At 44.2% G+C, this 57,727-nt stretch overlaps 2 protein-coding genes and 1 pseudogene across 2 annotated transcripts; 2 read left to right on the top strand and 1 right to left on the bottom strand.

The window, feature by feature from the left end:
* Nucleotides 1-2,302: 2,302 nt before the first annotated feature.
* LOC127755189 (uncharacterized) lies at nucleotides 2,303-15,501 on the top strand. Its single transcript, XM_052280847.1, has 2 exons — nucleotides 2,303-2,693; nucleotides 13,456-15,501. The coding sequence occupies exons 1-2, from the start codon at nucleotides 2,328-2,330 to the stop codon at nucleotides 15,103-15,105; spliced, it is 2,016 nt and encodes a 671-aa protein (XP_052136807.1). The 5' UTR covers nucleotides 2,303-2,327; the 3' UTR covers nucleotides 15,106-15,501.
* A 21,579-nt stretch (nucleotides 15,502-37,080) lies between these two features.
* On the top strand, nucleotides 37,081-41,661 carry LOC127754692 (putative disease resistance protein RGA3; annotated as a pseudogene).
* A 2,434-nt stretch (nucleotides 41,662-44,095) lies between these two features.
* On the bottom strand, nucleotides 44,096-45,499 carry LOC127754691 (uncharacterized). The gene is made up of 2 exons (XM_052280264.1): nucleotides 45,495-45,499; nucleotides 44,096-45,410 (listed from the first exon to the last, which is right to left on the bottom strand). Exons 1-2 carry the CDS (start codon nucleotides 45,497-45,499, stop codon nucleotides 44,096-44,098), a joined length of 1,320 nt encoding a protein of 439 aa, XP_052136224.1.
* Between the last annotated feature and the right edge of the window lie 12,228 nt (nucleotides 45,500-57,727).

Here is a 57,727-nt window from a genome sequence, read left to right as displayed (position 1 = left end):
CTTGCTGCGCGAGGTCGGTCTGACCAATGGCTTAGTGCCGGCTTGACTGGTGGCAAGTGGCCGGTCTGACTGACAATATGTGTGGCCAATCAGACCGGCAGAGTCCGATCCTGATCAGTTCAATTTGATGTTTCTCCGGTATTCTTACTTAGTCGGTGTATAAGTCTAGTAGGACATGGAGAGGGTCGCGTAGAAAACAAGACTAACTCCTTTATTAGGGCTATGGCTAGTTCAATTAAGGTACCAATATGCAACCAACACAATTAACCAATGGAATCCTTTCAATATTGCATCTACTTTTTGCTTAGTTCCATCTTCATCGGTTTGCGCTGTAAGCCGTCCATCTTCATCACAAGAGTACTATAAATTCTCTCTGTACGTTTGTCCTAAAGACATTTTGTTCCACCTATTAGACGGGTGTAGTGTTTATTTTAATTGTTTAAATAGACTCCGCTAGCTGGTTTGATCTTCTAAACTCATCTTGATCAGGAGGTTTCTCAAAGTCGAGATGGTTGGCAACTTCATAACACCGTAAAGCTTTAGATGGATTCAGACCGTGTCGGTGGCATGACCAGGAAAGGCCTTAATTGGATGCTTGTTGTTAAGCCATTTATACTATATGTACACTTGTTTGCTCAAATATATATACACACACTTGCGTGCACAACTGCACATTAATCGGTAGGTATAGATAAACAATGGCGATTTGCGCGGTCAATTGTTGATTAAAATCTTGATGTCAAAGAAGATAGCTAAGGAGGCTATATAAGATAGAGAGAGATTCTCTGTCTACCATTTTTCCTCTATAAACAATCTGGAAGGACGTACGATATATTAGTATGCACAAGGCTAATAATGCATCGAGATGCAGAAATGAAGACGAAGACCAACAATTACAAAGACTTGTGACAGCTAACTCAGGCTGTGATCACACACAGAGTTGAGAATTGACTGCGCATTTGGCCAATATATACTTATGCAATACAAACAATCACGCCTGTTCTAACCACGGAATTGTAAATACTTAATCTCTACGGGTACAAGCTAGTTACAACACCATTATCTACTGTTCGTGGCAAAGCCAAACAATGAACTTGCATGATATAACAGGAGCAGCAGCACACGGTGACACCGATCGAGGAGAATAGGAGATACACTGGTGCTTACCACCAAGCACCAATGTGTCAATTAAGCAGTAGAAGCAGGAAAGATATATCTATTGCCTTCACAAGCTAGCTGTGTTTGGCAAAACACAGATTCACCCATGGTTCGCCTAAGTAGCAGCAAATCAATCGGGATACACAGTTACAAGAACCGATGTGCAATGTTTCAGCGCAGAAATGAGCTCCTGCCTGACTTGCTGCTGATCTTTTCTGAATTTTATATCTTGAAATTTCCAACACCGTTGATGCAAAATTCTCGAGTAAATGTTTATAAGATGACAGATTTTCTTTTTTTAAAAAAAATCTCTGTTGACATGAGTTCGTTCTCAGGATAATGCTGATCGCCTAAAATTTCCTGCGATGAATAATTACATGTATGCATGGCTATTTATCATGATCAGTTCGTTCAGCCGAAGCCAATATCCCCGGAACACTGGTTACGGACGCTCTTGTCTGATCCAGCATATTATAGCGTATGAGTTACAATGACTCACGGCCGGACGCCGCCGACAGCTGCTCCCTCTCGCTATGCTAAGTCGCCATACGATTACAACCAGTCCATCCCTCTATTTAAGGGAGATCTTAGGATAGAGTCCGACTCGTACTCTAGTCCTAACACCCAATACAACTCTAAGTCCTAAACTATAATCAATTTTAATTATACATATATTCGATACAAACTCTAAGACCGGGGTTAACACATGAACACAGATCTTGGTGTTTTGGGATCGGACAGAGGATATGGAAAGCACATGGAGCATATACATCAACAACACGTTCAGCTTACCATAAATTTCTAACCATATTTTGTGTGACATGCTTATATATCTTTGATAAAATGAGGTGTGGGAAATTCAGCCTCAAACAACCTCTTATTAGCAGTAAGTAGTTTTGAGTTGACACGCTCGCTAGCTAGTTCATCTTTTGGTGCAGGGCCGGGTGATGTGTCCGGTGTTTGTATGCATGTATGCACTGAATTATTGGCCCGAAATCGACCGCGTGCAAGTGGTAGCACTAGTTGCAAATAAAAAAAGGGGACTAACGCATGCAAGCGAGTCATCAACGTTATAATAACAAACAACTAGTTATGTATAAGAGACCATCAGTGGTCCAAATTAACACAAGCACACAGCCTGATATTGAACAGAAAGATTAGCACAATTAATGGGTCTCTCGAGTGCTGTGCAATGGTGGGAAGAGTGGCAGCTGCGCATCCTTGTATTGGGCAGCCTCGGCGTTCAGTTCTACCTAGCGATCTTTGCCAACGCTCGTAAGAAGCATATCCGAGCCTTGTTCAGATTCAGCATCTGGCTAGCATACCTAGGTGGGGATGCTCTGGCGATATACGCTCTCGCAACGCTCTTCAACCGTCAGAAGAAGCTGCAGTACAAAGCTAGTAGCCGTGATCTTGAGGTGTTATGGGCACCTATCCTGCTCATCCACCTCGGTGGACAGATATTTTCCATATCCGCCTACAATATTGAGGACAACGAACTATGGAGGCGGCACATAGTAACAGCTGTGTCTCAGGTAATTTGTCAAAACAAAACTACCTTTGAATTTTGCATTTAGTTGCGTGCATTCAACTTAAGGGCTCATTCGGAACAAATGACAAATAGATGAATTTTGTAGGACCAAAATCCTATTGAAAGTTTTCCTAGGTGCACCCTTTGAAAAGAATGAATGGGTACCTACAAATTAAATTTTCTATGAAATAATTTGACTCAGGGGAACTTCAAGCCACTAGAACGGGATCGCTTATCTGTGACGGGCTGAAAGCCTCATCACTATCGGGTAAGGCCCCTGTCACTGGGCAAAGGTCATTGATGTGAGAAAAAATCTCAATCGGGCAAAAGGCCGTCACGGATGGATGTTATCTCAATCGGGCCAAAAACAAAGTCCATCACAGATGAGTATGACCGGTCAAACCAGCGTAGTTAGGAGCCCTTCACGGATGACTAATCTCAATCGGGCACACCACTAAGCTCGTCACGGATGACTAGTCATCTCAATCGGACATTTAGATAGAGCCCGTCACCGATTGGTTTGACCCAACATGTTGCGTCAAACGAGTCCCGGTTCAGATGACTTATCTCTATCGGGAATACTCTAAAAGCCCGTCACGGATGACTTAGCTCTATTGGGCTTACTCTAAAAGCCCGTCACGGATGACATATCTCTTTCGGGCATTACTAAATGCCCGTCAGGGATGAGTTTGGAACAAAAAAAATAAAATTTTATAATTTGGCTAGCCTCAGGCCTTTGCTAGCCATGCCCGCTGCAAAAATTGACAGAAGCACATATATATAGTCCCATTCCCAGCAACCCCATTCCCAGCATCACAAGATTCACAGCCAATTCATTGACAGCCAATTCACAACATTTATATTCCCAGCATCACAACATTTACATTCCATCAAAACATATGCATTCACAGCCAATTCACAACTCATTCACATTTGTATTCCATCACAACACATGCACTCACATCACATATACTCCCTCCGTTTCACAATCTAAGGCTTTCTAGCATTGGCCATATACATATAGATGTTAATAAATCTAGACACATACATATGTCTAGATTCATTACTAGATTCATTAACATCTAAATGAATGTGGCAATGCTAGAAAGTCATTCACATCCATTTTTCTCTCCAAACCGCCGACATGCATCAAAACCTGCAAAACTAAGTTATAAATTGGAAAAATTTTATATGTAATTAGAAATGCAAGTATATACAGAGACGAGCTACCTAGGTCTTTACTCTAAAGAATTTAATTGTATTATAAAGAATATTTACAAAAATCAAATGTTTCTCGCATATGCATTGCAAATGTTCTGCTACTCCGAGACGAGCTACCTAGGACTTCACTCTAAACATCCCTTTCGGTGACAAGATATCATCTAGTATGAATTGTGCTATCTCCTCTCTAATGATTTCGAAGTTGATTTCCGGAATCCTTGAAATAAATTCCTGCATGTTCGGCGCCAAGTTAGTCTACGTACTTGTAAATTTGTCGTCCTATGTGTGTATAAACAATTGAAGGACACACATCAGGGTCGAGCAATGTCACCTTGTCTGCGAAGCTCCTCGTGTTATGGCAGACATGGAACCCGCACTGGTCGCCAACTTGTTGACGTATTGGGAAGTCTTTCTTGTGACCGAGTTTAGGATGCCCATCCTTATGCCTCCCGCCTCTTGCCACGTATTGGTCCCATGCCTCGTTCAAGGCAGATTCGATGGCCGACCAATCATATATTTCTGGCTTGATATTGGAGTTAAGGTAGTGTACCAAACTCCACTTCGGCGTTATTACCAGAAGAATCCTATGACGCCTGTGAAATTAATAAATTACCAGTTACATACTACAGCTGTACGCGTCGAGTATTTGAGTATAAGTAGGGTACATGCTTACTGTTGATTGTAGGCACACATAATGAAGTCCTTGTCTTGATGGGCAAATAAGCAGTCCTTGATATAGCCCACCATGTTTGCTTGATCATTTTTCAGCGTTGTCTCGTTGACGACAGTTGGATCGAGTAAGGCAACATGGGGTGCTTTACGATGGACATGCTTCCAGGTGAACCTACGAGCAAGACAAGAGTCAGGATAAGCGTAATTTATGGACAGTTACTACCATATCGCGTACCCAGAAATACTTACAAAGAGTAGCACTTAAGGAGGTTGGTGTTGATCGCTCGCACCCTGTAGAGGTCCCATAGAACTTTGAAGTCTACGGCGATGAAGGCAGTAGGCCCGAGGAACGGCTGACCATCGCGCTGGCTCAACATGGTGGTCTCTCTATTCTTCCTCCTTGCGTTGGACTTCTCTATGAAGTACCCGTGCAACTCCTTGCATGCAGGGCCCATCGTCTCCGACCAATGGCATGCCCAATGTGAATTCGGCTGGAGGCTTTGGAGGAGCTACTGGCGCCTTGCCAAGATCAAGCTTCTTTGGGGCTAATGGCACCTTTCCTTTTCCTCTCCCCATTCCAGCAGCTTTTCTACGTGTGTCAACCTTGGGTGGAGAAGATCTCGCCCTCTTGCTCCTTTTGGCAGGAGGGGGAGGTGCGGCCTGCTGTCGACCTCCATACCGTCGTCCCCAAAATCTGTATCATACTGTAATTGGAGATCTTCATCTCTTTCTTCAACGGCAGGAGGGAGAGATACAACAGTTGGATGGGGACGCGTTGGCGGCGGACGAGAACTTGGCGCTGGCCTTGGAGTTATATTGATCTCAATGCTGTGCTTGGGCCATTGAATAAAGGTCCCACCTGCAGCCCCAAGGGTCAGAATCTCGTCATTAGGTGGGTGTGGGATAGTGTAGCCAACCCGATCGGGCTTCACTAAGTCCACCTGAACTTTGGCATTGTCGGCTAGCAGCTGCGCCCCATGCACTTGGGTCTCTGGGGTAGGCTCGAACGCTTGACCCTCTGCGGCAGGAATTGCAAATCCTGGTGTCACCCTAACGACTAGGGTACACGATGTGGGTTCCTGCGATAGATTCATTAGTGTCCTTAGTATATGTTGCAATGTATTGTGGTGCTAATACAATATATGCGTTATTAAGTTGTTTTTACCGTTATGTGTTCCACCGCAGCGGGGCCTTCAGGTTGTTCTGCCGAAGCCTCAGTTGATGCGCAGCTGCTACGCCTCTGCGTGGGGCTCACTTGTACTATGGGACCAGGAGTGGCATCGGTCGACCTATCCCTGATACGTGCCTCCACCCGAGCCTCCATACCTAACAGCTCGGCAGTGAGCTCTTCTCTAAGCTCTTCTTTAAGCTCCACCCGAAGTTGGGCCTTAAGGCGTGCAGCTTTCTGCGCCTTTGAAAGCTTGTGCTTCTTGTACTGCCATGCGTATTGGGGAAACCCAAACTTCCATGGAACATTGGAGCCAATGCCCCTTGTTCGTCCACGGTGTTCTTCGTTTCCCAACGCTTTTGTGAGGATGTCATCCTCGCGTCTTTGTGAGCAGACCTCTTGGGAGGCCTGTCTCTCAGCATTCAGTTCGACCTGGGGTACAGTTAGGACGCGTTAGACGAAGAATACAATACAACATAATGAAACTTATTCTGTGTGTTCAACTTACGATTTTTTGGTACACCGCTTGATCTTCGGGATTTGGGAACGAAAGAGTTATGTCACTGTTCTTCTTCACCCTTGCCCTTGCCCAGTTCCTTGCCCGCTGGACCGGGATATCAGCAAGCACTTGCGGGGTGTTAGATTCCGCTGGAGCTTCATCCTCCTTGTCCCATTTTGCCTGTTTCTCCGCATAGCCTCTGGTGCCAAGCCGGTGCAGGTGAAGGTTCCTTGCCTGCAGATCCCGGTAGGCCTGGCTTTTTGTTAGAGACACTTCCGTTGATTTGGCGGCATGGAACTCATCCCACACGGTTCGGGTGATGAATGGGTATTTCCCAAATGGTTCTGGCTGGAGGGGGTTGAGGACGTACTCCGTGACCAGGGTTGTCTTGAAATTTTTCCAGCAATTCCCCATCTTGCGGATAGCCTGCCGCTTGAGTCCTGCCTTGGCCTCTGTAGGGTATTGGAAGCTTTCCTTGAACTACCTCCAGGCCTCTTCTTTTTCTTCTTGAGGGACCAGATTGATGTGGTCCTTCAGAATAGTGAAGTTCCGCCTCCCTAGGACTCCACATATCGTAGGGAACTTTTTGACAGCTTTCGTCAGAGCCGTCGGATATCCAACATCGTCCACCTCTATTATGGTGTAGACTTCCTTAGGAATCTTATTCTAGGTCCTAGGATTCCAGCTCGAAGTAGTCCCAGTAGTGGTCATCGACATTGGTTCGCCTTGCTGCGACATGTCCTATGTGGCTGTTGTACGGGAAGCAAGTACTTTTTAAACAGAAAATTGCATGTACACACATTCTCTGATGGTTTGATATACCTCTATCTCCTACCTGCGTTCGCCTCGTCGACGGAATATGAGCATCCATGCTCAATAAGGCCGGAGCAGCCAGGAACTCGACCTCGACATCAGTATCCCACTCGAACTTGCTATCAATGTCACTACCATAAGATAGTGGCAATGGTAGCAAATTCTAGTGGGATATGGATGTCGAGGTCGAGATCCCGTCTGCTCCGGCCTTAAGGAACATGGATGCTACATATCTGCTGACGAGGAAGACGCAGATAGAGCATACAGGCCACCAAAACCCTTCCTATCCAAGATCCCTAACGTTATCATCAGCAAACTCCTAGATTGCGTCCAAGATCATTTCATTAGGGAACCCTTATTCCCATAGATATAGCAACCGGCATTGGATACTGAATTTATGGGAATGGGGTTCCCTAAAGAAATGACCTTGAAAGCAATCTAGGATATTGGTAACGATAACAAATTTCCAGAAATGTCTTATTTGAACGAAATGTTCTGTTTACCAATTTGTCTTGGTCGGTACCGTGCGGGCAGTAACCTGACCAAACCAGATTTGGCAACTGGAACACTTCGTATTCTCCTAAATGCCATAATTTCACTAACTTCATTTAATAACGGCTCTATGCATATCCATCCCATTTCCCTCAAAATCACCCAAAACGGCCCATAGTACACAACTCACATATATATTATTTTTGTACGTAAAAAAACACAAGTCATGACATATAATAAGTTTGGCCTCAGTTTTGCTCAGAAATTATGCATCAATTACCATCATTTGCAACTGCCCCCACCCCCAAAAGAAATTAAGAACAAGTGTAGAGGGTCTGTCCTTATGCAAAAAAGAAACAGCCATAAAAAACACAAGTCACATACCAAAACTCACATTTCCCCCAAAATAATTCAACCATCATAGCCCACATCAATTCATCCATCCCATTGGACCCAAAAAATCCTAAAAAAATTTTGCAAACAGCCATATAAGAACAAGTGTAGAGGGTCTGTCCACATGTTGAACAAGAGTGAGGCCGGCCCAAAAATGCATCCATTTTGCAAAACATCCCATACTGCCACTCCCCCCCAAATAAAATGAACAAGTGTAGATGGTCTGTTCTTATTGAAAAGACCCAAAAATCACAAGTGTATATGGTTTGTTCTTATGCATTAAAAACCCACATTTAAACCTAAACAAGAACAAGAGTGAGGCCAACCCAAAAATGCATCCATTTTACAAAACATCCCATACTGCCACTCCAGCCCCCCAAATAAAATGAACAAGTGTAGATGGTTTGTTCTTATTGAAAGAACCCCAAAAATCACAAGTGTATAGGGTCTGTTCTTGAGTAATCATCATTGGCCATTCATCACAAATACATCCATCACAGCCCACAGCATCCCAAGATTACATTTTCCCCCAAAAATCACAAATTAATTCCATCACAGCACACTGCATCCCAACATGGCATTTCCCCCAAAAATCACAAATTAATTCCATCACAGCCCACTGCATCCCAACATGGCATTTACCCCAAAAATCATGCAAAATTCATCCACTGCATAGCAATATCTAATTCATCCATACACTGCATCCGCAATGCATAAAAAAACGAGGGAGAGGAAGCATACATGGGAGGAGAAGAAGCGGCGGAGAGGAGGCCGGTGGCGGCGGCGGACTTGGAGAGGAGGCCAGTGGCGTCGGGCTTGACGTCGGTCTTGGCGACGGGCTTGACGTCGGTCGCTGAAGCAGCCATGGCGTCTATCTTGATGACTTGGCGGAGAGGAAGCCGGTGGTGGCGGACTTGGGGAGGAGGCCGGCGGTGGTGGTCTTGGGCGTGGAGGAGGCGCTGGCGGTCGGGGAGGGCGGATCTTGAACCGGGAGGTGGCGGCGGCGGTCAGGAAGGCCGTATCCACGAGGGCTCATGGACGACGAAGGAGGAGGCAGCGGTGGATCTTGAATCGGGAGGTGTGGAGGGAGGCAGCGGTGGTCGGGAGGCGATGGCTTGGAGGAGGAGACGGCGGCGTTGGATCTTGAACCAATGGGCGTGGAGGGAGGCGGCGGTGGATCTTGAACCGGGGGGCATGGAGGGAGGCTGCGGCGGTCGGGAGGCGACGGCTTGGAGAAGGAGGCGGCGTCAGCGGCGGCGGAGGAGGAGGTGGCGACAGCGGTGGATCTGAGAGAGTGTGAGTGTGAGAGAGTGAAAGGCAGCGGTAGATCTTGAACCGGGGGGCGTGGAGGGAGGCGGCGGTGGTCGGGAGGCGACGGCTTGGAGGAGGAGGAGGCGGCATCAGCGGCGGCGAAGGAGGAGGAGGCGGCGGCGACGGTGGATCTGAGAGAGTGAGAGTGTGAGAGAGTGAGAGGCGGCGACGACGACGTTGTATTCATCTTCATCGACGACGTTGTCCACACCCACAATTCTTCGCTTGCCATCCCTAATGACGTGCATCTTCTTGTTTGCGAGGTCTTTTATGTAGAAAATCTGTTCGACCTGCTTCGCTAGTACGAATGGTTCGTCTGCGTATCCAACCTTGGCCAGGTCCACTAATGTGAATCCTTCCTTGTCAACTTTGACACCAGTGCGGATATTCACCAAACTGCAATGAAACAAAGGGACGCTGAAGTTCAGATAGTTCAGCTCCCATATCTGCTCTATGCGGCCGTAGTATGTGCTTGATCCAGCCTGATCCTTTTATGCATCTATATGGACTCCACTGTTTTGCACTGTGCTTTTCTCATCTTATGTGACGGTGTAAAATGTGTATCCATTGATATCGTACCATTGCCATCTGTCAACATCCCAAGATGGACCCCTTGCCAACCTTTGTAATATCTCACTTGGGCCATCGGTCGACCGTGCTACACGATCCTTGAACCATTCGTTGTAGCGAGCACCATGTTCTCTGTTGATCCAAATATCTGATCGACCAATATTGTCCCGTTAGACCTTTGCTAAATGCTCCTCAAAGTATAGAGTTACTTCAGCCATATGTTGCAGCACTGTGAAATGAGCCTGCGCATACAAAGCTTGATCGGGAACGATTCTTTTTCTGCCAGTCGTGCCAACGCCTGCCAACCTTCCTTCGTGGCGAGACACAGGAACTCTGATAGGATCAGTCTCGGCCATGTAATCGATACAGAACTCAATGGCCTCCTCTGTCGTGTAACCTTCAATGATGCTCCCCTCTGGTTTTGCTCTGTTCCGAACATGCGACTTAAGAATTCCCATGTACCTCTCCAATGGCCACATTTCTCTCATAAAAGCTGGCCCACATATTTTTGTTTGCTTCACTAGGTGAACAGTGAGATGAACCATGATATCGAAGAAAGCCAGTGGAAAATACATCTCCAAGTGACACAGGGTACTGACAATATCGGCCTGCAACCCATCTAGGTCTTCTAGATCTATAATCTTCTGACCGATTGCATTGAAGAAGGCACAAAGCCGTTGGATCGTGTGACGGACTTGTGGTGGTAGAATGCCTCTGATATATAGCAACTGGCAAGATCTGTGTGATTAGCACGTGGCAATCGTGAGACTTCATTCCAACCAGCTTTAGATCTTCCAATTTAGCATACTTACTTATTCTTGTGCAATAGCCCGAAGGAACTTTAATATCTGCCAGACATGATAGCATTGCAATCTTCTCATCCTTCGACAATGTGTGGCAAGCTGGTTGGGAGGTACACTCTTCCTGTCTTCTCATCCGTAACAGGCTGAAGTTCACTGCGAATGTTCATCTCCTGTAGATCAAGACGTGCATTCAACCCGTCCTTTGTCTTGCTAGGTATATTCAGCAATAGCCCCAGCAAGCTATCGCACACATTCTTTTCTACGTGCATCAGATCCATGCAATGACGGACCTCAAGATCTTTCCAGTAAGGTAGCCGCCAAAATATGGATTTTTTCTTCCACATCCTCTTCTTGTCCTCCTTGCTACATTTTCTTTTCTTCCCAAACTCATTAGTAATGTCCTTCACCATGTTGTGTACCTGATCTCCGGACAAATCCGCAGAGGCAGACCCAAGTTCTTTCTTACCACTGAAATTTTCTTCTTTCTTCTAATTGTCGTGCCGTAGGGGGAGCCATCTCCTATGACCCATGTAAACTATCTTTCTTGATTTCTTCAGCCACCTACTGCGTGTATGTTCCATATAGTCAGAGCATGTCTTCTTTCCTTTCACGGTTTGTCCAGAAAGATTACCCAGCGTGGGATAATCATTAATGGTGCAGAACAATAAAACTCGTAGCGTGAAGTTCTCCTGACCATATGCATCCTAAGTTTCCACACCCTCTTTCCACAGAATCTCAAGGTCATCGATAACAGGCTCCAAGAGCACATCGATATCATTGCCGGGTTGTCTCGGACCTTGGATTAACAAGCACAACATAATATATTTCCTTTTGCAGCACAACCATGGCGGGAGGTTGTAGTGCTGTGAGAACTGCTCATGTCTCCGAAAGGATTCATGCCATCCGTACACAAACATATCCTCATGTTTTTGGGGTCGGCAACAAAGTCTTTGTGCTTTCGATCGATATTCCTCCATTGAATCGAATCCGTAGGGTGTCTTAGCAAACCGTCATTCCTTCTCTCTGTGGCATGCCAACGTACTAACTTTGCTTCATTGGGGTTGACAAATATTCTCTAGAAACAATCAATGATTGGTAGATACCACACAGCCTTTGCCGGACCACCCCGCTTTGACTTCTTTCCCTCCCTCGTGCTCTTCTTTCGCTTGTATCAAGAAGCCTTGCAGACGGGACAAGCATCTAAGTCCGTGTATTGCTTGTGGTACTATATGCAATCGTTTGGACATGCGTGAATTCTCCGGACCTCTAACCCAGGGGATACAGAACCTGTTTTGCTTCATATGTCGTCTCGGGCAATGTGTTCTCCTGAGGAAGCATGTCCTTTAGCATTCCCTACTAGCCTTCAACTTCATTATGTCTAATGTTGCTGACAATTTGGTGTGCTTTGGCTTGCATCCTGCGTATAGAGCTTTGGCTTGCATCCTGTGTATAGAGGAGTCTTCGAGTCATTGACCAACCTGCTGAACTTCATGGAATCTCTCTCGTTCATAGCCGAGTCATCAACGTCACGTAACATGTTTTGCAGCAGATCAGGGTCTACATCAACCATTTCACCGCCCAATGGAGATGGGACAAACATGTCATGCTCTTCTTCATCTCCTTCTTCATGATTGTCTGCACCACTTCCGTCTGCAGCTGCACCATTAGTACCCGGATCTTGCTCTCCATGCTTCACCCAACATGTGTAACTCTCCATGAATCCCCGGCGTATCAAGTGAGCGTGTACTTCCTTTTCATCTTCCCACAAAATCTCATTCCTACAATCGCTACATGGACAACACATGTACTTGTCGTTTCTTCTTATCCTATCCTCCTCTGCGGCTTTCATAAAACTTAATACGCCATCTCTATACTCCTTGTACTGATGCCTCAAGCCAGTCGTGTACATCCAACTTCAATCCATCACTGAAAAATGAACAAAATTTTAACATCTCATAACATAAGTACTACTAAATTAATAGAAAATGATTAGTACCCTTTTACTTACTTTTATGATTTTCCTGTTTTTGTTTGGAAAAAAATTACAAAAATTCGCCCCCTTCAACCTCCCACCAAAATAGTGAACAGTGAGATAACTACAGACAACGGACTGCTGGAGTATATATAGTGTGCAAAGTATATCTCAATCGGGCCAAAAAAATGTCATCTCTAACAGGCGCACACTAATCTCTAATGGGCACAAATAGAAGCCCGACACCGATAAGAGTCATCGGTGACGGGCATTAAGGCCATCTCAATCGGGCCTTTTTTTGGAGCCCATCACCGATGACACTCATCTGTGACGGGCTCAGTATTTGGGCCCGATTGAGATAGTGGAGGTCATCTCAATCGGGCCTAACTTTGAGCCCGTCACAGATGAGCGTCATCGGTGACGGGCTATAGGAATATGCACCCCGACGAGTACATCTACAACGGCAAAAATTGAGATCCGATTGAGAAGACTTCGTTCTGACGGCCCACGTTGCCCAGGCATGTGATGGGCCGTCACAGATGAGAGGATATGTACTAGTGAGCATTTCTAACATGACCTCTCATGGGAAACTTGCCTCTTGTCTATCTCTCCTCCAATTCTTTAGTTTTCCTACGAAGCATCGAAGCAACAAGTTTTATAATCCCCAAATATCACACCTCAATTCCTATGTTTTTCTTATTTCTGTTTTTTTTTCCCGTGTGCTAAATGAGCCTTAGGTTTATGCAGTGCCATACCTTTCCTTGTTTACTGTGTTATGCTAATTGATGTACTATTTCGTGAACCAAAATCTCTAAGACAAATCAACAACCTTGGATAACTCCATTGTCCCAGGTCATAGTAGCTCTCTACGTGTTTACCAAATCTTGGTCTCCCTCAGCCGACAAGAGGTTACTAGCTGCAGCAATACTGCTTTTTATTCTTGGGGTTTTGAAATGCTTCGACAAGCCAATGGCTCTCAAGAGGGCTAGCTTTACTAGCTTAGTCGGCAATTTCCATCCTTCACCCATGACCGAATCTAGCGACAGGGAAGTAGAGCATGAAGAATACATTCAAAAAGCAAGGGATTTTATGAAACGCAATGAAGAAGCAAGAAGCAGCAGCTCTAACTCTAACCTAAAAATCTGTCAGGAGGACCTTGGACGGTTAGAGAAGGATCTCTCTATACCTGATAAGCTATTTGTAGACTTTGCATACTCCTATCCTAATCGTCTTACTAAATTGGAATCCTTCTGGTCGCTCGACGCTGACAGAATCTATGAAGCATTATGTACAGGGCTCTCTGATACATTTGATCTTCTTTATAGCAAGGTTTGGCAAGAGGAGGATCAAAATAGACCTCATTACCAATCTGCTAACTATTTCTCTCTCTTTGTATGGTTAATTACTGCAATAGTGCCAATTGTGTCCATTGGCCTCTTCCATAGTAGCCAGAAAGAAGCTTACAACGTTATTGATATCAAAGTTACATTTATATTGTTGTACGTCACCTATTTTCTAGAGATTTCCACCTCCTTATCATGGGGATATTATTCTAACAATAATGGATGGTCCAACGTGGTTTTCCAACACAATCTTATAGGGTTCTTAGCCCATAAGAAAAGACACAAAAAATTGATGGCCATCGCGGATTGCTTACAATGCAAAGCCTTGCTTGGTCAACATGAGCCTTGCTACTCGTCCAAGGACATCACAAACTTAGTTTCTGCTCATGCTAAAGATGGATGGATGAAATGTATAATGGATGTTCAGAGTTATTGGAAATTCAGTGATACCAGGGGCCATTGGACACTTGAGCGCAATGAGTGTGAAGATATTGTTATCCGAAGCAGTATAGAGAAGCCCTTCGATGAGAGCATCATTCTCTGGCATCTGGCCACAGATTTCTGCTTTCACCATGAGGGCGCATCTCCAGATTCTGATGAGTGTGCCAAACTGTGTCGACTAATCTCCAACTACATGATGCATCTTCTATTTGATAATCCTGAGATGTTGCTGCCTAGCAGCAGAAGGGTGCTGTTCACAACTGCCTACAATGAACTCGATGACATCCTCCAAGGTGATGATGTTTCTCTGTTGGATGAAAAAGAACTTACTCAAGCGATTATTGGAAAGGCAGAGTCTGCAAATTTCGGCTTTATTCGCGACGCCTGGATTCTAGCGAAAGAGCTGATGCAATTGGGTGATGAGAAGATGTGGGAAGTAATCAAAGGTGTATGGATCGAGATGCTCTGCTTCTCTGCTGGTAGATGCAGGGGCTACCTGCATGCCAAAAGCCTTGGCACAGGAGGGGAGTACCTCACTGTTGTCTCGCTCGTGATGTCGCACGCCGGATTGGAGACATTCGCGGAGCGGCAGCAGAGGGTGAAGCTTCGACTATCCAAAGAGGAGAGGGTCAGGATTGCAAGGCAAAGAATAGAAGCTGAAAAGAACAAAGCTGATGGTGCCGCATCAGCTGAGGTCAAAGTTGTTGTATCCCCCTAGTAACAGGCAACAATATAATTGCCATATATTGCTGTAATCTTCTCTGAATGCCTTGGCTACTAGGGTCAGAGCCAACGCTTCACTACTCCAGTGTCATGTTTATTGGTTTGGATTTCTTTCCTACTCTTACCACACCTTATCTACTATTGTTATTTCATGAAATCTCTGCAAGCCAATCTGCTCTCCTGTTTCGTTATTCGTAGTGCTAAGTATATGGCCAAAAATTGCGTCAATTCCTCAAGCAGAAGCAGCAGCAGCAGAAATCCGTCTATTGTCTTGACACGCTAATTGTTAACGACACAGATGAACACATATTGGACAAGTCTGAAGAACATTCACGGAAAGAGTTTGTGAAGAAAAGAGGAGAAAACAAAAGTCAGCAGCCAGTGTGACCATATCCGTCGACTTCAATCAATGATAATCCAACGGCTTGCAGGCGTTCAGAAAAACGGAAACTGATACAGTGGATGAGAGAACTGAAATGAGGAAATAAATGTAGCATGTGTATGCCATCTATTTTTCCTCTATTTCCAGCAGAAAGTTTTACAAATTCGCTTATATAAAGTTTTTGTCTTTTTTTTTTCAAGGATCCTTCTATAGAAAGTTTCTATCTCAAGATATGTCAGTCTAGCCTTTCAGAGATGCTTATAGTGATAGGGTGTGCGTGTGTGTTCATAGGGGTAAGTGTGTGCGCGTTATGATCTATGTTTCTAAAAAAAAAAAAGTTTCTAGCGTTAAGCTTCTGATAGGGTGTTTCATCCATAACTTTCTTTGGGAGGAAGGCAGCTGGGTGCGAATCCGTCTCTGTCTGCAGCAACAGTAGAGCTACATTTACCTTTCAGCCAACAGATAACTACATTTATCTCTGTTTACCTTGTGGCATCTGAAAGCTGGTCAGCTTAATATAAAAGCAGGTATAATAATAGAATATAAGCCGGCTACAGACTTATGTAGAGAAGATAAGAGAGGAGAGAGAAGAGAAGCGGACTGCAGCACGGACTACAAAACAGTGTGTATGACAGGTGGGATCAATTATGATGTAGTATATATATTTGTAGTTAGCTATTATATGAATTGTCTATTAGATTGACTATATATGATTTAGAGCTAGTAAGAGTAGGTACAATTGCAGGCTATTAGCCAGCTATAAACATATTTTAATAAGATAAACGATGAGAGAAAAGAGCAACGGGCTGTACAATAGCAAGCTATTAATCAATTATAAACATATTTTAATGAGATAAATGATGAGAAAGAAGAGAAGCGAGCTACAGATCTATAGCCAGCTGCAGCACAGACATCAAGACGCAATGTGTGTATGACAGGTGGGACCATATATTAATAGTATAGTAAGCAACTATTGTATGAATTGGTTATTAAATTGGTTATAGATGAATTGGAGCTAGTAGTGGGCTATTTTTTTTAATAATGGAATGAAACATCACGGTCTTTGCTCAAGAGAGCTATAGTCAATTATTACAAGAAGTAGCACACTAAAAAGGTGCAGTCTAAAATAAAACAAGCACACCAACCAAAAATAAAGAAGACCTAACATGACAAGGAAAACATTATTCCAGTCTATTGGTGAATCTCCATCCATGGTTGGTAAAAAGTTGCATAACGGTTGACTCAAGGTTACGACATGTAACAAACAGGAATTCTCTATCTTCCTCACACTTTTGTAGTTGAGCCCACAATCGAAGCCAATATGTTGCCCTGAAAATTACCTGCATATAGGAAACATATGCTGATTTGTCAAAAACCCTATCATTTCTACACAACCACAGGGCCCAACATAAAGCCGAGGCACCAACAAGTATCAGTTTACTCTTTTCCTTGTCCACACCCTGAAGCCAACCGTAAAAAATACGAGATATACTTCTAGGGAGGTATAAACCAAAATAGAACTGAACAGCTCTCCAAATAAACTTTGCATAATGACAATCCATAAACAAGTGTTGAATAGACTCATTTTTCATGCAAAAACAACATCCTAAACACCCATTCCAATTCCGTCTTGCTAGATTATCCGTGGTTAACACGACACCCTTAAGCAAGTACCACGTGAAGATCTTAATCTTAAGCGGCATCTTAAGCTTCCAAATAAACTTATTTCTATCAATGTAACCATTAGTAATTAAAGCTAAGTATATTGATCTAACTAAAAACTAGCCATTCTGATGATAATTCCATCTAAAACAATCAGAAGAATCATCCAACTGGATATGAGCAATAGAAGCACACAAATCATACCAAAGTGTTAGATTATGCCCAACTAAAGCTTTCCTAAAAGAAACATTTAGCGGAACAGAGACCATAACACTAGCAATAGAGGCACTCTTTCTTCTGACAATAGCATATAAAGAATGATACTTATCTCTGAAGGCCATGTTTCCTAGCCATTTATCCTCCCAAAATCTTATCTGTTGACCATCATTCACAATCCAAGAGCCCATACTTAAAAAGGTGTTTTTTACTTTCATGAACCCTGACCAAAAATGAGAATCATCTTGTTTCCTATCCACTTAGGTTATAGAATTATTATGAAGATACTTCCTCTTCAATAAATCTTGCCACACACCATTCTTACTAATAACTTATATAACCACTTACTTAATAGTCATTTATTTTGAATCTCTAAATTATGAACACCCAAACCACCCTGGTCTTTGGGTTGACAAATTATATCCCATCTAGTTAATCTATATTTCTTCTTATGATCACCCCCTTGCCAGAAGAAACGTGATCTATAATAATCAATCTTTTGAAGAACCCTTTCGCAATATCAAAGAAAGATACCATGAACATAGCTAAACTTGAAAGGACGGAATTGATCAAAACCAATCTACCTCAACAGACATATGTTTACCTTTCCAACTATTAAGTTTCCTCTCTATTCTTCGTTCAATAACCTTCCAATCATTATTACTCAGCTTCCCGAAATGCATTGGAATACCAAGACATTTAACAGGAAAAGACCAAAGCTTACAACCAAAGATACTCGAATATTGACCATAGCAATCTTCCGTCTGTCCAAAACAAAATAACTCACTTTTGTGAAAATTAATTTTCATGCCAGATAATTTTTCAAACACGGATAAAATCAATTTCAAGTTCTTTGCTTGTTGTAAGTCATGCTCCAAGAAAATGATAGTATCATCTGCATATTGCAAAATAGACAAACCATCATTCACAAGATGAGGAATTACCCCCATTAAGAGAACCATTATCTTTAGCCCTTTTAATTAGCAAAGCTAACATATCAGCTACTATATTAAAAAGAATTGCAGATAACGGATCCCCTTGTCTAAGGCCTTTATGAGTTTGGAAATTATCACCAATTTGATCATTGACTTTAATACCAACATACCCCCTTGGATAAAAGAGGCTATCCACTCACACCATTTAGGAGAGAAGCCCTTCATCCGCAAAGTCTATTGAACAAAGGACCATTTAACCTTATCATAAACTTTCCCAAAATCAATCTTTAGAATTAATCCACTATTATTTTTACGATGCAATTCATGTAAAGTCTCATGCAATATAACCACACCCTCCATGATATTTCTCCCAGGAATAGTAGCAGTTTGAGTAGGACTAATGACCTTTTTGGCGACACTCATTACTCTATTTGTGGTAACTTTGGTAAAACTCTTGAAACTAACATTAAGTAAGCATATAGGCCTATATTGTTAAATTTTCATGGCTTCTACACACTTAGGTAAAAGAATGATAGTATCAAAGTTAAGCAAAAATAAAGGCAAAGATCCATTATGAAACTCTTTAAACAGGTCAATAAAGTCATACTTTATGACATTCCAAAAAACTTGATAAAATTCAGCAGGAAAGCCATCAGGACCCGGTGCTTTATTATGTTCCATCTGAAAAATAGCCTCCTTAATTACCTTTTCAGTGAATTCCTGAGTTAAAGCCTCATTCTCCAAAAGAGAAACCTGAGGAATATCAACAACTCTACTCTCATCAAATTGAAGTAGAGATTCATCAGGAGGACCAAAAAGACCCTTATAATAAGTGGTAATATGCGATTTTAAATTTGCATCACCATCTATCAAATGGCCATTGTCCTGTAATTGAAAAATTCTAGTTTTCCTATGTTTTCCATTCGCAACTAAATGAAAATACTTTGCATTAGAATCACCCTCTAAAATGTCCTTTGATTTAGCCCTCTGATACCATTTGATCTCCTCCTCTCTCAGAATAGACGATAATCTATTCCTATAAAACCATCTAATATCCAATTCTTCCGGACTCAAAAGAGAAGTTCCTGCCTTTTTATCTAGCAAATCAACCTTATCTAAAATTTCTTTCTTTTCTTTTTTATATAAACCACTAGTATGTTTTGACCAGCCCCTAAGATGCTGTCGTAACCGTCGAATTTTTGCCTGCCATCGCTCCATAGCAGTAATGCCTTCGTCAGCACTAGAACAAATTTCCTTCACCATCTCAACAAAACCATCCTGTAATAGCCAACCAAGTTCAAACTTAAAACTATGTTGAGCATTACTCAGAGATGAAGAATTTGTATTCAAAAGTAAAGGGGTATGATCCGAGATATCCCTATTAAGAGCCACCACAGAAGATAAAGGAAATTTGTGTTCCCACTCTGTGGACATTAAAACCCTATCAAGCTTCTCATATGTTGGATTTGCTAGATTGTTTGCCCAAGTAAAATTCCTACCAGACATTTGAATCTCCCTTAGGCATAACCCATCAATAATAAGGGCCATCTATCATCATAATTATCATTGTTTTTATAAAAATCACTAAAATTTTGAACTTTTTAAAACTTTTGCATCATGCTGGATGTTATGGTTGTTATTGCTTGCCAAACTGTAAATCGTCTCAATGGAAAAATCAAATTAAAGATGCGCATCTAAATAATAAATACAATTAACAAAAAAACATTGTTATACAAATAAGTTCAAGCAATGTGCTATTGTATTAATAATGGACCCATTAGAATATTTTAATTAATTTTAGGACTATCAAAGCCCCCCCAATTATTTAAGTTAGTTTTGGAATAATCCAATATAGAGTAAAATCATTTGGTAGAGATATGAATAAATAAATAAACATGCAAATAAAATATTTGAATTCTCAAATCCAAAATATAGTGAGCTACATCTCAATTCCAAATCCAACCTCAACTATTTTGCAGATTAACCCCTCCCTTTCCTTCTTTTCCTTCTTTTTCTTTATTTTTCCAGCTGGCACTGTTCATTGCCCACCATCTGTTCGACCTGGGCCTACAGCTTCCTGGCCCAAGCTGCAGACATCTGACCGAGCGCTCAGGCCAACTTTGCCCCTTCCTCCCGTGTACCGCATCGTTTCCGTGCCGGTGCGCCGTCCCTTCCGTGCCGTGTCGCGCCAAAACCTGCGCCACACCAAGCCGAGCGAATCCTCTCCAACCGCTCTCCCGGATTCAACGCCTCACGTACGTCACCCCCTAGCCCTAGCCAACCACCCTACGCCGACGCCAAAAACCCGCTCTCCCCAAGCCACCATGGCCACGTTCGCCGCCTTATCCACATCCAATGATGCTCTCGCGCCGCTCTTTGTGTCTGATGGGTAAAACGGAGCCCGGTCCTCCAGCTAGAGCCCAGACCTGCAGTCCTATAGGTTATAGATGCGATGATGGAGCCATAGAACCTCCCTAAACCTGGGCCGTAGACAGCCATCGAGCGCTCCTGTCATCGACCTTATCCTCCACGCCATTCTGGCTTATCCCCAAGCCAAGCCCCCATAAAAACCCCATATCTCTCTGCCTTTTTCCTCGAAAACATTTAATCGAACACCTTGTGCGCATGCTTCACCATCACTGGTTGGAGCCGAAGCCGGCATAGCTGACCGCGGGAACCGTGGCTCGGGCCGCCTCTACTGCTGCTGTTGCCATGTATCAACGCCGGGTGCTGCTGGAACCCGAGGACCTGCTGTCGAACACCTGCGCGCTCGCCGCCGTCGGCATCCTCTGCTTCCTTGCCGCACCGCACCACGCGTCGCCGCATTTCGCCTTCTCACCGTCTGACGGTAAACCCTCGCGCCCATAGCATCCTCTATACCTCTAATAGCGGGCACCTGCTCCAGTTTGTGTGATTAGTGCCTATCGCCGTGCCTGCCCGGCCACCGTTCCGCCGCCAGCGAGCTCCCAGTGGGTAGACTATGTTGGATACTGTAGGAGGAGAGATATACTGCGTAACGTGGATTGATTGTATTGAGCCTCAGGGGGCCGGTATATATAGGAGTACATGAGGAGGAGATAAAGAAGGATTACAAATAAGGAAGGAATCCATACAAATCAATCCTATCCTAATACATCTCTAACTAACATATACTCTAACATCCCCCGTAGTCCAAGCGTGAGCAGCGCGGACACTTTTACTGGAGAAGAAACCGGCAAGAGTGCTCAATACGGATGATAGCCCTTTGTGCCATTGTCGATGTAGCCAAAGCGAAGGGTGCAAGGGAGCCGTGGTCGTGGTCGATGTAGCTGAAGTCAGGAAGCTGATGTCGAGGTAGCCAAGCCGCAGGATGTGCATGGGGCGCCGTAGAGTGGTCGTGGATGCACGGGAGGGTGTCGTGAACCAAGGTGTGCGAGGACGCGCTGGAGACGAAGACGGTGACACGATCGCGGTAGTCGTTGAGGAAGTTGATGCCGAAGAGCCGATGTAGTCGAACCGTGAAGGACGAGACGTCACACAGGGTTTGCCAGACCCCGGGACAACTCGAGACGAACACGCGCGCCGGTGTTGCCAATACCGCGCGAGCGAGACAGGGGACCATGTCACAACCAGAAATTCTCGAACCAGAATTTCTAAGCTGAATGTGCATTAAATCCCTGTCCAGGACCAGCCAGGGTACACAAACGACAATTGTTGACATACAGACCCACGTCTTACAAAAATATAAAAGATTACAAATGCAGCGGGAAAGATAGAAGCGAGCTAAACCGGGAAGCTTGACTTCAGCAGCGGGCGACTCCACTCCACAGGCAAACCTTGACGGCAGCGACGAAACCAACCTCTTTGAGACGGCTCCAACTGAGAAGAACTTCAACTCGGGTGTGGGGGAAAAGAGAGCAAGACTAAGTACTACCCACTGTACTCAACAAGTCATACCGGAAGAGGAGGTATGATGCAGGATATAACCAAAGGAAGCTAGGGGTTCTTTTGCACAAAGCAGGCATTTCAAAGCAGTAGTTGAAAGCAGTAAAACAGCTGTAGTAATTAATCAATATTAACCAATCACTGTCCAACGCTACACCACGTTGCAACAGGCCCAACCATCCACCTGAACTACACCAGTTCATTAAGCTAAACTAGGGGTGAGACTAATCACGGTGAATCTGGTTGATTGCCCATAACCGCGGGCACGGCTATTCAAATAGTTTTACTCTGGCCAGAGGTGTACAACTGTACCCACAAGACACGATTCCACACATGTCGCCATGCCCCGAAGTATCACCATGATACTGCAAAGGGGGAAATCGTGACAAGACCCTCCACATAACCCTCCCCTAACCATCCACACCACGCTAAGGTTTCACCCCCACCCCTCAAAAGGCAGTGGGCGGTCCCCTCTTGCGCCGCGGTGAATCCGGCAGCTGGACAACCGGACACCCCGGCCGACCCAACTCCATCACGCCCACCCTCGCCACCGGTGCCTAGGAAAGGGTCGAGCTATACTTCAGACCAAGCAGTTACCCACTCCCGCTTGTGGTAAGCACGGTAAGTCTCCCAGGGTTTCCCGTGAACCGGTCCTTAATTGCTATGGGTGCGACCAGCAAAACCATGCACCCACAGCCCACCATTCAGTGTATTTTAATTAACTAACACCATTGCGGTGGCACCAATCCAAAGCTATTGCCAATAATCAAAGTCTATGCTTTAATGTGATCCCCTTTTCGTGTACTAGTAGAAATAAGCGTGGCTAAGCATTTCCTAAACCAACATCTAGTCATTTTAATACCCAAGTTGTCAATGGCATAAGGAAATCAATATATGGCTGAGTAGTAGGACCCATCCCACATGATATTGTAAAAGAATGCAACATTTAATAGAAATGCGGGATATTGGTAAATTGGGTACAATATGTTCAAACGTATTGCATGACTTGCCTTGCTCTCGAACTGATGAGACCTCAGCAACGTCTTCGAGAAACCGTGGATCGACGAAACGGCCGAATTCTATGCGACAAACAAAGCACACAAGCAAAACATGCTATAAGACTACTGAAACAGGAAACAAAACCAATTTTAATGGATTCTTTGCATTTTTCTTGATTTACTGAGACTTGAATGGACTTAAACGGAGCTCGGATGAATTACTTATGAATTTTAGAAGATAAACTGTGTTTTTACTAATAAAGAAAAGTCCTTAATCAATTTATTGCGCAATAATACCCAGGGCTGACGTCATCAAAGGAGGGGGGAAGGCGCCGGCAGGTGGGCCCCGCATATCAGCGGCTCAAGGCGGCCGGTCCACCGTGGACCGGGACCACGCGGGTGGTCCACCGCCGGTCCACGGGACCGACGGTCCGGATCGGCCTCAAAGGCGATCGGACAGCGTGGGGGAGGCGGCTAGGCACGGCTCGGCTCGGCTTCAAAGCCGACCGGCGGCCATGGCGGCCGGTGGCGACACGCGCGGTCACCGGCGGTGACCGGCGGGGCGGGAGACGGCGGCGGCCAGCGCGAAGGCGGCGGTGGCGGCGGCCGAAGACGACGGTGCACGCGTGGAGGGCAGCGGCGCTCATGGGAGGGAGGGGAGGAAGGAGGAGAGGGGATTCCACACCGGCGAGCACAGCGGCCGACGTGAAGGAAGAAAACTGCGGCGACGACCGGCGATGCCGAGGCGCGGACGAGCGGCGGCGGCACCCTAAGAGAGAGCAGAGAGGGGTTAGGGGAAGGGAAGGCGACCACGGCGGCTTGAATTGCCGGCCGGAGATGGAGGAGAGAGAAGGTCTCACCGGCGCGCGAGGAGAAAAGGGCTCCGGCGTTGTTCGGCGGCAACCAAGCGGCGGCCGAGGTGCGGGCGGGCTCGGTGAGCGCGACGGCGGCGACTGCGCGGCGCGGCGGTGGCTATAGTGGCGGCGGTGCGTGGCCGGAGACGGCGGTAGGCGGCAGCGCTAGCGGCGAGCGGCGCGGCGACGATAGGAAGCATGGGAGGGCGCGGCGAGTGCGAAAAACGAGAGAGGGGGACGCGGGGAGCAATTTATAGGTGCGGGAGGGGGCGGACGTGGCCAGGGAGGTGGCCGATTTGGCCGGCGACGTGGGGGTGGAGAGAGAGAATGGGGGGATTCAAAACCGAATCCCGCCCTCTCGGGCGCGCGCGCGGGCCGGGAGATGCGGGGGAGAGGGCGGCGACATGGGGAGGACGTGGGAGCGACGCGGTGTGGGCGTGGGAGGAGCGGAGGAGGCGGCGGCGCGGCGGTTTCGGCGGCAGCGGTTGGAGCTCCGGCTCCTACGGCCGGAGGTGGGAGACGACCGACAGGTGGGGCCCACCTGTCGGCGTCCCAGAGAGCGGAGGGAGGGGCGGCTTGGGCCGGCCCACAAGGAGGAGGGGCCGCGGGAGAGGGATGGGCCGACTGCCTAATAGAGAAAAAAGAAGGAAAAGAGAAAGAAAAAGAAGAAAGGATTTTTCTCCTGGGATTTAAAATTGCACTTTGGTGATTTTTAATTGGTTAAAATTATTTACAAGGCTTTGAAAATTCCACTAAAAATCTTGTTAATGCATTGGAGCATGGGGAACTCAAGAAAAATTCCACCATGCTATTTCTGATTATTAATTGCATTTATTAATTAGGGATTTAGCTCTAGGTTAATTAAGATAATTTCTTCGGGCAATTTATTTAACCAATTTTTAAAGCAAGAAAAGGGGGGGAAACTTCAGGGTGTGACAGACCACCACGAATCATATGCCAATGTCGGAGAAGACTAGCAGAGAAGGCCTCCAAGACGGTCGCTGCGCGAGAACGGCGTAGAGGGAGAATTGCCGGAGCAGCACACAGTTGCCGGAGAAGAGCGAAGTGTAGTCGAGGAAGATACGGCGACGCTGGCGATGAGTCATGCTGGACGAAGTAGAAGGCGAAGTAGCGGGACCAATGGCCTGGACCGCGACGTCGGTAGCCATGTAGAGGCAGCTGGACCACCAGCCTAGAGCGGCGATGGTGGCAACTTGGAGATGCGGCGGCGATGCTCGAAGTAGAGGAAGAAGGCCCTGAGCGGCTGACGATGACCAGTGCGGACAACAAAGGTGTCGATGTGCAAACGGCGATGAAGACGACGAAAGCAGCGAAACTGTGGTCCGAGAGGACAACACAGCTGCAGCTCCATGTCGATGCAGCGACAAGAACATCACCGGTAGTAAGGCCACGCTGAGGAGGGAATCTCTCAATGTTCCAACAACCAGTGGAGGTGGACCACGGGCAGCGGCACTACGGCCCGAGGGGGGCGACGCAGCGGCAACCCGAAGCTTGATGGCGTAGACGCGTGTTCGATGACGATCGGTTGTAGAAGTCGTTGTAGCCGGGTGCTGGAACGGGTGATCAGTCCGTCGATGCGCGGGGCGGAACGATGTAGTCGAAGCAGAGTCAATGCCGATGTCAGAGACGCGCAGATGTCGATGAGACAGTGGGCGACGCAAACCCGCTCTCTGAATGGGAGGGGAAAAAAAACAAAGGTACAGCAACAGCAACAGCACGGTAGCACCATGTCTAGAACACCAGAACCCTCCATGCATGCCGGTCAACGAGCCCTCTACAGTCTGCACCCATCTTCTCTCTCTCTTCCGTTTGCTATGTGCAACAGTGCAAGATGACAGGAAAGAGAAACAGATAGGCAGACTGCAGAGAGAGCAAGTAGCCGACGGGTAGAGGCCGGCTGGCCGGCAGTGACGAGAGACCCTAGGGCGGATGGCGTGCTGGCCCGACGGGATCTCTGGTTCAGCCGCGCACTCCCTCCGGCGGCGGGCGGTGGCGGCCGTGAGCCCCCCATGTCGGGACACTGGCATCTGCAGGGGGAACCCGGTGGACGACAGCCCGTGGACCTCGGCGCCGTGAAGAGCGGGGGGATCCCGCGGATGACTGCAGGGCAGCGCTGGCGACCCGACGACGACCCGCGCCACACATGGAGGTTGTGGAAGTGCAAGGGCCCCTGCTGGCAGCGACCCGAGATGGGGACGAGGAGGCGCGCCGGAGGCGGAGGGTGGAGTTTCCGGGGCACGAAGGAGATCCGGTGACCATCGGCGCCGGTTGAGTCTGAGGAGCTCGAGGCCGGCCGGAGGAGAGGCGGGAGCCGGCGAGGGGCCCTTCCCGGCAGCGAGGTCGACGCTGGCTCTTGTTGATGACGTGGACGACGGTGCTCGGCCATGGAGGTAGATGTGATCTGCTAGCCGCTGCATACATGATAACGCGAAGACGACGAAAACGCCTGAGGAGATCGATCTCCCCTAGGACGACGATGACAGCGATGCACGCTCGACGAAGGAGGCCCCGGCCGAGGAAATCAAAATCGATCCCGGCGGCGAAGCACAACGACTCAAAGGAAAAGAAAAAAAAACGGGTGGCCGCCCCCAGGAGCGAGATCGCCTCCCGGGGGCGACGGCAGCGGAAGCGATGAGCGGCGGCCCTAGGTCGCCCGCTCTGATACCATGTTGGATACTGTAGGAGGAGAGATATACTGCATAACGTGGATTGATTGTATTGAGCCTCAGGGGGCCGGTATATATAGGAGTATATGAGAAGAAGATAAAGAAGGATTACAGATAAGGAAGGAATTCATACAAATCAATCCTATCCTAATACATCTCTAACTACCATATACTCTAACAGACTATCCCGGGAGCTCCCTTTCCTGTCTAGCTAGTGAAACGGAATCACCAGACTCCGTGGATGCTCGTGCCCCCATCAATTTGGCCGGATTTCATGCCAAGCACCAAAGCCCCAAAATGTTCCGAGCCCAGACCATGGTGGTCCTTGGCTTGACTGCCGTTCACGCCCCGCCGTGCGCCTTGGCCGCCGGCGGGAGGTCTCCGGAGTTCCGTCGCATCTCCCCTGGCCACCCCCGAGCTTCCCTCGCCCCTCCCCGGCCATGCCCAGCCACGCGCAGCCATGGCTGCCTTGCCTCACACTGGCGAGAGGTAGGAGACGATCTCCTCAGCCCTCTGTGGCTGACAGGTCGGGCCCACTCCTATTTCCCTCTAGAAAAATAATTCGCTGAAAAAGGAATAAACCCTGGGTCCCGCATGTCAGTCGAGCTAGCTGTGGATAGGATTTCGGATTAAAAACAAATCAATTAGGAACAGTAACTTTTCGCTATTTATCGGATTAATTCAAACTTGAATCTTTAAACTAGCATAACTCACTCATTTTAACTTGGAATTGAGTGAAACTTGAACCTAAATTCATATAAATTCATAAGCTTTCCAATAGTATATAATTCACTATTCAATAACATATATTTATATTTATAAAATAAAATAATCAATATCAAATGATTAGATAATGGTCAACTTAAAAATGTGCTCATAATTAAAATAGACACTCCACTGATAAAATAATAATACAGATGATTCACTATAATTATTTGTTTGACCCTAAATCCATCCAACAATAGAACCTTTAGTATATCACCATTGTGTTTAGATAGATGCATGCGTAGTCACATAACCCTTCCATAACTCAATAGATAGATCAACTCCGAATTAACGAAATGTGTATCCCATTTATACTATGATGATTAGCCCCTAAATAAGCCGCCATGATAAGCCCCTAAATTATCCGTTAGCAAACAAGAGTAGTATGAACAGCCCTAGGTTTGACCCCAATAATTATAATTTGCTTGTGCATATTTGCTTGTTGTTTGAATATTGGTTTTTCTCGCGTATTGTAGAATTGTATATCGGTTAGTCGTGAGGCAACGTATGCAGCTTCCAGGAGGTAAAGGTTGATTAAGATTATATCAAGAATAAGAACTATCCTGAGCAGGCAAGTCATCACCCCATCCCTTGAGCATGTTGATCCCAATTGCGAAATTGTTTTGTTTACAAATAAAATTGCATGCAATGATGAATATACTACCTATTATTATGCCATGCATTTGATTATTGTTTACCTCATTATTCCCTTGTATCCATAATTACATATGAGTCCCTAGTCAATTATGACAAATGCTTAGTAATGCTAATTTAGATTCATGCATTCTCATATTTGCCAAATGATTTATGCTTGGGCAACGACCTTGGGGAAGGTAGTTGAGATACGGCATGTGAAGACATGAGCACCACATTGTCATGACATTGATAAGATGATTTGTGAAAGAAAAATTAAAACTAAACAAATATTTTCGACTGGGGTGGCTGGATGACTTGGGTGGAGTCCGATAAAGGCTAGTGTCGTCCCTGGTCAGTTAAGGACCGAGCCATGAAGCTAAGCATAAAATGACCCCCGTACAACCGTACTTCTCGAATGGGTATAGACCTAGGGAGTAAATAGCCGAGCGGAGGCAGTATCCCTGCATAGTGGTTTCTTTTAGGTGTGTGAATCGACAAGCAGTCTACTGGCGGATGCCCGGTAAGGATGGCCAGAGACTGACTTGACAAGACTACAAGAAGACACCCAAGAGAGGACAGCCGACATGGAATGGGTTCAACTACAAGAAGCAATGTTAGGAATGCGTGTGTTTTTCCCCTCCCGGGAGTGCCAGAACTCCTCTCACTGCTGGAAACCGTGTACGCCTAGAGTGCATGAGGACTTAAGTTCATGGAGCGGGTACTGCCAATGTGAGGTTATTGAAAAGCTTTGCCGTGACGCGTCTCATGTGTTGGGACGAGGCTCATGTGTTGGGCAGTTGTGGAGTACGGGTAAAGTATACATCCACTGCAGTGTGAGTAAACCAAATCTATTCGAATAGTCGTGCTTGCGGTTATTGAGCACCAGGACGTGTATTACACTTGGCTAGACTCTAGATTCTTAAACTGAATGGGTGGGATGTTGCATGATGATTTTGTGCTGGTGGATCAACTTCTCGAGAGGCGAGAAGGGGTAGACCCCAAAAAACCATGACGATCAGTGGCGGGAAGCTATCCTTGGGAACACAATGGATGGTGGACAGAACCGTCGCTGTTTAATGAACAATGGAGTTAAAACTTGATCAGTTTATGCTAGGTATTAGGTTTGTGAAATGATATTTGAAAACTCAGCTTTACGCAAAGTAACCATAGCCACTCCTTGTATTATCCTGTACATTACTGCATTTTGTGTGGTGGCTTGCTGAGCACTTTTGTACTCATTGTTGCTCTATATATATCTTTTAGCAGAGTGTTGAAGAGAAGCCCTTGTTAGTACACTTGCGTACCTAACATGATGATCGGAGTGCGGTTCCATTTTAGGTCTGGTTCCCTAGTCGAGTGCTTGTGGCATGTCAACCGGGCCCTTGTATTATTTTTTCTTCCGCTGCTGTTCTCTGATAGTTGTTAGCCTACCTGGCCCTAATGTAAGCATTTAACTCTCTTAGCCTGAATTCATTCATGATATGTTGTGATTCGGCTATGTATGTGTGTACCAACTACTGATCCAGGGATTGATACTGATAAACACAGAAAATTTTCGATTTTCAAAATCGGGGGTCGACACATCACATGTTGAACCGGCTCACCATGAACCTGAGAGTGCTTACCACCTCCAATTACCGAAGCAGAAGGAGCAAGAGAAAAAGCACCAAAAGCCCTTCCACTAGGTACATAACCACCAGCAGGACCACCAGAAGTAGAACCACTACACCAGAAGTAGAACCACTAGAAATATTGGAGACCACTGCCCCCGAACCTCCTGTCTGAACCCCACCTCCATCCACCTTTAACCTATCCTGTTGGGCGTTTCCTTTTCTTGACTCAGCAATTTTAATTGACGAAACAGTCCCAGATGCAATAGCCGATGTAGCACCCAGCACACCACCAGACGGCAAAGGATTAGACCCATTCGCGGGCCCAGAAGGACCAACCCCAGCTAACCTGCCACCGGGAGTAGCACCAATCGCTGGGAAGCCAGCCTGCATCCCACTACCTGACACACCCCCACCGGTGGACAAAGCACCAACCGGCAAACCCCCAGTCGGCAAGCCACCACAAGCCATCTGCAACCCACCACCCAGCACACCACCGGTCAGCAAAGCGCCAACCGGCAGCACACCTCCGCTAGCAGCCGGAAAAACAGGAGCAAACATCCCTTGTACAGCACCAAAGACCAGATTACCAGCACCAGCGCCACCTCCATCTGGCCGAGCAGCAGATCCAAAAGGAGCCTGGAACCCAACACCATTAAGGGTGTGTTTGCAAGAGCAAGTTCCCAACATTTCCCTCTCTTTTTCCGTGCACACGTTTTTTAAACTACTAAACGGTGTATTTTTTGCAAAAAGTTTATATACAAAAGTTGTTTAAAAAAATCATATTGATTCATTTTTTTAAAAAAATTAGCTAATACTTAATTAATCACGTGCTAATGGGGCCACTCCGTTTTCCGTGTATGGGAGATGGGTTCCCAACACCCACCTCCAAACACAACCTAAATCCACCTCCACTCGGACCAGCATTGAGACCAAAGCCACCACTCCACCCATGACCTCCACCGGTATTATTCCATCTACAACCATGAGAGAAGTCATGGCGAAACCCAGGGCGACCGCCTGGGCTCCCTCTCCCGCGGCCACGCCCTCTTCCACCCGGAGCACCGCCATGTTGATTTCCAACACCAAATCCCGAATGAAACCCGCGTGCATAGCCTCCGTTGCCACCATTGCCGCCTGCACCAAAACCCTAACGGTGATTCCGCTCCATCGCCGAACGAGCAACAACGGCGTATGAGTGAAAGGGGGAAGGCGATAACGAAGTACTCGTCACCCTACCCTTGCACCGCGCCGTACCAGTTTTAGTGAAAAGAGATACCAATCCAGGAGTGGGCTGAAACGAAATAACAAGTTTTGAGGCAGGGAGACTCTTTGGACTTTTTGGATTTTCAAAATCAAGATTCACCGGTAGTTCAGGAAAGCTTTCCAAACTCAAATCCGCTGACCGAGAAGCCAAACTAAGCGGATTAGAGGTGGACACTGGATTTTGCATGCCCGCCGGAAGAGTTTTGTTTCTCACCGACAAAAGCTTACCACCATGAATTGTTGAAGGAAACACCGACCAACCTTAATTACCTTGCAATGCAGAAGAAATAGCTGATCCCAATGTTCTTGGAGGAGATCGTCTTGGAGAAGGAAGAGGACCACACCAAGCTTTGGTAGCGCTCTCCAGCGATTCCTCCTCCTGCAATTCCTGCAAAACAGAAAAAGGGGAACCTTGTGGAGAACCAACGTTAATTTCTTGGTCAGAGGACGCATGCACCCGCTTCGGCTTGATACAGGATGCTGCCGCCACTTCCACCATCTGCGCCAAACGGAACCGAGCAGCTTCATCCCTCTATTGAGACGACGCACCCGCCAGCGAGGTGGAAACCTTGTTCAGCACACTAGAAGCAGCTGCCCCCGCCGGAGCCAATTAAGGTGAGGCGCCATCTACCATTACCACCTTGTCTCCTCATTCCATGAGGCAACAACTGGAGGTCCGACGGCACACCTCACGGCAGCCAGCGCCTACCCGAGAAGCCACGGCAACAGGCCATCACCGTATCAACCACCGGCGGCACACCTTACCGCCGAACCGAACACGGGCGACACACCTTACCGGAGGCACACCTCAGTCGCCTCCCAGACGCCTAACAACCTCTCCGAGAAAACAGCATAGTTGCGACTTTTATAGTAGTAGGCTATACTATTAAACTGGCTCTAATTGACTATACTATTAAACTTACTCTAGTGACTAGTAAAAAATGAATCAATTGCTCGATCGATCACTTCCACCTTTGATTATCTGCAACCTCACATTGTTGTCATGGGTAATGGCACCGGCATTAATTGATTTGTGCGACCTCCGGCCGCCTGCAAGTATTTGAATATGCTTTCGCCCACATTAATCGGTACTCCTACATGATTTGAGCTGCGTGAACAATCTTTAATTAAACTTGGACCGTCAAGAAGATCGCTATGGAGGCTGTATTGTATAGGATCGATAGAGAAAGATTCTCTGATCACTCTCCCCTTCCCGCTGCAAACAATTTGAAAGCATACTACTCCCTCTATCTACTTTACTTTTGATAGGTATATTTTCAAATCTGAAAAATTTATTTTTGTTAGGCATATTTCAGTCCAACAACTTATCATCTCATTAGCAATTGTTTACTATAGAACCACATTGTCAAATTATAGAACAACTAGGAAGGTAGCCCGCGCGAATGCGCGGGCATGCGTCGTACACTAAATTTGAGACACTTATAAGAGCGAAATTTTAACTGGAAAACATATGCCACAATTTCTCCATTGTTTTCGTCGGCATTAGTTTTTATAATTTTCTAACGTATTAGCGATTTATATTATATCGTATTTAAGTGATATCTATAAGCAATTATTTATAAGAAAATTTTGCTACAGGACACTGTTTACATGTGGTTTTAGCCCTAGGACACTGCCCAAACTTACTTTTGGGGGAAAACACTCCATAAACATGGTAATTTATCAGTGGATACCGTGCCGATTAAAATAATAATTTCCGGTTGAAGAGGAAAAAGAAATCGCATGGAATGTCAAAAATGCCCTTGGGCCCACATATCAGCTCTCCTATCTCTCTTCTCTCTATCCCCTCCTTCCAGCTCGTTCGCAACGGCCTCGATCGCACTTCCCGCTTCCACGAAGCCATGCGGACCATCCACACTGTCGTGGTGGTGGCTGGCGATGAAGGGGCGGTGTGGCGAGGCGAGGATGGTGCTCGACCGGACGTCGGACACCGCCGGCTGAGGCCGAGCAGTGGCTGCAGGAGATCGAGGATGTTGTCGACGCCAGCTCCATCAGTGGCAACGGCGGCAGCACGCGTCGGCATATGGAAACAAACGATCGAACACATCACCGGCGGCACACACACATATGGATGGATCAGCAGCAAGCTGCACAAGCAATAGCAATACATCACCAGCGAGAACACGAGCCATCTGCATGCATCGATGGCGGCGGCGCACTTCGTGTTCGTCCCGCTCATGGCGTAGGGCCACCTCATGCCGGCGGTGGACACCGCACTGCTGCTGGCCTGGCGAGGAGGATCGAGGTCACGCGGGCGCAGGCCCCGGGTTTCTTCCGCGTCCCCGGGTGGGTCAAGTTCGCCGACGACGTGGGGCGCAGGTGATGGGCGGCGATGGTGCGGCGCGGCCATGCTTGAGCGCTGGCCGGCTCGGCGCGGTGTGGAGCATGGAGGCAAGGTGGAACGGAGAGAGGCGGCGTGGGAGGAAGAAGGAGGTCCTCCGGCGGCCACCGGTGCCGAGTAGGCCGCACACGCTCCGGGTGTCGCTGCTGTCACCGAGCAAGCCGCGACCGGGAGGAAGAAGAAGAAGGGAGAAAGAAAAGAAAGAGAGGAAGACAGATGGAGAGCTGATATGTGGGCCCAAGGGTATTTTTGACATTTCACGTGATTTCTCTCTCCTCTTCAACCGGAAATTATTATTTTAATCGGCGCGGTGTGCACTGTCAAATTACCACGTTTATGAAGTGTTTTCCCCCAAAAGTGAGTTTGGGTAGTGTCTTAGGGATAAAACCACACATAGGTAGTGTCCTGTAGCAAAATTTGCCTTATTTATAACCTTCTTCATCATTTGAAAACATGTGTAAAGTAGAAACCATGTCAACGAAAGTAAAAGTAAGTGTAAAGTAAAAGTAAGGTTTTTTTAAATGCATATGTATTATCATGGTTTATTAGAGGATGAATTCGGTGGGACATGAAGCTCCACTAAATTTTATATAGCCTAATATGATAGATTTAGTTTGAGAGATGGTCCATCTATGAATATTTCATGCAGAGTGGGTAAGAGGTTCTACGAAAACTAACATGAATACAATAATGATAAAATATAATTGCACAATAATATTTTTGAAATGTGATGTACCATAAATACACACTTGTTTTTCTTAGAAATAATAGTTCCATCGGTTTAAAAGGCATAGGAGTATTCTAGAAAATGTAGCTTAAAAATTATGGTTGTATTAATATCCAACGTTATTGCGAAGTGGACGCAGCTCATCTCGTTAGGTTCCTTGTGGTGTAACTTGCCCACTCGGGTTAAAGTCCTAGACTGACAAATTATTTCAGTGATAGACGATGTACCCTTCGACAGTGCGGCGCTCGTGGTGACTTTATCAATCTCAAAATATGTGGGCCCAGTCTCTCAAAAGTACTCATAGGGGTAGGATGTGTTAGTGCGCGCGCGTTCTGAGCGCCTGCAATTGTACCTTGTTTTTCAAAAAAATATCCAACATTATTGACTATTTCTCTTTTAGTTTAATAGATAAAAAATAAGGAGGGGACAATGAATGTTTTGTGCGTGTGAGGGCGAGGAGGCGGACGAGATTTTATTTTTCTATTTTTGTAAATGTTTAAAGTGAAAGCTGATTATAGGGTGTTTCATTTTCTAAGAATTTTTAAGGCTATTTCTGTTTTTTATATGACATGACACTTGGCGACTTAAGACTTTTTAAAAAATAGATCTAATAGTTAAAATAATGGATACATAAATTGATTTTTCTTAGAATTTTAGGACATGATATATGATGTTTTTATGAGCGCTCTAGATGGAATTTAATTGATTTTTGTTATGTACAATCACTATAACGTAATACATAAGTTCAATTATTTTTTTTGTTATTTATTTGTCAAGTAAACGATGTATTTTAACTTTTATATAGCAAAATATAGCTAGTGTGATCTTGATTTATTATTTAGTTATAAATTAAAGCGAATAGCTATGACTATTTCTATTTTATGTTAGTTAAAAGTAGTAGTAAAGGAGATAATGGAATTGGCAAGGAGAGGTTGAGAGAGTCATATGGGGAGGGTAGAGGTGTACGTATACCAGGAGGATGGGTGGAGATTATTGTTTTTAACATAGATTGAATAGGACCTAGATTTGAGTTATCTATTTTTGTTAATACATTTAGTGGGCAAAGAACTAAATATGCTTCCATGTGATAATTTTTAAATTTAAATGTAGTTAATATCAAATATAGTCGTAATATTTTCATTATACACATCTAATTTAGATAAGTTTATTAGGGACGGGTGGATGTTGCTCGTATGTATAAAGATTCAAGGAAGGACGGTGCGTAGTATGTGCGTACCCGGGATTTTTTTTTCCACAATCCGGAGGATAGTAGTACGTATTGTACAAGTGAGAATATTTTTCAATTTTTTTGGGTGAACAGTATGTATGTATGTTTCTCTCGTACCAATTAGGTGGGACTGTGTCAGGGCTAGTCCTTCTTTCTTAATCATAATTACGTTTTTTCCCTTTTTTTTTTTTTTTTGCTGTGAGTAGCAAAGTACGAGAGTACGTATATATACATACAACTATTCATTTTTTTTTTACCGGGGAGGTTAGATGGGGTGTATTCTAAATAAACATAATCTAATGGTTTGAAAATAGTAGGCCCACTGAATTAAATGAAAATCGAAGATTAGATGTTTTTTCTTTTTTCTCAGGATTTGTAAGGTTTTCTCTAACAAATATCAGAGTACCACGTGACAGTTTAGGAGTCTTTATAGAAGTGATGTAATATATATATATATATATATATATATATATATATATATATAAGATAAGTATGCCATGTTTTCTAGAGATAAATATAATAATTAAAAATGGTGGGTCCACCGATTTATTATAGTATATGATCATTAATTTTCTAATAATATATGAATAAACAAACACATAATATATGAAAATATATTCATGGTAAAGTTGGTAATGTCATTTTGACATATTAGTATTTTTAAACTTAAAGCAAATAGTTAATATGGATGCGAATTAGTTTGGTTTTTATCTAATCTAACTGAGAAAGAAAAATAATGGAAAAAGTAGTACGGTGGGGATACTTACTTACACGTACATGATCGATGTGCGGGGTTTTCAAGATGGAGTGATGTGGGGTTTTCAAGAGATAATAAATTAATTTGGTAATTATTTTAGATAGATTTAATATTTGAAAATAATAGGTCTAACAGATTAAATAAAAACCGATGGCTTGTTATTTTGGTTTTTCTTAGAACTTTTAGGATTTATTAAAACGTCACGTGGTGATCTAGAAGCGTTTGTAGAAGTGTTACGGGATGATTTAGAAGCGTTCGTAGGAAGTATAATAGATTTTTTTAGTAGAACTTAAATTTAAATTATTAGTTAATTTTTCGTCAATATAAGTGAGAGAAAAAAAAGGAGTAGGGGTGGGGGATACGTACGTCACGTACGTGGAGAGTGGTGGCACGGAACTATGTGTGGGGTTTATAAGAGATAAATTGATTTAGTAATATTTTGAAATAGATCTAATGGTTAAAAATAATAGGTCCACCAAATTAAATGAAAATTGACGGCTAGATGTTTTGGTTTTTTCTTAGAATTTCTAAGATTTGTTAAAGCACCACGTGGCAATCTATGAGCGTTTGTAGGAGTCTCACGTGGCGGCTTGAGAGTGTTTGTAGGAAGTTTAATGGACTTTTAGTATATAATTTAGTATATAATAGATAGATTAGGCTTAAAAGATTCGTCTCGTAAATTAGTCGTAATCTGTGTAAGTAGTTATTTTTTAAGTTTATATTTAATATTTTATGCATGTGTTTAAACGTTCGATGTGACAAGGTGAAAAATTTTAGGGTGGGATCTAAACTGGGCCTTACAATAACAAGGACTTGTGACAGGTCAAACTCTGCGACTGGCTAGAACACATCGCATAAATCTAGCTAGGCTTGCACAAACAAACCTTGAACTTGAAGAGCATACGCGCCCAAAATCCCAGAGCGCGAGAGCTTGCTAGCTAGTGCAGAAAGAAGAGCAGCCATGGCGGAACTCGGTGGCTTGCTTAGTGCTGCCGTCGTCAAGATGATTGGTGACAAGATTGGTTCCGCCATTGTTGATCGGGTCATGATGCAGTGGAACTTAAAGGACGACCTAGAGGACATGGAGATGGCGTTGGAGTTCGTGATGGCTTTGCTCGAGGACGCCGAGGCGCGGTCCATCAAGAGCAAGGCGGTGCGGCTGTGGCTGAAGCGCCTCAAGTTCGCTGCATATGACATCTCTGATATGTTCGATGAGTTTGAAGCCGACCTCTTCACCAAACAAGCTGCAGCAAAGGTTTTGTGCTGTCTTCCTTCCAAGATACTAATAATTCAGTTTTATGATTTTTATGCTGCCAAACAAGATTTATTGTTTTTAATTTACACACACTTCATGATTCACTACTTAGAAAAATGATTTCCCAGACAGCCAAAACACAAAAGCACTGCTATTTTATCGCATGTGGGCTAAAAGAACACATGTATGAAAAAAAAGTATTTGGATGCTGTTCAGTTGAGGTCCATCAGTAAAAATGGATATTCGCATGTTGGCCTCTAGCTTTTTCACAGGCGGGCATTTCTATTTCTCTTGTCTGCTTCGTGTAATAGCTACCCCTCCACTCATATTTTTTCTATCCTAGACTTCTCGCCTCTCCCTTTTAATTTCATTGTGCTCTCTCTCTCTCCCACTTTCTCTGTTGCTTTTCTCTCCTCTCTCTCTCACCCTCCTTTCTCCCTCTCACTTTCCCACTTGCCCTCCTCATCTCCCCCACCCTCCACTCTCTCCCACAGCCTCAAGTGGCAACGGGCGGCCACGGCAGGAGTGGCGGTGGCGACCACAACGTCGACTGTGGTCTCGGACTAGCCAAATCTGCTGCCCCTAGCCCCTAGAGGGGCCAATCCTCCTCTGCCGGCCACGGGAGTGGTTGGGCCTCGCCAGCGACGATGTCAACAATGGCAGCGGCTAGGGTGATGACAATGGCAGCTAGGGCGAAGATGATGATGGCAGCAAACCACACGAGGACAGATCTAGCGGCGCTGGGCTTGGGAGCAACGGATTATTATATGGACTGCTTACCTTTGATCACATGTGTGACCACCCTTTGAGTATATTGAACTGTGTTCACTACTACATAAGTGCCGGTTGTATACTATCACACAATCATTCACACAAGTCACATGATTTTTTTCAACCCATATTCATATACATGTGTCAAGCAAAATTCGAACTCAAGACCTCTCACTTCACACGAAGTCAACTTACCATCTCATCTACAAAACACTTTTTGTCCGGGAAACAAATACTATTGTTTTGAGACCACAATCATCCGAACTTATAATCCATATTTAATACCATAGATAAGCTCAAATAAAAAGTTTGTCAACTACAAAAATGTAGATATCTTCTATATCTATAACTTTTATATAGGTTTCGTCTCCATCTGATATCGTATAGAATTTTAAATATCCACTCATGCAAATAGATTTGAGACATTGCAACATATTTTTGAACCACCGAACGACCTTAAATCGAAAAGTCATCAACTACAAAGTTGTAGATCTCGTCGAGTTCTACTAATATATATATATATATATATATATATATATATATATATATATATATATATATATATATATATATATATATATATATATAAAGTTTACCTTCATCCAATTTTATATGAAAAAGTTAGATAATAAAACACACATATATGAGTTAGGTCATTATATGTGCCGGTTCATAAAAAAAAAGTACCTATGCTACCACACTTATAGGTACCAGATTATTATAAGAAACAATACTTATGTGATGTCCATAGGTACCGGTTTGTTATAAGAACTGGCACCTATAATTGTTGGTGTCGGTTTTTGTTATAAACCGATACCAAGAAGTTGTTACAAGTACCGGTTTTAAGCAAATCGGCACTTATAAGGTCGGTCCGGTCTCTATGGGGTGTTCTGCAGTAGTGATTATAATATTATATGATATTAGATAGCAATTATTAAAATTGCTAATGGAAGTGCATTAGTAGTACAAGACACCAAATATGTACACCCAGCATATATCAGGCATTTTCCTCCTGTTCTGAGCCTCACATGAGTGAAAAGTTATTAAGAACTGGAATATACATATACCATTATGTGTCGGTTCTCACTAATAATAAAAAAACAGTTAAATAGGAGGACGGCTTTATGTTTAGAACTACCAGCACTTACGAAGATACTCCCTCCGTCCAAGAAAAATCCATTCCTAGCATCCTAAGGTGGAAATAGTGGAGAGTGAAAATAACTAGAATGCTCTTAATTATTGGAAAAAGTAGTAAGAGTGATAGATAGGTGAAAAGAAAACTTCTCGTTTTATGTGCTGAGAGTAGTTAGGATGGTAGAAGTTGGTTGAGTTGTGTTGGACGGAGTGAGTACGTATGTGCTTGTGCCCATTTTAGAACTGGCATTAACTATCATGGCTTATTAGCACATCTTTAATTAGGGGATGCTGGTTCCAAAACATGTGCTTCTTTCGTCCCAAAATTAATTAATTTTTGGGAACGAGTCTACATAAACATATGTCGCCTTGACAATCGCCAGCCCTAGGTTGTAGCCAGACTTTTGTCGTGCAATGGTTGCGCGTGTACGCTTGTTTAATTATTTTCTTGCTTCGTTACATTAGGGCATCAGGGCATGTACAATGGTTTTTATTAGCGGTCTCTTTTTATTGTTATGCAAGCATATTTGGTGACGTGGAAGAGAGAGGAAGAATGAAAGAGAAAGATAGTTGCTACGCATGACAACGGTGTAGAGTCGACTCTTAGCATTTATTAGGAAATTTTTTTGTTGCATTGAGTCTAATAAAGGAAAGATGACTAGTAAGAAAATATTTTGGTAAATTAATGGTTAGAGACTGTACTGGCTTAACTATTGTAACGTGATAGCCTCTAATTAACGTAGAGACCATACCGGTCTCTACCTTTGTACTTGCCCTTACTGGCTATAGAAAAATAATATCTAATTTGAATGAAACTCAACGTATTCATTATGGATTGTTAGATTAGAAGCTATCAACGGATTTGGCTCACTCCAAGTACGGCAGAAAATCTCTCATTAGTGACGTCCATATAATACCAGTCAAAGTCAAAGAGATCCGATCAATATATTCATTGAATACCAGTTAATTAAATAGATCGGATCGTTAGTGTTTATTTACTTTTGATGATTAACAAAAGAGGACTACTAGGGTGGTCTTCAATTAGTACAAGAAATGTTTTTATATTTGAAAAAAAAAGTATATGTACTGTTTTGTGCTACTTTACAATCTAACGCGGAAACTATAGAACTTGCAGTGTACAACCATCACATGTTGTTTCACAGTACGGCCCAAGATCAAAATGGCCAATAAGTTGAAGGAGATGACAGTGCAACTAGAGAAGATCACAAAACTGCACAGAGATTTCAAGTTCAATTTCAGCTCCGATGTACAGGAAATACTTCCTGGTGGTCGGCTGGCAACATCACCAGTGGTGGAAGAAGCAGAAATCGTCGGAAGGATTGAAGAGAAGAAGAAAATAGTTGCTGATTTATCAAGCAAGATCTTGACACATGGTTTCATAATCCTTTCGATACATGGCTTGGGAGGAATCGGCAAGACAACCTTAGCACAGTTAATTGTCAGTGATGAACAATTTAAAGAGTACTTCCTGGTGTGGATCTATGTGTCTGAGGTGTTCGACCTAAAAAAAATTGAGAACTCAATATTTTCACAACTCTCCAAAAGGATTCCTGTGATGACCGATTTGGAGACGGCAACAGCTAATATGAATATTCCTATTGTCTTGGATGATCTTTGGGAGAAAAATGATTTTCAATTAGACCAGTTGAAACTCAAGCTACAAGCCCTCCTCAAGTTAGCCAAGGTGATTGTCATAGTTACCACACGTGAAGAAGCCATTGGTAAGAATGTTGCAGAACACATTGAACCCTACAATGTAGAGGGCTTGACAGATAAAATGTGTTGGCATATAATCAAACACAAAAGCGATTTTGTGAACAGAGATGACAAAGAACAGTCGGAATTGGAACCCATCGGAATGGAGATTGCAAGGAAGTGTAAAGGTGTTGCATTGGCAGCTCAATCCATTGGGTACACATTACATTTCAAAGGGCCTGGTGAATGGGAGTCACTGAAAAACAGTGATATTTGGAATTTATCTACCTCAGAAGATACATCTTCATCAACACATCATGTGCTTGCATATCCTTGAAGTTAAGTTATGTCAGAATGAATCCATGCTTGAAGATGTGTTTTGCTTATTGTGCAATCTTTCCGAAAGGCCAAAAGATAATTAAGGATGACTTAATTCACCAATGGATTTGTCTTGATTTTATCAAGCCATCAAAGGTATACTCACCCAGACAGATTGGTGAGATGTATATTACTGAACTTTGGGGAATGTCGTTTCTTCAACCTCCAAAGTTATCATTTGTAAGTTACCTCATCTTCTTACCAATGGAGAATTATTCTATTATATTCACCTTAATTAATGGAGTGATTTTACGGTTATAGAGCAAGTACAACAATCATGTTATTTAGGAAAAAGTACGAATTACCCCCCCCCCCCGAACTATCGCGATCGTCCGAATTACCCCCCTGAACCACAAAACCGGGCATTCTTCACCCCCCAACTATACAAACCAGACGAATTACCCCCCTCGACCCAATCAGCGGTGGTTTTGGTCTACGTGGCGTACGTGTGGCAGTCCAGTCAGCATTCTATTTATTAAAAAAAATGTGGGACCCACCTGTCTCCTCCCACTCTTCCTCTCTCCTCTCCCTCAGTCTTCCTCTCCCTCTTCTCTCACTCTCTGTCTCACTCAACCTCTCTCACGCGCACGGCAAGCAGGGCGGAGGGGCGGCGGCGGCGGCGAGTGCGACGGCGAGGCGAGTGCAAGGCAGGGCGGAGGGGCGGCGGCGGCGGTGAGCTCGGCGGCGAGTGAGGAAGGGCAGAGGGACGGCGGTGGCGGCGAAGCGAGCACGGCGGCGAGGCAGGGCGGCGGCGGCAAGGCGAGCGCGGCGGCGGAGGAGGCGAGGCGACGGCGAGGCAGGGCGGCGGCGGCAGCGAGCGCAGCGGCGAGTGAGGAAGGGCGGAGGGACGGCGGCGGCAGCGAAGCGAGCGCGGCGGCGGAGGAGGCGAGGCGGCGGCAGCGGCGAGTGAGGTAGGGCGGAGGGACGGCGGCGGCGGCGAAGTGAGCGTGGTGGCGGAGAAGGCGAGGCGGCGGCGAGGCAGGGCGGAGGGGCGTCGGTAGCGAGGCAGGGCGGAAGGGCGGCAGTGGCGGCGAAGCGAGCGCGGCGGCGGAGGTCCACGCCGGCAACGGGATGAGGACGACGACGGATGGGGATGACCAGCTTGCTTGTCCAGGCGCCCACCGTCACGACGCACTTAGCGCCGTGGAACTCCTCGCCGCCGCTCGTCTTTGCGAAGACTCCGGCCTCCCCGTCCTTCTTGACGACCTTCGCGCCGCCTCGCCTCCTCCTCCTCCGCCGCCGCCCCTCCGCCCTGCCTCGCACTCGCGCTCGCCTTGCTGCCTTGCTGCCGCCCTTCCGCCCTGCCTCGCTGCCGCCGCCGCCGTGCCTTGCGCTCGCCTCGCCGTCGCACTCGCCGCCGCCACCACCCCTCCGCCCTGCTCGCCGTGCGCGTGAGAGAAGAGAGAGAGAGGAAGAGTAGTGAGAGAGAGAGAAGAGAGAGGGGGAAGAGTAGGAGGAGTATGATAGGTAGGTCCCACATTTTTTTTTTAGTAAATAGAATGCTGACTGGACTGCTACGTGTACGCCACGTAGACCAAAACCACCGCGGATTGGGTCGAGGGGGGTAATTCGTCCGGTTTGTAATGTTGGGGGTGAAGAATGTCGGGTTTTATGGTTAGGGGGGTAATTCAGACGACCGCTATAGTTCGGGGAGGGGTTAATTCGTACTTTATATATAGAAGATACATTAATGCTTCCATAGAACTTTTGCGTATGTGTGGATGAGAGAAACACGAGGTGCTTAAAATAACCGATAGTTGGCTATCCTGAAAAAATAAACGCACATGATCAGGAGAGATTGAAGTGGAGATAACCGTATGGCTTAAGTATTATAATAGTTATAGTTAGTTTTATTCTTACGATCTCATGGGTTACAAAATAGAGAATCTATTTTATAGCACTGAGTTTGTTTGAGTTCAACAATTTGCTACTGACATTGTCTCTTTCTATAATATATCGACGACTCTATCAAATGTCTACAATACGCCATTGTGCTGGGCCTTTTTTTCAAAAAGTACCCAAAATACCCTTCGAGACATATAAGATTAACAATTGATTTATCTCATTAGAAGTTTCAAAAACATATGAAAATTGTTATGTGGTCTCATTACACAATGTAAGTTTGTATACATGTTTCAAGTTTTCTCTGGTATATTTAGTTTTTAGAAAAAAATATTTTTATGTGGTATATGAGAGAAAATTTGTTTATACGATAGTAAAAAATATCTTATATAGTGTATGAAAGGTGATTTATGGTAAAAACATTAATAAAAAGTATTTTATATAGCATATAGCAAATGAATTATATATTTTTCAAAAAATATAAATGTAAAAAACTCGAAACTTCTAAAAAATCTTCCATGTTGTGTAAGAGCATCTCCAGCAGTAGCCCCTACTTTCGAGTCCCTAAAAGTTAAATGGGGGCTGCCCTCAATGTTTTAGGACCCTAAATATGTCTTTATGTCTAGCAGTAGCCTCCATATCTTAGCCCCTATTTTTTTTCTCTTTTATTTTAGTATAGAATTTATATTTATATCTAGTTTAACACATAGTAATTTAAACATAAATAATTCTAGCGCATGGAATTCAACCATATTCAAATTTGCAATTTCAAACACCACGATTCAAAATTGAATTCAAAATTTTCAAACATGAAAATGATATATCCTAGAAGCAAATATTGAACATAACCCACACATGATAGAAAATGCAATGAAACAAACTACCGAGCACCATGAAGCGCCCACAAATGTTCCACAAGATCATCTCGAAATTGCTCATGTATCCGTCGGTCTTCAATTTCTTTATGTATCTTTAGAAATTTCTCTAACACAGGTTTATTACGTCGTTGGTATTCCTCCTTCGTCAACACCTCACTGTCCTCCTGATCATAGTCAAAATCTACATCTTCATCTCGCTCATTGTCAATGATCATGTTGTGCATGATTACACAAGCTGTCATTATGTACCATAGGGTCTCTGTATCCCAAAAGCTAGCAGGACCCCTCACCATTGCAAAGCGGGCTTGTAGAACACCAAATGCTCTTTCAACATCCTTTCTCACTCCTTGAACTTTTACATAATGTATTCTCTTGTTACCTTGTGGATTAGAAATGGTCTTCACAAAAGTGGCCCAAGAAGGGTATATGCCATCAGCAAGATAGTAACCCATGGTGTATTTATTTTCATTCACCATAAACTCCAACTCTGGAGCTGTCCCTGATGTAAGCCTTTGAAAGAGTGGTGATCTCTGTAGTACATTGATATCATTGAGAGAACCTGGTAGTCCAAAGAAGGAATGCCAAATCCACAAATCTTTAGATGCAACAGCTTCAAGAATCATGGTTGGCCCATCCACATGCCCTGAGTATTGTCCTTTCCAGCCTGTTGGGCAATTCTTCCACCTCCAATGCATACAGTCAATACAACCTAGCATCCCTAGGAACCCCCTTGGAGTGTTTATAGCCATCAACTTTGCAGTGTCCTCAGTAGTTGGTGCCCTCAAGTATTGATCAGCAAACACATCCACCACAGCCTTGACAAAGTGCTTGAAAGCTTCTATCATGGTGCTCTCTGAAATCCTCACGACTTCATTAAGACTATCGGCTGGAATATCATATGCAAGCATGCGAATTGCACCATACACCTTCTGCAATGCAGTGGCACCGAGAAGACCCACTGCATTTGGTCTCTGCCTGAAGTAGTCATCATGAGCCTCCACACTAGCCACGATGCGCAAGAAGAGCTCCCTTGACATTCTGAACCTCCTCCTAAATAATTTTGCACTATATACAGGAGGATCTGCAAAATAATCAGCCACTATGCGTAAATTGCCAACAAACCTGTCCCTATGAATTATCTCACGACCTGGGACTGAACCACGACGCTTTCTTTTGGTCCTCTTATGCTCTATGTCTGTAAGAAGAGCAGCTGCAATGTAGTAGTCATCATCGTCAGACAACTCCTCCTGATCCCACCAATCGGTAATGAGATCATCGTCGTCGTCATCGTCGTCGTAGAAATCCATGTAAAAAACACTGCCATCACAAGATCATAAAATTAATAAGAAAATTTAGAGCATATGCACACATCCAACTACACATACACGGTACAGAGTATACCCCATATACAGTATGCAACATTCAATCTATGAAAAGCAGTGGAATCGTACTAGTACAGTACCACTTACTCCTGTATATATATATATGGTTCTAATCGATCCATTGCAACAATTGTACAGTGCTACTAAGTATAAATACAGTGATATATTCACCGTGTTTAGATCCAGCTTTTCTTCAAACTTCCAACTTTTCTATCACTTCAAAACTTTCTTACACACATAAACTTCCAACTTTTTCATCACATCGTTTCAATTTCAACTAAACTTCTAATTTTAGTGTGAACTAAACACAACCATTACTAGTTGAGAATTTAGATTTTTCTTGCCGACAAAGTCCACTACAATTCTCCAAAAAAATATTAAAAACAAGTCAGTCTCCACCAGAACCATCTACCACCACATGTCCACAAGTGTCAAGAACAGAGTTATTCAGAAAATTGATTAGTACTCTACCACTGAACCCCCGCACCACATGACCTACTTAGAGTTTCTCCAGAAAAATCAATGGGGGCAGGAGGCCAGCGTGGGGGCAGACGGCGTGCAGGTGGGCGACGTGTGTGCGGGCAGCCTCGGAGGGCACGCGACGGCCGGCGTGTGGCCAGGCAGATGGCGGGAGATCGGCGGCTGGGCATGCGCATGGACTGCCGCCGAAGGCCTTGAGAACGGCGGGCAAGAAAGGTATGGAAAAGTCTTACCTTTCTGGGGCAGTCTTGACGGAGGTGCTGGGAATTCGTCGGTGCTCGCCGGAGAAGATCCGTCGTCGCAGCCGTGCGGGAATAACAAGAAAATGCGCGAAGCAAAATTATATCCGCGCCAAAAAAAAAATGACGATGGGGGCGTGCTCCGGAGTCCCCAGGACTGGGGCCTTGAGGGGAGGATTTGAGGGCCTCCTCACTTTGGAGGCTGTAGTAGGGTCCCTGCTGGATCTAGTTTTTTTTATCTTAACTCTCAAAAATTGAATAGGGGCTGGATTTGAGGTCCCTGCTGGAGATGCTCTAAGGAGGTCATATAAAAATTTTCATATTTTTTTGAAACTTCTAATAGGATAAATCAATTGTTAACCTTGTATGTCCATAAGGATATTTTGGGTATTTTTAAAAATAATGTCCAGCCCAATCGCGTATCGTAGAACATTTGATAAAGTCGGCGGTATAGTATAGAAGGAGACAATGTCAATGGCAAATCATTGAACTCGAACAAACTCAGTGGTATAGAATAGATTCTCTCTAGAAAATAAATGGTGTTGATTGTCTATATAAGCGAACAATATTTTTTTCATAGTAATGGTAGGCTATTCTAAAAGCCCTCACATTAAAACTCTACAATAAAATGCTAGAAATCTTCAAATTAATGAGAAAAATCTATAGATTCATGTGTGTGTCTATATATATCTACAGAAAACATCTCAAATCTACACCCCTGTAGAATAATGATTCTACATCCCCTAGCCCCTCACCTCCCAGCCCAGCACAGCCCACCCCTCCCTCCCTCCACGCGCACCTGGGGGCGATTGCGTGGTGCCGCCCTCCTCTAGTCTCTCTCATCTCTCTCTATTATATACATATTTGTATACGTGTATACAAAATTTACACGTATGTATATAAAGTATATACATACGCCTGTCTCTCTCTCTATATATATATACACACGTGTACGTATGTATGTATTAGATGTATGCATTTTAATGTATAAAAATAGATATATGTATTCAAAGTTTTTATACAAGCGTATAAAAAACCGTAAAAAGTATATACGTATACAAAATTTTATACATACGTATTAAAAAAACCGAAACAAAAACAAGAAAAAAAACAAAAAAACCAGAAAAATAAAAAAAGGGAAAAAAGCGTGCCGTACGCCAACCACCCCCCTCCCCCTCTGCGCCGCACGTGTCTAGTCGCGCGTGGAGGGGTGCGCGCAATTGATCGCTAACTAGCATTTTCGGTCACACATCCCTCCCCCCACCTACTTCCTTTTATTGCCCCCAATCTCTCTCCCTCCATCGCACCTTCTCTCTCCCTCTCCTGTTTTCTCTAGTCCCTCCCACCCACCCCAACCCCTACCCGACGCCCCTCTCCCCCCCCTCCCCCCTTCCGTGCTTCCTCCCTCTCATTTTTTTCTTCTCTCCTTTTTTTTCACAAGAAAAATGGCTTCATATGAGAAAAATTCGGAGCTAAATGAAAAAAAAATCAAGATTTGAACCCATAACTTCATGGTTTACAGCTAGCTCTTCTAACCAATTCACCCTCTAACACCATATGTTTAGAGATTATTGTTTGTTTCTTTTGTATCTTTATGAGAAAGCAATATGGTGATCGGCTTTGACTGGCTTTTGTCTGACGTGAGAGGTGCGTGTTGTGGTCTTCGAATGGAGGGGGAGGTGGGTTCGGCCCATGAGGGGCATAGTAGTTATTCTGTGGGGGGTGTAGAATAGATGTGCTATATATACATATATGTATGTATGCATATGCATACAACTATGTGTAGGATCGAACAGCAAGAACTAAGCCAACCAGAGGGGGGTGAATGGTTGTAGTTCCCAAAAACCAAAACTATTAGCAGAATTAAAAGTTACCCTCAAATCGTCGGTCTGACCGGTATAGATCGCCGGGTCTAACCGCCTCGAAGCCGCCTCTGCTTCCTGTCATCGACACCGGCCTGACCACCGTGTAGCCACCGGTCTGACCGTTGCGAAGCCGCGCGCTGGTCTGACCACCGGTGTCTCGTCGGTTAGACAGCCGAACCCGAGCAAACACAAATTGAAGATCTCTTAAAGTAGATGACAACTTTATTACTTCTCTCTGTGTTTACAAAGTGCAATAACAGCACTCCTCACGAAAATCTCGACTAAACTCGAAACTCTAACTATTCTCTCCACTCAATGCTCTCTAAAGCGATACAGGGAAGCCTCACGCTCCCTCTCTGTTTATACATGAGGTAGGCAGCCTAAAGCCACGAAACAAACTCATACAAGAAGTCCTAATCTACCTAGGAAACCTTCCCGTACAAGAAACCAACTTTACAAACTCCAATCATACCAAATTTGAACTCCTTCCAAATTTGTCTACACACAATATCTCCATCATATGCCATATGGAATCTTCACCAACCACGTGAATTGATCAAGCCTAAGTATCCCACATGATATCTGACCGTCTGGACGTCACCTTATCTCCAAGTTGAGTCCTGATCCATCACCGACAATACTCTCCCGAGGCATCAAGTCACCTACACATGAATCAAACAAAGAAACATATTCCGAGCCAAAGCTATCTCCATCTTGACTCATTGTTAGCAAACAACAGTATTACATACGCATTGTATCCATCTAGAAGCCATAAACATGAAACATCTATGGATATCCAACAAAACAACCCGAATCCGAAACCGACACAGAGTCGTCCAGTCAGACTGCAGGCTGGCCGGTCTGACCGCTCGATATACGCCGGTCTGACCGGCAACCACTGCCCGGTCTGACCGGACCCAAATCATTAGCAGTACCTGTATATCACTTGTAAAATCCAATCATCTCCAAAACAACTTTGCCAATAATCTCTAAATATCAAAATCAATAATCTCATATGCCAATTGTTCATCACAGAATAAGAATCAAAAACACTTTGATTTTACACTATGAATTTCATGGCCAAGATCTTGATGTGGCCTATGGAGTGGATAAGCATTCGTAATACTCGCAGTAGAATAAGAAGAAACTAGAATGTTCTGATTCACGCCAGAATTTCCAGATTAGATATAGAAAGGCCACTACGCCGGTTAATGTCATCACTTATGGGCCCAAATCGTCATCTGTGATGGGTAGTGCCCTGGTTAGAGATGAGTGGTCTGTGACGAGTCCACCTCGCCACTAACGGGAGAAGGCCCGTCACTGAAAACTAACTCACAAACGGCTCCCGAGTTTTATCCCGTTAGTGATGTGAATAACCAAGCAAAAGAAAATTTAAAAAATAACTTGTAACCCATCACATGTATGAACAATCCAACGAAAAAATGGTCCTAATGCTTGTCATCCCTGCAAATGCTCCAGTAATCATAGTTCAAAGATAATTTAAATCGTAAACAAGAACAAATTCATCACAACCACAAAAACATTAAAACTGGAGCATCAACTACACATAACACATTCAAAGAATCCAAGCAGTCTGATCCGGCTGCACCGAGCTCATGAGCTGTACTCCCTTCGTCCCAAAAAAAGGCAAACTCTGGGTTTCCGTGTCCAACTTTGACTGTCCGTCTTATATGAAAATTTTTTATAATTCGTATTTTTATTGTTGTTAGATGATAAAACATGATTAATATTTTATGTGTAACTTGTCTTTTTAAATTTTTTCATAATTTTTTCAAATAAGACGGACGGTCAAATGTTGGGCACGGAAATCAGGGTTTGTCTTTTTTTGGGACGGAGGGAGTATAGAGGAAGGCAACGCATGGATCCGATCACCCAAACATCAAGGACAACGAGCTAGTCAGATCTGGCCTTCATGTCCTCTCTGTCTCCCCATCCTCCCACCGTGGCCTCTGCCCCCACGCACCCGCCTGCGTCGCCATCTGCCTTAGCGCACCCGTCGGCGCCACCAACCGCTTGTTAGCTTAGAGAAAGAGAAAGGAGTAATTGAGAGAGAGAGAGAGAGAGAGAGAGACTGAGAGAGGAGAGTGGGAGAGACTGTGAGAGAGAGAGAGGGGAGGGGGGGACGGATTAAAAAGATTCCATGCCTCAGTGGCCTCTGTCAGTGATAGGATGAACAAAAGACCCATTAGAGATGGATTTTCATCTTTAATGGGTTACATGTACACCCATCACAGCTGAGAAACATACCAATAACGGTCTATACAGTTGCACCCGTCAAAGGTAAAGGGTCACTTGTGACGGGCCTATATGTGGGTCCATCAAAGTTATTGTGTGTTGGATGTGTAGGATCGAATACAAGAAACCAAGCCTACCACAGAGAGGGGTGAATGATAGGAACACCAAAAACTAAATTTTTTTTGGAATTAAAAGAACCCTCAAACCTCATATAGCATGGTCTGATCACCGAGTAGTCACCGGTCCGTTGGTCTAACCGCCATTCCCATTCTAGTCTAACTGTCGGGATCCAAAAAACACGTCTCAATGAAACTCTTAAAATTAGATCAATTTTATTGTATCAATATGTCTTCACAAAGTGCATCTAAAGTAGTTCTCTCTAAACTCATGAACTAAAATTGAAGCCTCAAAGAAAACCCTAACTTTTCTCTCCCAAAAAGTTGATATACTTCCAGCCTTAACCCCTCTTCTATTTTTGCCCAAAACATGGCTGCCCCTAGCCACGAATTCAACTATAACTAGGACTCCTAATTACATAGAAAACCCCTCAATGCAGGGAAACAACATCCCTTTACAACTCCACACTCCAATCTTCCCAAACTTGAACTCCAATCTAAATTTGACTTCTCTTTTCATATGCACACAATACTATGGAAACCTTCACGTTCACGTGCATTATTCTCCAGCCTTAGTATCCCGCATGATTTCTTTGACCGTCTAGAACTCAAGTTCTCTCAAGCCTAATCTCGATCCATCACCGCCAATACTCTCCACGGCCTCAAGCAACACCAGCACATGAACAACAAACGAACTCCATTTCCAAGTACAAGTTCGCACTAGGCTAACTCACATTAGCACACAACAATATCACATACATAGAAACCATCTAGAAGTCATAAAACATGAAGCAATGCAGAAAATTCATGAAAACAACCCGAAACCAACACCCTCCTTGAGAATGCCGGTCCAACCGTCGGGTAGCTCGGTTAGACTGCACCAACACCTCTAGTCTTACCAGCCTCACAGAGCTAACAACGCTATTCACAATTCAAAAATACTATTCATCGTATTTTCACAAAAAAACTTATCTTTGACAATTGTTCATCGCCAAGATTAAATCATAACATGATTTCACAGTTGTGTGTTGGATGCACATATAGCCTCGTCATAGATAACCCCTTAACTGTGACAGGCCAGGTCTGTGACAGCCTCATCTAGAATGGGCTCCAGTTGAACCCATCGCAGATGAGGTCATCAATGATAAGGTACTTCGGCACATCATAGATAGGCCATCATAAATGGGTTGATCTGATGGACTGTGTCTGTATTTGAACCAAACTATTATTTAATCAGAAGTTCACCAAGAACCTATAAAGACAAAGTACAACCAAAGGATATATCAGATTCACTAGGAGATAGATCGGGTCCAGCCACACACAGGAACATGAACAGCACACGAAGAACATGGAGACACAAGATTTGCTTACCAGAGTCCAAATCCAAGGATCCTACATCTCCGTTGAGGAGTTCCTTAGAGCTTGTCTCTCTCATGCTTTTCCTCACCAAGAATCTGGGAGATTCATCATCACGGCTACACTACACACAATTCGCTCAACCACGGCTTCAGCCACATCGAGCACGGCTACTGTACACATAGTTCCCTCGACCAAGGCTTCTTTGAACCCTTTGCTTCAGCTATCTCAACAACAGTATAAATGGCTATCATCAGTGTTGAGTACTCTTGTCGGTTTCTTCTTTAGTCTAAGTGTTTGTTTTACTCACACTTGGACTGTGGGGAGATGTTAGAGTATATGGTGTTACAATTTGTGTCGTATATGTGTACATACTCAGTTATAAATTAGGACTTAGTGTTGTAATAGGTTTTAGGATAGAACTGGAGTTGGACTCAATCGTAGACTCTCTCTTAAATAGGGAGGCACACCCGTCCTAACTGAATAGGAACAGTAGCATGGTTGTGGATACCTGTTATAACTTTATTATTTGTGCACTTTCAAGATTTGTCTAGTGGATTACTACATAACACAGCTATGTGCATTTCTTACAGACCGCTGGAATGGATCACCAAAATGTTGCATTGTTCACCATGCATGACCTAGTGCATGATCTTGCAAGATCGGTCATGGTGGATGAAATTCTGGTTTCCAGCAAACAAGACAATAATAGTGAAAGCAGCTACAGATATGCATTGCTCAATGACAGCAGCAAGCCATTGAAGTCATTCACCGAATTTCATACCAAGCTAAGGGCATTGCGTTTTGTCGACTGCACCAAAGCTGGACTTCGTGATGATGCATTTTCAGGTGTGAAGTACCTGCGTGTCTTGGATTTAAGTGAGTACTCTGTACAGAAGTTACCATGTTCTATCGGTCAATTAAGGCAGCTGAGGTATCTTAGTGCTCCTGGGATCAAAGATACTATGGTTCCTGATTGCATAGCCAAACTATCTAAATTATTATATCTCAATCTCTCTGGATCTTCACAACTCTTGTCACTACCTGAGTCAATTGGAGAAATGGACAGTCTGATGCATCTTGATTTATCAGGTTGTTCAGGAATACAAAGAGTACCACAATCATTTGGGAAGCTAAAATTGTCGTATTTGGATTTGTCAAATTGCTCCAGCCTTAAGGGTGTATCAGAATACTTGGGGAACCTCAGCAAACTGCAACATTTGGACTTATCATACTGCCAATATGTTGAGAAACTAGGGAATTTGGGTAGCCTGACAGAACTGCAGTATTTCCACTTTTCAACAAGCTCGTGTTCTCCAGGGTTGTCGCAAACAGATGTTTTGGGTACCTTCACCAAACTCGAGTATTTGAACCTATCAACAGAGTTCACAGATATCAAAATCAAAAGGCTCCCTGATGCTATGGGAAGCTTCATTAAACTGGAGTATTTGGACTTATCTAGATGGAGAGAACTAGAAGAATTGCCAAAATCATGGGGGAGTCTTAAAAACTTGATACATCTTGATTTATCAAAATGTTTTAAGATCAAGGGTGTACCAGAAGCCTTGAGTAACCTTACCAAACTTCAATATTTGAATTTATCATGGTGTAGCTCAAATTGCTCAAGAAACCAGTCGCCGCTTAGAGATCTCGAGGAAGTGGTGGCCAAGCTCACAGAACTTCGGAATTTGAATTTATCAGGATGTCTGAATACTCTCCAAGAAGGAGAAATTGAAGCCGAGGTTGTTTGTCAAAATTTCCTTGCATCTCTCTGTTCCCTTTCCAATCTGGAGGAGCTGGACTTGTCTCATAATTACCGTATTAAAACTCTTCCTGAAAGTATTGGTGACCTGAGGAAGCTGCATACACTTACCCTTCGGAGATGCCTTGGTCTATCTCAGCTTCCAAGAGCTCTGCGCGAGATTGATAATCTGAAGCATCTAAACATTGCTGATTGCTTTTTGGACATGTCCACAGTGCCTAAGTCCAATAGTAGTTTAATCTTGTTACCACGATTTGCAGTCCAAGCTCTGGATGATGGATCCGGCAGCAATCTGGTTCTGCTTCAGAATGTAAACAGAGCTACTACGCTGGAGATAAATAAATTGGAAAACGTGGTCACTGTAAGAGAGGCACAGAGAGTAAGATTGAAGGAGAAAGAAATGATATTAGAATTGGCACTTTGCTGGACAAGAGATGCGAGGAGACTTTTGGACGATCAGATCTTGTTGGGAGAGCTAGAACCACCAAGAAATTTGTCGAAGTTTCAGCTACGAGGTTACAACAGTGTAGCCTTTCCGGACTGGCTGATGAACATTGCTCCACATAATTTCCCTTCGCTTAGCAGGATTTATCTGGTGGATTTGCCCAAGTGCACCTGCCTGCCACCGCTCGGCCAGCTGCCGCAATTAGAGATTCTGTCACTTGATGGAATGAATGGCATTACCAAGATTGACGGGGAATTCTGTGGTGGAGCAGGAGCATTTCCCTCACTCAAAAATCTTTACATATCCAATATGGAAAGCCTAGAGGAGTGGCAGACCAAGTACTCCTGCAGCGAGGGTGGAGGTGTGCGCGAGCTCATGTCCCCTATGCTGAAGTTACTGAAGATAGATCACTGCCCAAGTTGAGTATCAAACCTTGCCTCCCTAATAAACTTGTTGACTTGGAGATCGAGAGTAGCGACAATGTAATATCATCATGTCCAATAGGAGCCTGCGCTTCAACTTCCAGTTCTGTTTCAGTAAAAAGGATGGTCGTCAAATCATGCAAGTTGCCGTTGCATCAGTGGAGGATGCTTTGTCAGCTGGCTCCTCAGAGCACTTTAGTCATTGAGTCTTGCAGTGATGTGGGCAGCAGCTCCCCGGAGATCGCTCAAGCCCTATCCTCACTTAAAGAACTCACGCTGAAAGGAAATGACGACATGCTAGAACTGCCAAATTGGATGGGCGAGCTCACATGTCTTGAATCTTTGGAGATAATAGGTAGGAGGTGCCTGGAGCTGAAGGCATCGTGGGGAATCATGAGGCATCTCACTTGGTTAACCTCGTTGACTCTGCGTGAATGTGAAAGTATCGTATCTCTACCTGAGTGGTTGGGAGATCTCTCCTCTGTTCGTAACCTGAAAATCGTAAAGTGCCGAAGCCTGAACAATCTGCAAGGAATCATGGATGGGCACCTCTCGTCTCTCGAGAAGCTAGAGGTGGTATCCTGCAAAAGCATTTCAGCACTGCCAAAAAGATTGGGTGAGGTCACCTCTCTCACCTGTGTTCCTTGTTCTGTTTCACCTCCCATTTGCTCATAGTTCTCAGGAAACCTATTGCTCGTCATTATCATTGAGTTCTACAATGATAAAATATCAAGGAATTATACCAAATCTAAATACCATGTTACCTTATGTAAAGTTTTTTAACCAAAAAGATTATGTCATTTTTCACTTCAAATCCAGCTGGAGTATGTAAGATATCTCTGAACATGCCCAAATAATCTTGATCAGCATTTATAGCACTTTTTGGAGTTTGCATTATTTCGTGCATCAACCCTGTGAAGGTACATTGTTGCCCCAGCAAGAATTTGTGCATTACAATCTAAACATGTTTTTTTTTTGCATCTGAGTAATTTTGTGTAGATATTTTTCCAAAAATATGCCATGTGACTCACAATCCTTGTAGAATCTAACATCATTTGGTGCTCATCATACAACATGGTGTGCCCATAGAGTGTCATATTTCCTGCCCCTGCAAAATTAGCACAGTTTATAATCTAGTTATATAACATTTACACCCTAGTTGCAAGGCAGTTAAAAGGTAGTTACATGGCAGTTACAGCGTAGTTACATGCCAGTTACAGGGTAGTTACATGGAAGTTACAGGGTAGTTACAGGGCATGCATTGGAATTGAGCATGAGCTCCTATGTCACTAGTCTTTTTTCATCTTGTTTGCTCAAGTTGTATGCAGCTTTTAGGCATTGTGTTGAAAGATGATTTTTTAGTGGTGTATGTATCATTGTGTAGAAAAGAAGCAAAAGCATCAGAGTGTGATAATCCAGTTATCCAGTTACATGAAGCAGTTACAAAAGTGTTTTGTATGATGCAAGAGCATTAAAACTACTGGACATGGGCTAGTTTCTAGCTAGGGTTAGTTTTGTTACCCAGGTAGTTTTGTAACTGCTTTTTTTGGGAGTTTATGTCATTCATATTTTATCATTTGCTAGATTAATTGCTGGACTGTTTTCTAAGCATACATGGTAGATGAAACCTGAATTAGCATTCTTTTGTCTATCTAAATGTGACTGATTTTTTGCCTGTGATGCTCAGATCTAAATGCTGAACAGAAGAAAAGGAGAAGATGGGGGTGAAGAGTTCTTGGGAAAAAAAAACTGAAACTGCAACATAATCTTAAAAGTATGTGAGAAATCCAACCTGGAGGAGCAGATGTTGGTTCATTTCTTGGATTTTCCTCCATCTCTTTTTTTCTTCTCCTTTCGACTGTGTTCTTGAGTTCTTTTAGATCTTCTTCTTGTTTTGAATCCTTTTTTTGGCTGTGTGATGCCCGAGCTTTTTCTTTCTTGATATGCAAGTTGATCTCTATCTAGGCCTGTGTTTTGTTCTCTTCATGGGCTTAGTAATCAAAGTCTGAGTAGTCTAGTTTTTGGGATGGGTCTTTTGTTTTGTAGGCCTGTTTTGTTTTTTATTTAAAAGATTAGCCTGTTCAGTGTTTCTTAACGGGCCCGTGCACTTTAAACGGGTTGGTTCTGTGCTTTTAGCTGGTCCAGACCTGTTTCCTGTGACCCATTGATTGCAAATCGTGAAGTGCAAATATTTGACTGCTTTGGGCCTCAAAAACTGTCGACAGCCCAATAGCTAGTCCCATATGTAAACGGTTTTGCTACTTATCTGTCGACAGTTTTCAGCGCTAGAAACTGTCGATTTGTTGGCTGTTCGATCCGGCTCCAAGATTCGTGCTGGGATATTTCGTTATTGGATCCAAATCAACTTTGTCTACCCGTTTGGCGCTGTTCCCAATTTTCAAACAGTATAATGCCGCGTCAGTTCTGTTCTTTTCCAGAAATTTCTCGTTGGGGAGGAGACCCAAGCGGAGGATGAGGCGGAGACCCCGCTCTCGGCGATTTTCTCGACGCCGGCGGAGACCCGGTCTCGGCGATTTTCTCGCCACCGGCGGAGAACCTGCTCTCGGCGCCAGTGGTTTTTCTTGCTTGCGTGCTTCTCTTCATCCGCTCGTGTCCATCGTGCCCGTAGCTGATCTGCTTTTACCTTGCTCTCTTCTAAAATTTCCAGGTGATTTTTTCGCTTCATTTCTCGATTTGGTTTCATTTTTTTGGGCATTTTAGATGTTGTGTTTAGATCCCGCATGGTGTCTGCCATATAAATTGTTTTAGGTTTGGTGGTTGTTCTTCTCCTAGATTTTTAGGGGGTTTGATTCGTTGATTTCATCCCGCATGTATAGTTGTGGATCTGGGGATGGAGACACTAATGCTTTCTCTTCATGGTGAACCGTGATATATGTGTGCTCTTGCTTACTTATGTTCACTAGATCTGGTGGTCTACTGTATCGTGCTAATTTATGTTTATTGCAGATCTGCACAGTACAGATTTGCATAGTTTGCAGACCGACCATTTGGATTGATCCCTAGTATGTATGTTCTGCGTGTTGCATCTGAAGCATTTGTTCAGAAAAGTTTCAGATGTGCATTTGGGTTGATCCCCCCTAGTATGTTATGTGACTTATGTGTTTCAAGCATTTTTCGTTTGATTGATGCATGGACAGATCTAGCAGTATGTTCTTGATCGTTTGGTTAATTGGAATGGTGGGATTCTAGTCCAAGAGATCTGGTTGTAGGTTTTGCAGCATTTCAGTGCTCGATGTTTTCCTGTTCATGAATTTGTATCGGGTGCAACTGTGCAAGTTTGGGGTTGCAAT

The sequence above is a fragment of the Oryza glaberrima genome, chromosome 11 (assembly GCF_000147395.1).
Source record: "Oryza glaberrima chromosome 11, OglaRS2, whole genome shotgun sequence".
Taxonomy (NCBI): Eukaryota; Viridiplantae; Streptophyta; class Magnoliopsida; order Poales; family Poaceae; genus Oryza; species Oryza glaberrima.
This window is presented reverse-complemented; position numbering and strand designations above follow the sequence as displayed.

What these genes read in the sequence shown, in the direction of transcription:
- LOC127755189 (XM_052280847.1), top strand. Translation starts at nt 2,328, where the DNA reads ATGGGTCTCTCGAGTGCTGTGCAATGGTGGGAAGAGTGGCAGCTGCGC. An exon ending in TAGTAACAGCTGTGTCTCAG is followed by an intron (nt 2,694 to 13,455) that starts GTAATTTGTCAA and finishes CCATTGTCCCAG; the next exon opens with GTCATAGTAGCTCTCTACGT.